Raw genomic sequence first — 72,089 nt, 5'->3', positions numbered from 1 at the left:
CCTAATTCACGTGGGCTGGCTCCAGAACCCAGGCTCTTAGTGGTTATGCTACATTGCTTCGCAATTGAGAAGAAAACAATAAAAATAAATAAGATGGAAAGGGAGAGTCTATGCTGCCTTTCAGAGATCTGTAATATTTTGTTATGGACTAAATTGCGTTCCTCCAAAATTCATATGTTGATACCCTAACCGCCAGTACCCCAGAGTGTGAGTATATTTGACGATAGGGCCTGTAAGGAGGTAATTAAGGTTAAATGAGATCATATGGGTGGACCCTAACTTAATCCGACTGGTGTCCTTATAAGAGGAGGAAATTTGGACACACAGAGAGACACTAGGGTTGGGAACGCACTGAAGAAAGACTATGTGAGGACACTGTGAGAAGGTGACCGCCTGCAGGTCAAGGAGAAAGCTCTCAGAAGAAAACCAAACCAGCCAGACACCTTCATCTTGGACTTCTAGCCTCCAGAACTGTGAGAAAATAAATTTCTGTTATTTAAGCCACCGGGACTGTGATATTTTGTCATGAAGGCCCTAGACAAGTAAAACACATTTTAAATATCAGAAATGAATTATTAAAAAATATGCTTGGACATTATTTCCTCTAGGAAGTCCTCCTTAGCTTGGGTGAATCCTGTTTCCACACTTAGCTGTTCTTCTGCTGGCCTGTTTATATAAATGTATTCCCCACTGAGCTAGAGCCAGGCAGGAACTGTTTCTTCATCATCTTTTTATCCCTACAAAGCACGTAGGTGCCCAGCTCAACACAGACACTTTGTTTACTTTTTCTTACTTGATGCCTAGTATTGCTATCCTTCTTAGGGATTTGTTTTCAAGAACAATTCTTTCCTATCCCCTATTCCTACGGCTGCCATCCAAATCCCTTCATCCAGAGATTACCTCTGGTTCACAAAAATACAGTTCAAGAATTTTATCCATCTTCCCTAAATAAGCAGTAAAAACTTTTCAAAAAAAAAAAAAAGTTTTATGCAATGCTGAACAAAGAGACTGGGGAAAAATTGGTGTTCCTCTTTAAAATATTAGGAGTCAAGCTTTTGAGATTCCAGAGATTCTGCAACACATAATGTGATCATGTCCTATTTAAGTTCTGGGTAAAGAGGCTACCTTGTGTTTATTTTAGCTGGGAGCAGTTACTCAAGATTCTTAGGAGCTTCTCTTTCAGATGAGTAACCTCACTTTCTGGCTCCCCGAAAGCTCTTTCTAATCTCCCCTCATGGAGCTTCAGAAACTTCTTTAAAATGAGATTTATTTATTTATTCTCTTTATGCTTTCTAAATGAGTGAGAATGATCAAGCCCTCAATTGACCATAATAACAGTCAAATTGGTCAGGTTTGGCCTGCAAGGAAACAAATCATGAAGGCAGCTTTATAGTAAAGATGATTCTAATGAATGAAGAAAGGAGATATAAAACAAAAAAAACAGTGGAATCCATTGAAAGACAAACCATTTCAATTCATGACATTTTTGGAGATGCATTGCCAAGATAGAAATGGGAAGAAAGTTATAACTCAGGGATATCCTGCTAAATCAAGTGAGTTTACATAAAGGACACTGTATTTATAGCATAACTTATGATTTGTTAGATATCCTAGGTGCTACAAAGCAACATTAGTTTACCCATTTTCCTTTTGAAGGGTACAGTATGTGATTGGCTACATAGATTTCACCTACAAAAAAAGCTCAATTTTGAAACCTATTTGAATTTTTTCTACTACTGTGAAGCAATGCATTGTAAGACTCAATATCTTTTAAGAATTCACCTACCTCTATATCTTATGTCATTTTGAAAAAAGATTATCTTTCAGCATGTTTGCCACACACTGAAAATACTGCAAAGTTGGCCGGGTAAAAAAGTAATCAAGTACAAACTATAGAAATTACATAGGGTAGACTTCTGCCAAGCAAGAAGGAAATGAGATCAGTAGTTTATTGATGGCAGAGCAGAATGATGGCAGAGCACATCTGGTACACATAGCATGGGCCTGAGAGTCAAGAGACCTGGACTGTATCTCGTCCAGGCTATTGGTTCACGTAGTGGCCTTGAGCAAGTCAATTAGCCTCTGTCCCAAGTTCCCCACCTGTAGAGTTGAGATAAGAATATTCTTAATTTATAGGATGTGTCAGAATTAACGGTTGGTTATGATGGGAATTGGTGGAATAAGGATTTGGCCAGATAGAAGCAGGCAACGAAACTCAAAGAAAAATTTTGCCTGTCTTTTCTATCTGATTTAATTTTTCAGGAGAATCCAGTGTTTCAAGAATTACAGTGGAGTCTAATCAATATACTTGCCTCAGAAATTCTAATACTACAAGGAGTCCAAGACATCAGAATAACTAACAAATCAAGCAAAGTTAAGTCGATTAAATCCATTGCAACAAGAGACAAGGAGCTCTCAGAAGGGGGAGGTCAGAAGAAAATATACATATATGATTTTGAGGTTTAGGTTCAAACAGGTACGTCTTTCAAGGTGAAGAGCTGATTAGAATTGGGCATATTAATTAATAATAGTCTATGACTGATAGACATAGTGAGATAAGAGTTGTGAAGCAAGTCTTCATAAGTAAGCTCTTGCTACATAAGCAAGCTCTTTGCCCAGGTGAGACAACAATTTTCCTGGACAAGTTAGGAATTTTCTGAAGCAAATAGTGAAGTTGCTTACTAGTTTACAAGCCATATCTTCCTACATAAGAATTTCCTGGAACAAGTAGGTAAGTCATGTAAAGATAAGCATTCTCAAATCTTGGTCCAGATAGTTAAGCTATGTGGCCACGGAGTGTCTTAATTGTCACAGAAATCGGTACCAAGAAGTGGGGGTGCTGCTGTAACAAATACTTAAAAATGTAGAGGTGGCTTTGGAACTGGGTAATGGGCAGAGGCTGGAAGAGTTTCGAGGTACATGCTGGAAAAAGCCTACAATGACATGAATGGATCATTATTGGTGATTCTGGTGCAGGCTCTGAAAGAAAAGAGGAGAGCTGTAGAGAAAGCCCTAATCTTCTTAGAGAATACCTAAGTCACCATAAACAGATTGTTGGTAGAAATATAGCCAGTAAAGGCTTTTCTGAGGTCTCAGATGGAAATGAGGAAAATGTTACTGGAAATGGAGGAAAGGTGATCCTTGTTATAAAGTGGCAATGAACTTGGCTGAAGTGTGTTCATGTTCTAGTATTTTGTGAAAGGTACAATTTATGAGTGATGAAATTGGATATTTAGCTGAGAAAATTTCCAAGCAAAGTGTTGAAGGTGTGACTTGGCTCCTTCTGACTGCTTATAGTAAAATGTGAGAAGAGAGAAACGATTTGAAGATGGAATTATTAACTAAAAAGAAACTAGAAATTAAAGATTTGGAAAATTCTCAGTCTATCCATCTTGCAAAAAAAATGAGAAAGTGTGTTTGGAAGAGAACCAAAGGGTGTGGCCCAGTGACCATGACCATTGAATAAGGAGATTGGTATGGGTGTGAACTGCAAACCTAATCAGCCACTCTAGCAAGAAAACTACCAGTTTGAACTGAAGCAGAAGGAGACAGGAAGGAATAAAGAAAGGTTGTTGGACTTGGATTTTATAGGACAGGACCATAGAGCTATTCTGCTGTGAACATGCACTATCCTTAAAGACAATGGAAGAATGACCCTGAAGACAATCTGATTCAGAGATCCTCAGGGCTGCTTCCTAGGTGTCAAAAGGGAGGACCATCACCTTGCTTTGATCAGGATGGATAAGCTCTACCCAAAGCTGCAAGGGCAGGGCCACTCAAAGCTTTGGGGGGCCAACTCCTGCCTGGCAAATCTGCAGGGGCAGGATTTCCTAACGCAGTGTGTCTGGAAGGTAGGACCCCTGCCCCAGTGGGTCCAGAAGGTGGACACCTGGAGGACAGAGCATTGAGCCAAAGAGGATTATCTTGAGCCCTAAGATCTCATGGAGTTTGCCTATTTGGGACCTATTACTCCTTTCTTCTTTCATATTTCTCTCCTTTAACATGAAAATGTCTACCCTATGCTTGTCCCGCCATTGTATTTTGGAAGCACATAACTTGTTTGATTTCATAGGTTCACAGATAAAGAGGAATTTCCCTGAGGACAAGTTGTATCTTGAGTCTCATCCATATCTGACTTAGATGATATTTAGAAGAGATTTTGGATTTTGGACTTTAGAGGTGTGCTGGAATGAGTTAAAAATTTTGGGGCTGTTGGGATATAATAAATGTATTTTGCATGTGAGAAGGACATGAATTTCAGGGAGCCAGGGGCAGAATGATATAGACTGAATGCTTGTATCTCCACAAAATTCATAAGTTGAAACCTAGTCCCCAATAAGATAGTATTTGGAGATGGGGCCATTGGGAGGTGATTAAGTCATGAGAGCAGATTACAGGCAGTTTACTAGTCTAACAAGTACCTCTCCCTCATTCCATTCCCATTCAGATAAGGTAAGGTTACACAGTTGCAGAACTAGTGGGCTATTTTTACCACCAGGAAATATAGCTGCATTCACTGTTAGCCTCAATTTTGCCAGATGGGAATTCCCAGGCCCTTGGGAATTCTGACGTAAAGGTTTAAAAATATAGTTAGTTTCTTGCTTAGGAATCATCCCTACTTCCTGCATTTGCAGTTGTATCCCTGGTCCTCTGACCACTGCATTGTTTACTTGTTGTGAGTGCCACGGAGTTGATTCTGACTCTCGGAGACCCTGTGGACAGCAGAGCAGAACCCTGCCCAGATCTTTTGCGCCATCCTCTCACCTTCCAGTGCTCTATCAGACAATGCTCTGCTGCTTTTCATAGGGTTTTCATGGCCAATTTTTTCAGAAATGGGTGGCCAGGTCCTTCTTCCTAGTCTGTCTAGTCTGGAAGCTCTGCTGAAACCTGTCCACCATGGGTGACCCTGCTGCTATTTGAAATACCAGTGGCAAAGCTTTCAGCATCACATCACGCAGACACCACAGTATGACAACCGAAGGATGGGTGGTGTGGTTTGCTGACCAGGAAATGAACCTCGGCCCACAGCGGTGAGAGCACTGAATCTTAACCACTAGACTACTAGGGCTGGCTGACCACTGCATTAGGTAGGGAAAAAACAAAATTGAGATAATGTGGGGAAGAAAGAAAAAAGTGCTGTCGTTACACTAGTGTCCTCCCCACTTGGCAAGAATTGCATAGTCATACAGACAGCCTCCCCACCCCCTCTTCCCTAGAGCCACCAGGAAAACAGAGGAATCTGTCTAATGGGGACACTTCTTTAGCTCTACACCTCTTGAATGTGAGCACACGTTCGTGAAACTGTGTAAGCCAGTGCTTCATGCCTGTATCTCCCCCCTGTTTTAGACAACAAATGTTGTGATTGCCTGTTCCAATTCTCTATCAAACTATTTCTCTAAGGAGGATATCTCTCTGCCCACTGTTGGATGTTTTAAGCTGTAAAGTGTGTTCCTTGCTCTGGAGAAATATGACTCAGAGGTCCAAAATGGAGCAACATCTTCTGTTCCAGTTCTTTCATATCACTGGGAGCATTCGCATCTACCACCTGGTAAGCAAACCCAGTCCAGAGTCAGTGTCTATTCCTGTTAAGACCCATTTGTAGCCCCCCAGGGCTGCCAGCATCGGCCTGACCTGCCAACTGTGTTCAAGGCCTTCCAACCAGGGAATCTGCCACATAGTCATCTGCAGTCTCTGTCTCTTTTGCTGGCAGAGGGAACAGTTCTTATTGGCATTTCTTCCTTAGAGGGTGCAAGAGGAATATATCTACATTCAGTTCATCTCTGCATTGCCACAATACCCCCACCTTCACTCATTTCATGGACCCAGGTAGCAACCTTAGGCCAGCACATGGGAATATCTGCTTGTTAATTCCAATCACCTTCTGAACAGGAAAGGGAGTTCTGATGGGCATCAGCATGCCCTACTTTAATAGACCCCTCAAATTCCCGTAGTAATTTCCACAAGGATGTGACCCACATAGGCATCCCTTTAATGGGCCATGTTTCCATTGCCCTCCTGTCTGATCATTTGGCTGGGCCATTGGCCACTGTGCATGAGTCAGTAAAAACCCAAACACAGGGACTTTTACCACTCTTCAATCCTTCCATCACTGCTAGGAAAACAGCATGGAATTCAGCTCACCAAGCTGATCTGTTTTTACCTCCTTCGATAGAAGTGGCAGCCTTCTAAATAGGATGAAGCCAAACGTGTTTATCTTTGTTGAAATCCTCCTTCAATATAAAGTCCAAAGAGGGAATCAGCTCTTAATGAACTAAGAATAGTAAAGGGAGTTCAATTCTTAAGTTTTTGAAGAATTTCCATACTGTTTTCCATAGTGGCTGTGCCAGCTTACATTCCCACCAACAGTGTATGAAAGTTCCCTTTTCTCCACATCCTCTCCAACACTTGTTATTTCTTGTCTTGTTAATTATAGCCATTCTGACAGGTGTGAGGTAATATCTCATTGTAGTTTTGGTTTGCATTTCCCTAATGATTAGTGATGTTGAACATCTTTTCATGTGCCTGTTGGCCATCTGTATATCTTCTCAGGAATGTGTCTGTTCAGATCTTTTGCCTATTTTTTAAATGGGTTGCTTGCTTTTTTGTTGTTGAGGTATATGAGTTCTTGATATATTTTGGATATTAATTCCATATCAGATATATGGTTTGCAAATATCTTCTCCCATGATCCAGCTATTTCACTTCTGGGTATTTATCCAAAGAACATGAAAACACGCATGTGTAAAGATACACGCACCCCTGTGTTCACTGCAGCATTATTCACAATAGCCAAGACTTGGAAACAACCTAAGAGCCCATTGGTGGATGAATGGATAAAGCAGATGTGGTATATATACTCAATGGAATACTACTCAGCTGTAAAAAAAAGATGAAATCTTGTCATTTGCGACAACATGGATGGACCTTGAGCGTATTATGCTAAGCAAAATAAGTCAGACAGAGAATGTCAAATACTGTGTGATTTCACTCATAAGTCGAAGACAGAAACAATAAAACAACAAACACATAAATTTTTTTGTGTGTGTGTGAGGAAGATCAGCCCTGAGCTAACATCCATGCCAATCCTCCTCTTTTTGCTGAGGAAGACCGGCCCTGAGCTAACATCTATTGCCAATCCTCCTCCTTCCCCCCCACCGCCTTTTCTCCTCAAAGCCCCAATAGATAGTACGTCATAGTGGCACATCCCTCTAGTTGCTGTATGTGGGACACTGTTCCAGCATGGCCAGACAAGTGGTGCATCAATGCGCACCCGGGATCTGAACCCAGGCCGCCAGTAGCGAGCACGCCACGCACTTAACCACTAAGCCACGGGGCTGGTCCCTGTAAGTTGTATTTTTTAATGGCCCATATCAGTCAATATGTCAACATTCCACGTCCTCCCAGACATGTGTAGACAAAGTAACTATGCCCTTCATCACTTTTAATTTGTGTTGTAAAACCCAAGGAAATATAATTTTTTAAAGCTTTAGAACATTAGTAGGCTTTACAGCTGAATTAAAAATAAAATGAGAGGCTGATCTGCTTTCCTAGTATTCCTAGTGTTTTTGGAAACACGCTACTTAACCACAAGCACAAAACCAATTGCCAAAGTTTAAAGATAGACAAGATTTAAAATGAGCTCTCCCTTGAAACTGTAACTTCAGTAAAAAAATTGAGGGTTCTTTTCCCCCCCAGCCAGGCAACTATGTAAGGATAATTACTCATCTCCAGGAGGAAAACAGAGTAATAGGCTTAACGCACACTGTAATGTTATTCCTACAGAAAGAGTAGACGGTGAAAGAAAATGCATACAAACTCAATATTTGATATTTTCAATATAATTGCGATTCAGAGAGGGAACGCATTTTTAATGTTGCCTTTTCAACATATTGAGTTTTTTTTTTTTAAGACAGAAAAGCTTTCCTAAATTAGATTTTCTTTTAGTTCTCCAGGATACTAAAGAAACAAGGGAACAGCTTGCCTTCGATAAGAATCTTTCTTTCAAATGTGACAGAAAGAGATACAATTTTCCTACCTAACTGGATTAGAGTAATCCTAAATAATTTAGCCTCCATTAACGGTTTGGGCAAGTTCATCATATGTGAACTCCTAGCATCTCCTCTACTTAAACTCTTTTTGATCAATTAATGCACACTTTTAAGTAGGAAATATACAAAATCTCCATAGACTATTGCTCCAAGAATTTTTCCTCATAATTTTATTCATGTCTTTATGTTAAGAAAGGGAACTAAAATTTTGAGGTCTAGATGTAAGCTCCTCACTAGAATGGAACCTTCTTGAGATTAGGAATTTTGTCAGCTTTGTCTTGTTCGTCACTGTAACCCTAGTTCCTAGAACAAACCTGGGACACAGTAGACATGTTCAATAAAGATGAATCTCTGGGGGCCAGCCCTGTGGCTTAGCGGTTAAGTGCGCGCGCTCCACTACTGGCGGCCCGGGTTCGGATCCTGGGCGCGCACCGATGCGCAGCTTCTCCGACCATGCTGAGGTGGCGTCCCACAACTAGAAGGATGTGCAACTATGACATACAACTATCTACTGGGGCTTTGGGGGAAAAAAGGAGGAGGATTGGCAATAGATGTTATCTCAGGGCTGGTCTTCCTCAGCAAAAAAGAGGATGTTAGCTCAGGGCTAATCTTCCTCACAAAAATAAACAAACAAACAAATAAACAAATAAAAAGATGAATCTCTGTCTGCCTACTACATGCCAGAAGAGTATTAAACTTTAACACATTATTTAATACACAAATATCCATAAAATATTAAAAAATAGGTATTATTTCTTTTCTTAGATGAAAAACTGATTTGCAAAGATATAGGTAGCTTTCTGAAAATCGCTCAACTGTTAAGTAATGTTAACTTATCCAAACCTAGGCCTTATGAGCTCCCAAGCGTGGTGCTGACATCTGGGTTATACAAACCAAATGTAAATCCAGCTGGATCTCAAAGACACATGTCGTTGATCCTTCTCTCCATACCCATCATATTTTTGGCTCCATACTCTTTGATCGCCTCTTCATATGACAACAATTTTCTAATATCATTTTATAGAGAGAGAATAGAATGGTAATTCAGCCCTGCCTCTAGCATAGTTGACTTAATTTTTTATTATTGATAGTTTAGGATTTCTTTCAGACTCACAATTTAGTATCGTTATGTAAATGTCTAAGGTTTTTGTCAAATTGGGAAAGCCTATAGGGCAGAGCACAAAAAGTGACCATAAATTCTTTGCAGCAACTCCCATCACAAGGTGGTGTCTATTTCCCACTTCCTGAATCTGGCTTGGCCTGTTGGGTGGCAACCTCAGGAGCTTCCTGGGTGAAATCTGAAACCAGCCCTGGTACACCGTGTGGGAGGCGGGCGGGCAGGAGGGCGGTGGTGGCAAAGATAGACCAAGGAAAGAGGCAGACCACTCCGGATTGGTAGATGGCAGGTTTAATAAGTAAGGGAACTTACTTATGAGGCTTGTCTTGGGGGGCTGCAAGACAAGTAGATCTCCACAACTGCCCACAAAATCTTAAAAGTTTATACAGAGGCCTTAACTGGGTTCAGTCACGTATTTGGTCCAGATGGTCTCAACACCTTACTCTCTCATGGCTGCGACCTTAAAACAGCTCCTAGTGTGGGAATGGTGGGCAGAACGCACATTCCAAGGACAGGGGAGGGGGTAAGGAGCCGCCAATTGCCCAGGTCCCCCTCGAGAGTCGACTAACAGTCAAGTCCTCTCGATGACCTCCTCCAACATGACCTTGTGACTTGCTTTGATTAACAGAATGCAGCAGAATGAGTTATGAGCCTAGGCCTCAAGAGACCTTGCTTATGCTTTCACTCTGTGAATGTGAACAAACTTTGGCTGCTTTGTAGAGGATGCAATACCTTGTGGGGAAAAGAAAAAGCACCAGCCCCCACCCCCTGCTGAGATCCCCGAATTAGTGCATGCCCAGCAAACACAGTGTGAAGTGAGATGAGCTGTCTTAGAAGAACCCAGGCCAAATTGCCAACCACAGAATAATGATTTTTGTTTTAAGCCAGTAAGTTTTGGGGAGGTTTGCTACACAACAGTAAGTAACTGATACACTCTTTCTAAAGTTTCTTTTGTATATGGCTGTTATAGATATAATCACTATTAGTAGAAATACTACAGATTTGTCCTACAAATACAGGAGTTCTGACAAATTCTCTTTCACACAATTTCCACCCAAAAAAGCAAAAACATATGATTAATTTATACACTGTATTATTAAGCATATTCCTGATAGGTGAGACTATTGATAGGAACCACATCCTCCAATTATAATTTTACACATCTGATTATTAGAAAAATTTTCCACAGGCGAGCTGCTGGCTGCATATATCTCGAACCTTGTTGTTGTTCCACTGCACACACACTTTAGATGCTGAGCACCTTAAGACATATTCATATCACTCTGGCCACATACCTGTGAGCCACAACATCAATTAGGTCCACAGAGTGGGTAATAGGAGTATTCCTAGAAGCCATTCCTTCACCAGAATGAGGAGTAGTAACTTAAATATACGGGAAGCGATGGTGTGAATCACATAAATACATTCCACTAAACTAAAAATATATTTTCGACTCAAATTTCCTTGGCTAGACCTCAAACAATGTCTGGGGTCACTCCAAAACCACCCCAAAGAAGGAGAAATGTAATGGAAGAGAAGACATAGCAGAAAAAGACAGGAGACTTAATTGATGCAGTTAAATATCTTGCATAAATTTTACAAAAGTATATGGCCATGTGAACACATGGCTAGTGTCGTAATCAAGGCCTTGGAATAATCTCCACCATGGAAGGGACCCTGAAGCTTAAGCCTCATTCATTAGCTTCAAGGTCTATCCACCTCTGACCTGCCCCCTCTTTCTGGTTTCCTTCCCTCTCTCAGTCTCAGAAGTAGCAGTAAATTTTCCCCCTACACTCAAGCTCTTCGGAATCTTACTTTTCTAACTTAAGCACTTTTCCAATTTATAGCCACATCCATATTGTTTTCTTCTTCTCTTTGCTTCCACACTCCAGAACTTAATCTCATGGCAGTGCAAGCCACCAGAAAAGATAATTGCTTGAGTGTGATAATGGTGACTGACAATTTCATCTCCAAACTATTTATCAGTTCACACTCCATATATCGGGAATCAAGAGAACATGACACCTCTTGTCAGTAAAACAAAAGGATCTTGTGACAGCATTTCAATTGGATTTTTCACCTGGCACTCACCACATTAGCACTCAGTTAAAATAACTTCATTCATTACTCAAAAAAAAAAAAAACCCCACAAAAACCAATGCTCTAGACAAGGTAAATGAAATTACATACATATATAAAAAAGCTAACACTGCACCTCATCCCAGGTTTTGACCACCTTCAAAATAACCTGTCTTGATTTATTATAACTTTTTTATTTATTTCTGACAATAAGCCAATCACAGGTCATTCTTTTATACAAGTAAATCTTTCTTTTCAGCAGAAAATGACTACCGTGCGGAACAGTAAGCAAAACATGTCAATCTCAAATTTCAACTTAAAGTGTCTCTTAGTTACTTCTAAACCTCAGTAAAAGTATCAGTCCAAAACTCTAAGTAAACCCTCAATTGGCCTGATTGCCACTTTTGTAAAATGTAAAACTCAGATTTCTGATGGTTTGGGTAACTTGCCAAAAGTTGTCTGAAAACTAGCCATCCCTGGTCTCCAAGGTTGCCTTCTTTTTTTGCTCCCAAGGACACTCTTAGCCTTGAGGCAACAGCAGAGTGTGGTGGTCAAGGTCATAGGCCAGACTAGAGTGTGCTCACATCACAGCTCTGCCGTGACTGGTGGTGGCACTTAGGCAAATTGCTCAAATCCTCTGAGCCTCAGTTTTCTAGTTCACAAATTACAGATAATAACACTATGTTCTTTATAGAGTAGTGGTATGGATTAAATGAGCTGATATACTTAGCACATTTACTGGCAAGAAAGTATAATCACCTCTCATTATTTTTTCCCATTTATATTTTCTCACTATAATACTCATTTTGCTCTGAGGAAGACCATTGGAGAGGAGCCTAATGAGAATGAAAAAACAATTCAACCTGTCCTTCCAGGATTGATTCCTGCTTCCTATTTCAATCACCTGGGCTGAGTCTCTCCAGAGCAAGAACCTTCTATGGCTTTCCCCTCAGGTACCACTTTGGTTCAAAAGACACGGCCTCTGTCTCTGCAGTTCTTCACATATATCTTCTTTCAAATATATGTTCTTCACATATATGTTCTCAAAGAACAAGTGCAAAGGCAAAAAAATAAATTTAGTCCATCAAGCTATATTAAAAATACTACCTCAATTTTTTAAGAAAGGGAAATACTGAGAAAAACTTTCAAAATAGAGATTTGAAGATAGTTTTCATTAAAAAAAAAAAAGTGTGCTGGTAAAGCCATAATGAACCTAAATAATACCCTCCATACACTAGGGAACTTCATCATCATCAAACATTTATTGAGTGCCTACTGAATGCCAAGCACTGTGTTGGATCCTGGAAATACAAAGAGCTAAGTGAGAAGGCACCTGCCCCAAAGGAGCACATTGTCCAGTCAAGGACACAGGACCAAACACGAAAAGACATTATAAAGTCTGGAAAGTACAAAATCAACAAGGCAGACAAGAAGTGCCTCAGCAGATGAGAAGATAAAGCAATTCCAGGGCCATCAGTAAAATTTTTACACGGTGTGTAAAATTTTGTGTGATCTTATCTTCCAGTTCTCCTCCTTCTAAGATGTTTTCTTGGTAGTAAGGGAAGAAAAAGGCTGGCTAACTCTCCCCTCAATCTTTGCCTTTCTGGACTCTGACTTCCAGGAGTGTGGTGAAGTAAGGCTAAGCTTGAGACTTGCTCCACCCATGAGAAAGCTCGGTCCTCTCTCTCTTTTCTCTCCCTGCTCTTTCTTTCTCTCTTCATCTGCTCTCTTTCTCTTCCACATGGCAGCTGACTCGGTAGGCTTATCGACAGCCCAAGAGAGTTTGGGGAGGGCACATTAAGGCACTGGGACAGATTCTCTGTGTCCAGTTGTCCTTACGTCTCCTACCTTGGCACCGGTGAGTGGAGTTTTCACCACATGAGAATGGTAGGATCCAAATGGAGATTGGATAGTGGGGTAGAAAGGGTCGGAACAAGTCTTTTGGCTTTCTTTGCTTCCAGGCCATTGAAGCCATTCCAGGACATGTAGATCAGGGAGTTTTCCGTGGAGTCCTGGTTAGCGCCCTCTTGTTCTGCTGTGGAGTCTGGGAGCGAAGTCCCAGCAGTCGTTACAGTGTGATGTCACCGTGCTCTCTTCGTCAGTGTATCCTGCACATACACTTTCTTTGAGTATTTCTCAGCGAAGGACAGCCTAGGCAGGGCAGGATTTGGACACTCATGAGTCCTCTGGCCAAATGCCATCCAAGTGTCATGTTGACATCAACTCTTATTGATGTCATTCCTTTATTTTAAATAGCTCTACCTTGAAGGCATAAGAACAAGTCAATAGGAATACTCTGTTCTGTCATGGAAGTGCCCTCCCTTCAACTTTTCAAAACACGAGCAAAAAGTTGGGGGGCAGAGTTGAACTAGTCTCTCTAACTGGAGGAGCACAGGAACCTGAAAGACACCTCTTTATTTTCTATGATTATGTATTGGCCAGTCAAACAGGAGTTTTGTCATCTTTAATTTTAGCAAAAAAATAGTCAGATTCACCTGAAAGGTCACATTCACTAGCTAAAAAGGGAAATAAAATGGTCCAGTTGTTCATCCTAGGCAGGTGTGTTCAGGGCAGGGAAAAGAAAAGTGGGAGGAAGGAGCAGGTTGGTGGCAGTAGGTCCAGTCCTGCTCTCTCTCAGCTGGCCCTGGGAGCAGTTTCAGAACCTAATCTTGGCTGTCCTCACAGCAATCTTTAAAATGTGAGGAATTTAGCATCTCTTGTGCTCAGTTTTTGGCCTTAACTGAAAATCTGAGACAATGGGAAAAACCTTACTTAATAAGCTATTAAATTAGTATACTTGCTCCAAATTTTGTAAAGTGTCAGCAAAAACAGTGCCATATAAGATAAACTCTGAAAATGCCAAAATAATCAATGAAATATCATAATCATTAAAGTTTTCTTCACAGTTGGGAAATTACCAAACCTCTGTGCCACAAGCAGCTCTGGTGTTATTCTCAAAGGCCTCTGACTATTAAAAATATGTATATACAATAAATTTATAGATGTGTATTACACACAGAGGATGTGCCAGATAGATATGCCTACCCGGAAAAATGGTAATATTCACAAGTCAGTTACTGACTTTCTCTTCAAACCCTCTGGGCTGGCTATTTGTCATTTGGGGCTACACATTATTCCCAGCCTTCTGGAATCTCCTCTGTATCGCAGCATGGCTGAGAGCCTGTAAACTACATCACACAGACTTCTTTGCCAGCTGCTTTCTAGCAAGGTTCTGCCAACGGGAGGCACTGTTGGAGGACTGAAAGGCAGGAGGGAGGGAGAAATCTTGTGAGTTTCTTTCTACTTCTGTGGTGCGTCTAAGCATCAGTGAGAGGGGCAGGGAAGCGCAAGCTGTGGGGTCCTGCTCAGGCAGTGCAATTTCAGAGCAATGGCAGACACGGTCCTCCATCAGCCTCAACAGCACGATGTTTATGAGGTTTGGCTCCAGCAGCAGCCACTGCGGGCTCTGCAGCAGGAGACTGCGGGCTCTTGGGTTCCTGCAGCATCAGTAGGGATGTGGGCTCCTAGCTGCCTGCAAAGGGTGGCGATAGTTGCAGCAGCAGCAGAGCAACAGTGGAACCTCAACAGGCTTCTCAGCACAGCAATCCTGGGCTCTGGGTAACCCCATTGTCTGTGTTCCTCCTCCACCAAGCAGGTGGCAGGAACGGGTAACCTCACCTTCCCCTCTTGACTTCTTTAGTCTTTCCAATTTCATAACCAATTTCTTATATGTTTTCCTGAATGATCACTTAATAATACACCTTCTCTATCTCTCTTAATACTAATAAATCTAGAGACAACAATAGAGACATATAATTTTGTTAATTTTCCATATACAAATATAAATTTTTGATGAATGCTGCAAAATCTTGCAATTTAAAAATAACTTACAGAGGGAAGAATGAGTAAATTTCTGAAGTGAAAAACATTAAAAAGTTATAGAATTCAGGTTAAACATGATGGATTAAACAAATTCAATCTTGAAATACCACTAAAATAAGAGTAGAGGAATAAAATATGTATACAGCCATAAGGACAAAGAAAACAGAAGAGGAAATGAGACAGCAGAAACAGTAGATAAGAGATAGCACAATTTTGTAAGATTGAAAGGACATGGACTGGTGGAATCTGATTACCAGAGCTCGGGAAGCTGAAAACCAAAGATTCAAGTAGCAAATCATCAAATAAGCTCAGGAATATACAAAAAATCAGAAATCCAAGTAGCTTCAGACTTAAAAATTATAACAACAAATCAGAAATCAACAAAGCAATGCTTTCCAAATTCTAAGGAAAGTCATTTCTAACCTAGAGCTCTATCTTCAGCTATAGTTTAATCAAATGCAAAGGTAGAATTAAAATATTCTCAGCATGTAAGAGCTCCAAAAATTTTATCTTGTACACAGCCTTTGTAAAAAAAAATCCTAGAAGATGTGCTCCATCAAGACAAAAAAATAGATCAAGAGGGAAGAAGACATAAAATCCAAGAAATAAGAAATTCAATACAGAGGAAAAGGAAAAGGGAAGAAAATTCCCAGCAATGACAGCCTGGAATGTCAGCTAGGGTCCTTAACCTAGAGAGCATGAATCCACATTGGCACAGGAGGATAATGGGCTCCAGAAAAGATAGAGAGAAAGAAAGAAAGCAAGAGAGAGGAAGAGAGAGAGAAAGAGGGAGAAATAAAGAAAGTAGGGAAGGAGAGACGGAAGAAAGAGAGAGAGAAGAGAAGGAAGGGGAGAGAGAGGAGATAAATGGAGAGAGAGAGAGAGACAGAGAGAACAGAAATAAACACAAAGAAACAAAGAAAGAGAAATTGTATCAAAGGTGTGCACTTTATTGAAAGCTGTTTTCTAGTTCTGTGAGAAAGTTTGGGGCTAAAATAGTTGTAGGGACCTAGATAACAAACCAAATGACATAATAAAAACTTGTGAAAAGAAGGAGAGGGGAAATGTAATCATAGTACAATACAATTTTAAGCTATAAGTATTGATATATCAGAAAAGCTTGATATAACTATAATAGGAGAAAAGGAGGAAAAATAGGTGTATGCATTGAAATTAGAGTTGAGGAGACAGAATAAAAGAGATAATCCTAATCTTTCATAGAAGAAAGTTAATAAATAATGTCTAAAATTAAAAACAAAAACGCACAGAGCTAGAAATAAGGCATGGTGTCAGAAATTGGGAGGTAAATACCAGATTAAACAGATAAAAGTGACTGAAAATAAATGTTTGCTTGAAGAGAATGAGAAGGGGACAGGGGTTTGCTTCTATTTACTTGTTTGTTTGTTTTAGGCTTGTAGTACTGTTTGGCTTTTAAATTTAAGCACAAGTATTACTTTGGGAATAATAATTAAATTTTTAAAAAGTAAATAAAATAAAAGATAAGGATTTTGAGTAATCTCATATATATGCAGTACTCTAATCAATAATAAATTGGAACATATGAAAATCAAGCTATATTTTCTTGAGTGAAATTAAACTTAAACTGTTTAATATATTCCCTGCAATCTTTATGCACTACTAATGTACTTCACAATTTTCATAATATGCAAAGACAACTTTCATCTCAAATCAGGTAGAACTTTTATAAATTTTAAATTGAATGGATGTCAAATTATTTTGGTTACTAGGTATTCTGTTAGATACTATTCTGATTATTTTTACTACGTAATGAATCACCCTACAACATAGTGGCGGGCCGGCCCCGTGGCTTAGCGGTTGGGTGTGGCGCGCTCCGCTGCTGGCGCCCAGGGTTCGGATCCCGGGCGCGCACTGACGCACCGCTTCTCCGGCCATGCTGAGGCCGCGTCCCACATACAGCAACTGGAAGGATGTGCAGCTATGACATACAACTATCTACTGGGGCTTTGGGGGGAAAAAAAATAAATAAATAAAATTGTGAAAAAAAAACGTAATGGCTTAAAGCAATGGTGACAATTCTATCATTCTCTCTGTTAGTTCTGGGGTTCTTGCTTGGGGTCCTCATGCAGTCGTAGCCAGATGACTAGGATGTTGGCTGTTGTCTGGGATCTCAAATGAGGCTGTCAGCCTAAATACCTCCTCACAGCCTTCCCACCTGGTCTGGTTTCCTTGCAGCAGGGCAGCTGGGTTTTAAGAGTGAGCATCCCATGTGGACAGGCAGAAGCTTTATCACCTTTTAAGACCCAGCCTCCAAAATCAGAGAGTTACTTCCTCCATAGTCACAATCTCCCCAAAATCCAAAGGAAGGGAAAATAGATCCTCACTTCTCAATGGGAAAAGTGTCGATGTCACACTTTAAGAAGAGCATAAGGGGCAGGGGATCTTTTTGCAGCAATTTTGGAACATACAATCTACCATAGGTCTCTTTGTTCCAATATAGAAAAACCTAAATTCACATAACCAGTATTGAATAACCAGTAACCCAGTAACTATCTTCAAAAGGACACATGCTTAGACTAGCATATTTCAAACCAGGACATGTGTGCTTTGGGGCATGAATAATTTTTAGGAAATGATTTCCAGATCCTAAGCTTCACATGTACTCTTTCCAAAACTAGACTGCCTAAGAATATGCATGTCAGTTGTTCATTTTAAAAAGGATAGGTGTGTGGGGCTGGCCCCGTGGCTTGGCGGTTAGGTGCCCACACTCTGCTGCTGGCGGCCCGGGGTTCGGATCCCGGGCACGCACCAACGCACTGCTTCTCCAGCCATGCTGAGGCCACGTCCCACATACAGCAACTAGAAGGATGTGCAACTGTGACATACAACTATCTACTGGGGCTTTGGGGAAAAAAAATAAAATAATCCTTTAAAAAAAATAAAAAATAAATAAAAAGGATAGGTATGCCTGTCATCCATTTTACCATCTTACTATGGTGCATTGATCCTGAGTATAAAAATCTCCAGAGTTCCAAACAATAGGACAATTCAAAACAGTGGTGTTGGTATTGAGAAAGTAAATGACTAATAACTAAGTCATAAAATCTGGAATTGTTTTTATTCTTCGCCTTTAACAAAACTGAAAGAAGACTTAAGATGACAGCTGGTAGATCATTAAAAATAATTTTTGATGCTAGATAACTATGTGATTTGGGCATGTAACTTGGAAGGAGTTCAAATATTTGAGTGACATTGCTAAAACAAAACTCTTTCCATTCTTATCTGCTTTTTTATGGGAATATGTTTTCTCAGATCTTACATCCATAAAAACAAAAATAAAAGAGATCGATGCTGATCTTCAGCTCATTCTAACAATAACTAATATGCTTCCATAGATACATACATTTACTGAACAAAAAATAGCCCAACCATGTGACTAATGGACGCATTTCTAATAAATTTTAACTTTATGTTTATTATCTAAATGTACAATTGTTTATGTTGTTTAGGTTAATTTTGTATTAATAAGTGTAATGAAAATTTAATTCAGAAGAAATTTCAACACTAGAAGTCTCATGGTCATAAATTTTTAATTACTTTTCAATGTACATACATATTTTTATGGCAGGAAACAGTGATCACTAAAAGACTTTCAGGAAGAAAGAATATATTAAACTAGGATAAAATTCTATTGGAAAAGTGGTACGGAAATAGGAGTTGAGAGAAAAAAATAAATGAATAATTTCTGACTGTTAAAATGAGTTTGTTCATGTATTTTTATATGGATTATGAAGGGAACTACAATGGATACATTTCAAAGACTGATGAAATTTTTCGGTCATTGCTCACAATTTTTTGTAAACTATATGTTTTACAACTATTTAAGCTTATGGTCAGAAATTTTAGAGGTCAACAAAAATTTGTAAGAAGAGACAAAATTTTCAAAATTTACTTAGGACTATTGATGTAGAATCTTAAAATACCCTCGAAAATAATATGAAATCTGAGCCTAATTTAACAGCAAATATTTTATGTGAGTTATTTTTGTTGTTACATGAAAGAAGGAGCCTCTGAACATTTTCATATCCTGTTCAACTATACAGTTGTTATTATTATATATTATGCATGTAACATACATGCATAATATGTAATAAGAGGCACACTGGCACAATAAAAGGCAATTCATTGGCACAATTAAAGAAGAAAATCTTGTTTTATTAAAACTGGCAGAAAATTGATATGGTTGAATTCTGTTATTATTTCTAAGAGTAATTAATTAGAGCTGAGACTTCTGATTTTACCTAGAATTATTTTACATACATGAAGGAACACACCTAGATTTAAAAATCTACATTGCTACATTTTTGAGGAGTATGAGGCATAAAGAACACAGAAATAAATGCTTGTTCATTTATTTTGAAGATTATTGGTGATGGGTACTGAATATAAGACCTGGAAATCCAGACGTGCACTCCTTACTCTCTCGTCAGTGCCTCAGTGCCCACCAATAGCAAGTCTCAAATAATCTTAATGATATTACATATCCCCAGGTGTGTGATGGTGTCTGGCACAGCATGGATGCTCCATATCTGTTTGTTGAATTTCTGAATGAATGAAAGAACTGGGATTCATTCATTTAGTGAGTTGGCCAGTCAGCCTTTTACACTTTCAGAAATTTTCTATTAAAGCACAAATTTACATTTGAGTTATGTCATCTGAACAGTGGTTCCCAAAAGTCAGCACACAGTCTGACTGTATCAGTGTCACTGAGAGTGTGTTATAGATTTTACTTCCTGTACCCACACCCCATATTACTAAATTACACACTTGAGGGGGAGAGATCTGGGAATCTTCATTTTTAATAGGCTTCCCAGTTGATTGTCACACATAGAAGAATCAGTTTTGGAAACAAGAAAAACCAGAGAAGATTCATTCAGAGAATGACAAAGCAGGAAATACAGGCAGAGTCTCAGGGAAAAAAATAGTCTGGTCAGGGCTGCAAAGGAAACAATACCAAACCTTTGTCACTGTGCTCAAGACTCAAATTCAAGGGAGAGGGTGACTGTGGGTCTCCCTTGGGTCACATTGGTATCCCGTTTAGGGTAAGGTCAGGGCCATGATTAGTAGTTCCACTAGACTGCATCTGATAGAGAAGAGGGTTTTTCATAAACATAAATCAAAATGCTGCTAGAAATCAGGGAAGTCGTCAAGGAGTCAAAAAAATTTTACAAATATAAAGCTGTACACAACGGAATGGGGTGCCTCATAGAGTAGCATGTACCCTGTCAACAGACAACCAAACACTAGACTGTTACTCAAACTGAACACCATAGAAAGGTCTCCTGAATCAAGAGCCTGGGTAACTTTGAAACTGTTCTTCCTTTCTGAGTCTGTGGTTCTTTATTACTAATTGAATTCTGAAATCATCTAATTCAGTTTTTAAAAATGAGTCAAACATTGTTTAGAATCCTATAGAAAAACTAAACAATTGACTACATTTGTAACTTTTTTGTGGTAATATATTTTAAATTGTGTCTATCGACAGAATACTAGATAAAGTCTATTGTAGGGAAGAATAATCAATAATCATCTGCTCAGCTCTCTGCCCTTTGAGCCAGCCTGACCCCCTCCACTCATCATGTGTCCACTGTTCCATAGAGAAAAACCTCAGTCATCTTATCCCCTAGCATTGTCAAACAAGGAAATTGTCAAGGAACTGCCTATTCATTCCCAAATGGCTTTTGTGTTTTTCCTATTTTGGTTTTTGGCCTAATTTTTGGCTCTGCAAATCTAATGTCCTTTCTTTCCTTTGACCTCCACAGATTTGAAGTTCATATTTGCCAATCCCTGTGACTCACAGCATCCTCAGACTTTTGAGTAAGGATCGCTTACTCGTCCTCATCCAGGAACCTAATTAATAAATCCCTTTCTCCAACTGGGTTCATGTTGGCTGGATCATTCTCCAATCCCACAGAAGCGGGGAAGTTTAACTGTGTTTGTAAATCTCTGACATGGTTGAATATGGAGATGTTCACTGGTTAGCCACGAAGTAAACATTGACAAAACATCCAAACAATTAAATAACTGTGCACCCACATCATTTTTCAGGAATTTAAATGTATATATGTTCAGCTTTTCTGACTCATGTCATTATTCTTTCAATGATGGAATAGACATGGTACACTGCCCTGTGAAGAATACCTCATTACCTTTCACAGTTCTCTAAATTTCATAGTGCTGCCTAAAAATATCTTTTCACTGGAAAAGCCTAGAAGAACAGTACTCAAGACAGTTGTGTTTTCCATTACATTGATCTTAGTCAGTAGACTCCAATGCGTGATTGAGTTGCATGCTACTAATAAATCAACAAACATTACATCTGTTCTCATTTGCATTTTGATCTTTCATCTGTGTGCTGAGTGATATTTAATGTTAAGCTAATCCAAGGGTTGCCTTTTCTCTCTGGTTTGTTTTGGATTATTTTCTTTCATACATTTACCAATGACCAATCTCTTCAAAAATTCACACATACTGATGATCTATGTAACATATCCAAGAAAACAATTTTATTTCTCTCAGGAAAAATGTTACATATGCATTGACTCAATTCTTAGACTATAAAAACCAACTTTTTGACAATATAATCAGGCTGTAGTTGACAACTCCCTATAGGTGCCCCAAGAAGTCAAATGTAAAATAAGCCTATAATAAAAGTTCACTGGCTATGCACTGGAAGCCTATTCACACAAGCGGGTGACATTGGTTAAACCAAATGAAAAAAAAAGATAAAAGGTAAGTCTTATGCCATAAGATTAACCCCTGAATACAGGTTGGTTCCAGGTACTAAATTAATCTGATAATTTTGAGAATCGCTGATGTTGTCTAATGCTAAAGTATATGTGCTCAATATACAGATAATCCTCACCTTGTAAGAATAAAGCTCTTAATTAACAGTTGAGGAATAACAGGAAAATCCATAGCTAGATGCAAAAGGTAATCAGGCAGAGGCACTGCTAAAGCGCACTGTATTAGTCTGGGTTCTCCAAAAAAACTGAACCAACAGGAGAACGAGAGGCATTATAAGGAATAGGCTCACACGATTATGGAGGCTGAGAAGTCCCACCATCTGCAGTCTGCAAACTGGAGACCCAGGAAAGCCGGTGGTATAAATCCAGTCTGAGTCTAAAGGCCTGAGAACCAGGAGCACTGGTGGTGTGCTCAGTCCAAGGGCAGGAAAAGACTGATGTCTCAGCTCCAATAGTCAGGCAGAGAGAGACAATTTGACCTTCCTCCATCGTTTTGTTCTACTCAGGCCCTCAGTGGGTTGGATGATGCTCACCCACATTGGGTGAGGACGAGCTGCTTTACTCAATCCACCAATTCAATGCTAATCTCTGCCAGAAACACCCTCATAGACACACCCAGAAATAATGTTTAACCAGATATCTGGGTATCCCATGGCCCGGTTGAGTTGACAGGTAAAATTAGCCATCACAGGCACCGAACCTAGCATTAGAAGATCTGATTTGAAGTCCTGGCTGTGACACTACATATATCCTTGAGCCTATGTTTCCTCATCTGAAAAGTGAAAGTAATAACAACTCACTCACAGGGTGATGGAGAGAGTAAAGGGATATCAAATAGACGTAAATGCAACCTGTAAATTTTAAAGTGGTTTAGAAATATAAGGTACTATTACTTCTGTTTCCTGTTAGTGCCACACTGTTAGTTAGCTATCGAGATATAGTAACAGGCCCAGAAAGTACAAATTTAAGACAAAACCTTTGTCAAAGTGATTTCATTGGAGGAAACAACATAAACAAGCTTAATGAGTAGTCTTAGGCTTTTGGATACAATGGTAGATAAATATTACCAAAGATATTCTTGAAAGCCTCTACTCTACAGGCTGTGCTAAAACAGACATGGAGCCCATGAGATCCATTCAATAGGCCTTCATGTAGATAGGCGAACCCAGCAATGCCTGAACTGTTATCCAAGCAAACTTTGTCAAAAATTAAAAATAATCCATAGGAGTTACTACCTGAACACCAGTACAGGTGAATGTAGTGAAGCGCTGGCCCTGGAGTATCTGCATCTTGGCCATATCCCTGTGAATACCAGTTAAAAAAATATTTATTGCAAAAACAGAAGAAGCCATTGCTTATGTCTGTGGTAGGAAAAAATGTGTAGAGAAAAAGAAAGAATTAGTGATGGAAGTGAGCACACAGAATAGCTCCTACTTTAAAAGCCATGTGGCCTCAGGTTTCCCAGAAGTCCCAAGCCTGTCATTCTTGCAGCTACTATCACTCCTTACACTAAAGCTGTCAGGTGCGAACAATAGAAAAGCTGCCGCTGCTTTCTCCAGGTACTGAGTTCACCGAGAGGGAGGCCACTGAACTATTCCACCGTAGTCTTGGGTCTTTCTTCCCTGACAGATCCAACTTCCACTGAGAATGACCTTCCACAGCAATAGTGAGAAATGAGAAATGGAGAAACAGATTGTCACAAATTTGAACTAAGGGTCTGGTAAAGTAGTTAAATAAAGTAAATGATATAATTTAAATAAAAACAATTTCCCCAAAACCAGAATTTCTCCCAAGCCTTCTTAATTGATTAAGACCCTACCATTCTGTCAGTCCCTTAAACTCAAACATGTGCTCATCTCCGGTCACCCTTGCTGCCTTTATCCCCACGGTTTATTAATTGCCAAATCTTATTATTTACAGGAACGCTATGGGAGTAATATCTTGTGTCTCTTCACGTTTAGCCCCTCTGTTAATACTCTAGTTTGTTTCCACATTATTTTATGAAATTATTACAAAAGCATCCCAACTGGTCTCCCTCCTTAAATTTTTCTCTCACTCTATAATCGATGCAGCACTACCAGACGTGTCTGTCTAATTCACACCCCTTTCCAACTCAAAATCCTTCAGTGGCTGCCCATTGCATACAAAATTAAGTCCAAATCTCATAGACTAAAAATTAAAAGTCTGAAAACACCAAGTGTTGGAGAGGTCATGGAGCAACAAGAACTCTCCTGTACTGCTGGTGGAAGGGTATGGATAGGAGCATTTTGGAAAGTCGATTCTCAGAATCTACTAAAGCTGAACATGCACATATCCTATGACCCCCAAATTCCACACAAACAATGGTCACTTTGATAAATAAATTGTGGTCTATTCATACACTGAAATGCTTATAAAACAATGAAAATAAATGAACTATAAATACGACATGTATAAATGTTCAACTGCATGTATAAATCGCAACAATACTGAATGAAAGAAGTTAGATACAAAATAATATACACTATCTAGTGACATTTATATAGAATTCAAAAATAGACAACATTAATCTATGGTGTTAGAAGTCAGTATAGTTTCCTTCAGGGAAAAAGAAAGGTGTAGGGTTTGAAGGGGCATGAGTGTGGCTTCTGATATGTTGGTAACGTTCTATTTTGCGAGCTGGGTAGTGCTTTCATGAGTGTGTTAACTTTGTAATAATCCATTGATCTATACACTTGTGTTTTGTGCACATTTCTGTACAATTTTTTAAAAAATATAGGTTCTTAGCTTGGCTCTTAAGGCTGACCACAATCTTTCCCTACCTTACTCTCGCTCAACAGGCCTCACTGAATGCTATGTTCCAACTATGTCTTCGTTCAAGTTGCTACACAAGTAACCATAGAATGTGTGGCTTAAACAACAAACATTGATTCCTTACATTTGTGAAGCCTGAGAAGCCCAAGATGAAAGTGCCATCAGATCCAGCGTCTGGCGGGGACCTGCCTCCTGGTTTGCAGATGGCCATCTTCTGGCTGGATCTTCACATGGTGGAGAGCAGAGGGAAAAGAAGCAAGTTCTTTCATGTATCTTCCTAAAAGGGCACTAATCCCATCACGAGGGCTCCATTAACATGACCTAATCACCTCGCAAAGGCCCCTCCTCCTAATACCATCCCGCTGGGGGTTAGGGTTTCAACATATGAATTTTGGGGGGGAAACAAACATTTAGTCCGTAACAAACTATGTTGGTTTCTTCACTCATCCCAGAACAGGTTCTATTACTTTTTAAGCCTGTTCTTTTGTTCATGCAGTTTCTCACTGGGAATCATCTCTTCATATCAAAATCCTATCTATTTTTCAAAGTTCAATACACCATTTTATGAAGTCCTTCCTGATGTCAACAGACGTTATCTCTCCCTCTCTGAGTGGCAACAATAATTTGAACCTCTCTTAAGAACTTGATCCTATAAATCCCTGTATTTCAGATATTTTTTAATTTGTCTTATCCTCTAACAAGTGTATAAATCATTGGAGAACCAGGAACTTTGTCTTACATATCTTAGAATTCCTTGCATTACATCACATACTGCCAGCATATGTTGCTAAGTGGATAATTGGATGTGTGACTAAATGACAAGCAAATAAACCATTGAGTCAGTTTCTTACAAAATATCTATAATCATTATATGCCTCCAAAGGGACCCTATGAGTCAAATTTTATCCCAGCCTAGGAGTACAGGTCTCCCAGTGTCCTCTTTGTTCTTGCCAACAAACCGGTAGATGAGTGATGGAAAGTTACAGTGTTTTGTATCTTACAGAACCCCAAAGGTGAGAGATGAGCAGACTGAAAGCCTGGAATTGGTGAATACACTACCAGCCCAAGACAAAATTGTGAAACAGGAAGATGTTTCTTTCCCAGTTTTCCTCCAATTGTCATTTCTTCATCCACTGCCCCCACCACCACCACCATCCTGTCTCCTTCTTCTCTTCTCTTCCTTTTCAGAGGTCAGTACTGACACAGAACCAACAGGATGTGTGTGTGTGTGTGTGTGTGTGTGTGTATAGAGAGACAGAGAGAGAGAGACAGAGAGAGAGATTTATTATAAGAAATGGGCTCATGTGATTATGGAGGTTAACAAGTCCAAGATGTACAGTCAGCAAGCTGGAGACCCAGGACAGCTGATGGTGCAGTTCCAGGCAAAAGCTGTTCAGGCTCAAGACCGCATAAGAGCCAATGTTTCAGTTCAATTCCAAAAGCTGGAAAAGACTAATGTCCCAGCTTACCAGTCAGGCAGGAGGAGGTGTCTTTTACTCATGACAGGGTCATCCCTTTATTTCTATTCAACTGATTGGATGAGCCTCACCCACATCAGGGAGAGCAATCTGCTTTGCTCAGTCTACCAATTCAAATGTTAATCTCATCCAAAAACACCCTCATAGACACATCCCGAATAACATTTGACCAAATATCTGAGCACCCTGTAGCCCAGACAAGTTGACACATAAAATGAACCATCACAATTGTCTTCCTGGCTTTTCCCTCTTATTTCTGGCAAAGAGTACTCTATTGTTCCTTTAGAGCATTTACACATCTTCATTCTCAAATGTGTAGTTTGTATGGGATTGAATACCTTCCCTTTCAACTCTAAAAAAGGACCCCAAATTGATCCAGATATTCTGACGGCTTGACCATAGTGTTTAATACACAGATGGACAAGAATTAATGGATAGAATTAATGAGATAATGGTAACAATGGCTCACATAACAAATATTACCACAATTAACCATCACAACAACCCATTGGGACATATGCTCCCGAAGAGAAGACAAAGCTTTGAGAGAAAAGAGAAGCTTTGACTCTTCAACTGGATTTAGTAACATGAAGATGTGACGACTGGAACTGCCCTATCCATTATGCTCAGTCTGAGCATAGAACAGTCAGCCTGAGAGTAGAAGCAACTCATAAGGGGATCTTAATGATGTAATTTAAGCTCTGAATGAAGGTGCATGTGAAGCCAGGTTCACTGTAGACTTTTCAATTGCATGATTCAGTAAATTCCCTATTTTGATTTAAGCCATTTGAGTTGGGTTTACGTCACTTGCAATAGCAAAATTCGTAATTGATGTAGAAATTGATACCAGAAGTAGGGTGTTGTAAATGACAAACCCTAGAATATAGAAGTGACTAACCAGGTAAGTAGATAGTGGGAAACTGAGAATCCCTAGCTGACACAGTAATAGCATCAGGGATGTGCATGTGACCCAAAATAAGCTATTGATGTGTGAGGAGATGTAGCTGGGGCTTCTGGAAAAAAGAAACTTTGATCCTTCAAATAGATTTAATGGCATAAAAATATAATATGTGAAGCCACAAAAAAGGAGACTGGCTGAGATAGAGACAACCCAAAGGAAGCACAGCCAAGAGTCTGATCCTGGTAATAATTTTTGTACCTCGAGTCAAAGTGCGTCAGTCTGGGTCCAATCAGGAGATAGAAACTACACAGGGAGATAAACATGGGAAGTTTAATGTAAAGAATTATTAAATTATGTTAAGAGAGTAACTATAAGATATTAGGAAATTTTATGTGGTACCCAGGGCTGAGGAAGAATATTCACAGAAAGACAAAATTGGAAGGGGGCCTTCTCCCCAAGGCTGGGGTTCAGACCTCCTTGGAGAAGGTGTAGTTCCACCCTACCATTGCATAGCCCAGAAATTACCTAGGTTTCCCAGACCAGAGCTGTTCTGCAGTTGCTGGGCAATGAGGAAGCAGCCCTGTGGAGTGCAGGTGGGGAGCAGGCAGTCAGCAACTGCTAGACGGTAGAAACCTTCTGGTCCACAGGCAAAGCATGTAGGGTTTACAGAGGGAGTAGAAGCTGACTTGGTGGGGACCCTCCAGGGCGCTGACAGGTTGCACAGGGACCTGTAAAGAGAAATGGGGCACTGATGCAGACAAGAAGCCTTTGGAGTGCTAATTTCCAGGTCAAGTGTGCAGCAGGAAGGTTATTACCAGGCTGCAGAGTTGCCCAAGGACTGCATTCTGGGCACATGGCTGGGGCAGAGCTTCACCAGATGTCCTTAGACCCTCATTGCTGGCTCACTGAGCAGCTGCCAGACACGGCAGGGGAGCCCCTTCCTCCTGCGAGGTCTCTCCAGTGCCCTCTACTGAAAAGGCTTCACATAGGTCTCTCTTTATTATTATTATTATTTTGAGGTCATATTGGTTTATAACATGTAATTTCAGGTGTATGTTATTATCTATCAGTTTCTGTATAGACTGCATTGTACTCACTACCAATAGTCTAGTTTTCATCTGTCACCACACATATGTTCCCCTTTATCCCTTTCGTCCACCCCCACCACCCCCTTCCCATCTGGTACCCACTAATCTGTTCTCTTTGTGCATGTGTTTATCTTCCACACATGAGTGAAATCATACGGTGTTTGTCTTTCTCTGTGTGTCTTATTTTGCTTAACATCATACCTTCAAGGTCCATCCATGTTGTTGCAAATGGGATGATTTTGTCTTTTTTATGGCTGAATAGTATTCCACTGTATATATACACCACATCTTCTTTATCCATTCATCAGTTGATGGGCACTTGGGTTGCTTCCACATCTTGGCTATTAGGAATAATGCTACAATGAACATAGGAGTGCATAGATCTTTGTATTGTTGATTTCATGTTCTTTGTATAAATACTCGGTAGTGGGATAGCTGGATTGTATGGTATTTCCATTTTTAATTTTTTGAGAAATCTCCATACTTTTTTCCATAGTGGCTGCACCAGTTTGCATTCCCACCAGCAGTGTATGTAGTTTGCCCTTTCTCCACATCCTCTCCAACACTTACTATTTCTTGTCTTATTAATTATAGCCATTCTGATGGGTGTGAGGTGATGTCTGATTGCAGTTATGATTTGCATTTCCCTAATAATTAGTGATGTTGAACATCTTTTCATGTGTCTGTTGGGCATCTGTATATCTGCTTTGGAAAAATGTCTGTTCATATCCTCTGCCTATTTTCTGATTAGATGGTTTGGCTTTTTGTTGTTGAGTTATATGAGTTCTTTATATATTTTGGAAATTAACCCCTTGTCAGATACATGATTTGCAAATATTTTCTCCCAGTTGGTGGGTTGTCTTTTCATTTTGTTGATGGTTTCCTTTGTCTTGTAGAAGCTTTTTAGTCTGATGCAGTCCCATTTGTTTATTTCTTCTTTTGTTTCCCTTGCCTGAGTAGACATGGTATTTGAAAAGATGCTGCTAATGATGTCAAAGAGTGTCTCCCTTTAAAAGAGAAACACCAAAAGGGATTGTCTGTTATCGTAGAACATATATTGAAGGGTGAATTTGGAGCTGAGAGGCAATAAATTGAAAAGTGGCGCATAGGCTATGAGTATTGGTGACAAGAGCCAGTAAATTCCCTTCTGGTTTTAGGCATTTTCTGCTGGATTTTCTGAATATTGCAATTGAAAGATTGCTGATATAGGACCCAGTCCTCATACCATCTATAACTAAGCAGGTTTTTTCATTGAGCATTGCATGCTTTCCTGATGGGCTTTCTGCCTCCATTTCCCAACCAAAATCTTTCTGCCCAGGTCTCATTTTTTTTTCAGTTAGAATCCTACTTATTGTCATTGATATATATGTTAACAGCCTATCAATAACATATTTTTATTCTAATAAGAGTATTCAAGAAAATGAGGGCTTAAAAGAGGATGATGGAGTTTTTAGGTACCTTGACAAGTTGATAGAAAGATATTTTAGGGACACTGGAATTTGGGGTTCCCCTCAAATAATTATGCTATTATCTATAATCATATAATACAGTCAGAATTTCCCAGGGTCTCAATTCCGTCTGGTCATTCTAGAATTCTACAGTGGCAACAAAATATGGCCCAACCAGGCATGGTTTATTTTCAGCATGAAAAAAAGAAATCTAAGTAAGCAACGATAATAGTAATGGACTATTTTAGGTAAAAATATAATTGCTTTTTGTGCTTTTTTTAAAGCAACCGAACTACCAGGGAGTGGAATTAAGGAACTAAAAATTTTACTCAATACTCTTGGTGATTAAAATAATTACTTTACAGAGTAGACCCCAAGGAACTTATAAAAGTCCTTAATTAGACAATACTGCCCCTTTGAAAAGTTTGATTTTAAGATTAGTCTGATATATCTTTTTTTTTTTAAGCATCAGAGATTTTTCCTAAACTCCTCAGTAGTCTTATCTATATAATGGTAACTGGTCATTTTTATTTGTTTGTAAGTGTTTCTTAGTCCTAGGGCTTTATAACCACAAAGTTCATTATTAAAAAGTTTTAGATCACCTCAAATACTTTCTGTGCTACTTGGAAAAAGTATCTAGGGGAAAATTCACGTAAGAAGAGTAACCCAATTTAACAGAAAACACGAAAAATTGTTGATGAAGTGCTTTATGTGTTCGTGTGTTTGGCCCAAAGGAAGCATCGGACTAGCTCCGGGAGTGAGAGGCAGAGTGAAAAGATGCAGTATCTCCTCCTCTGCCTGCTTGTGTTGGATAAATGGATCATTTTATTGTCAGGTTGGTTGAGACTGAATGTCGACATTATACAGGAAGGTCCCAAAGGTATGCAGTACAGAGGATGCTATTCCAGCTTCCTTCGCTTGACGCTATTAAATGAGCTCACAGTCTGTAAGATAAAAGTTAGATAAATTGAAGGCCAATAAGTACCTACTTTTATAGCAGTAGTTTCAATTTAAACTCCTCGTGAGTTTATGTGTGTTTCTATGGAAAGACCGCATCTAAAACAGCACTCAGATGAAATTCTTCAGAGAAAATAAACAAAATTTACCTGTGAATTGCTGTACTGATTGGTGGAGTTTTTCTCCTTTCAATAACAATAGCACAACAGCCACTTAAGAGTGTGAAAACTCTGAGCCCCCTGACAGTAGATGGTATATTTAATTTGAAACATCAGAAATACATTCTACATTCATTTAGAAAATTTTGGCCGGTTACATATAAGGAGCATTCATCCATTCATTTCACAAAAATTTATTGATTATTTATTATACGTTAGGAAACCATGGTTCCTGCCTTTGTAAATCTGTCTAGTATATGAGAATCTTTTGTTGCTCTAAATATCTGTGATTATCACATGTCAAATGGGCACCACACTTCAAAAGAGACATAACAAAAATAACAATCATTTTTATAAAGTGATACAATTTTCAAAGAATTTTCATATATATAATCAGTAGTAATATTCAATATATTTACTGACTGGTACAGCACAGGCTCCAACAAACCAAAGTGCAAATAGAATAAGATTGATTTTGAAAGACATCTGTGGAGTACAGAATCTCAGCCATTACATCCACTTATATGTGTGGTTTGCAAGTTTCCACTGAGCCAGGGGCAGGACCTTAAATGGAACTTATCCCTTGCCCTCCACCATAAGTAGGATGATGGCTAACAAGAGATCATAATACTGGCAATTAGAAATTGATCATTAATACATATTTATTACATGTATACCATGTGTCAGCAACTGCACTTCACATTTGATTAAGACAAGTCGAGTTGCAGGCTGCTAAGAAGTAAATATGAAATAAGGAAGAATAAGCTGGGGGTACAGTGAGAGAATATTGATAGTGGTGGAAGCGAGGCTGAGGAAAAGGTTCATAGGATAGAAAATATTTTTGCACATTTTAGGCTGAGGAGAAAGTTGTGGAAAGAGATAGATTGAAAGAGCAAGTAAGAAAGGACATAATTATTAGAGCAAGAACTTGCAAGAGGTAGAAGGCTAGGGGTCACGAGCATAGGTGAAGGAAAGGAGGCAGAATGCCTCTGTGGAAGGAGGGGAGGAGATAAGGATGGATGAAAACTGTAAATCAATTCGGTGGTGTAAAAGAAGTAAAATAAGTCCTAGAATGTTGACAGGAATTTCGAAGGAAAGGCAAGGGATGATCCAGAATGAGAAAGAATAAATGAATTCCAAGGAAACAGTGTGAAGGAAGTTTTTCACAGCTATAACAGCTATTTCCTCCATGAAGTAGTCAAAGTAATCTGCTAAGGGAAAATCGTGCAGCATTAAGCGCAAAGCTTGAAAAGAGTAGCAAAAAATGACCAGCATAGGAAACGGGCAAGGCTATGTAAAGATTGCTGTATAATACTGAGAGTCCAACAGCAGCTGGAAATTGTAAAGGTATTAGTCAAGCAATCAACATGGTTATGTGATTTGCTGCAGTGTTATCCAATGCCTGGTTCCAGGATCAGAACAAACAGATGGCTAGGTTATTCTAGAATTGAGAATTAGGACAATAGAATGAGAAGGTCATAAGAGTGTTGAGAATTAAGAGTGCCGGTGAGAGAGGTTTAACTGAATGACAATGGGTTGTCAGTTGGATTGAATAAGGAAAGGAAGCCAAAGGCTTCTTCTTTTTTTGTGAGCAAGATTAGCCCTGAACTAACATCTGTCACCAATCCTCCTTTTTTTTTTTTTTTTTTTGCTGAGGAAGACTGGCTCTGGGCTAAAATCCGTGCCCATCTTCCTCCACTTTATATGGGATGGCGCCACAGCATGGCTTGACAAGCGGTGCTTTGGTGTGTGCCTGGGATCCGAGCCCCGGGCCAGCACAGCAGAGGGCATGCACTTAACCACTATGCCACCGGGCCAGCCCCAGGGCTTTTTGATCAAGAACATATAAAGCTGACAAAGTAGAAGAATCAATGAGAGTGAAGAGCAGCCACTCCCTTGCACAAAACGTCTTTAAGGGCATTCTACAGCCTGGAAGATAAAGTTTAGTTTACCTCTTATAACCAGGCTTTCCATAATCTTGCCTGCTAGCAAGTTCATGTCCTATTCCTTCCCCCAAATGCCCTCAGGTATGCCACCTGTCCTGGCACACAGATGACTATGCTGCTTCCTGTTTTCTTGCCACTGCTGTTCTTCCCAAAGAGCTCCTCCTCTTCTCCTAAATCCCATCCACCTGACGAACTCAGCTGTCAAGACTCATCTCAAGCATCTCTCCCTTTTTAAAGTCTTCTGTGGGGAATTTGTCTGCAAAAAAATGGCTGCCAAATTTTCATCTCATCCCTGTACACTCAAGTCATTACTCCTACAAAAAGCCCTTGATTCTGGGCAAACCAATAGAACGCTGCAGAATTTGCACTGTGCCAATTCCAGCCTAACCCAGCTACCATGCTGTGAAAAAGTTCAGGCTATCCCGCCTGGAGTATAAGCTATCATGGGGGAGAAAGGCCAGAAGAGGAGAGTTGGCATAGAGCGCCTATACCCAGACATGTGAGAAGACCTTCTTGGCCCTTCCTGCCCGTCCCAGCCACCAGCTGAATGTAGATGGAGCCCAGTCAACCCACAGAATTGTGGGAAATAATAAATCATTGCTATTTTAAGCCACTAAGTTTGAAGGTTTAGTTATACAATTATAGATAAATGATGTATCTCCTCTTTTCAACTCAAGTGCAACTGCTCAAACTTTTCACTGTATCACACTATTGTATCTATAATATACCTCTATCATTTTACTCATCACACTAGCATTGCAAAAAATTTTTTACTTATCTGCTCCCTTCCTATTCTGTGAAATTCTTGACATTAGGAACAATGTCTCAGTGCTAGGATATAGAGGGAGAGATATAGATATAAATATAGATATAGATGATATAAATATAGATATATAAGCCCTAGCACACAATATATGACAGATACTTAATAAATGATATGAACAAAGTTGAATCTGAACTAGTTAGTGAGAGGGAGGAAGAGAGACAGACACTATGCTCAGTCATTGGAATTTCATGGTTAAATATTTCACAAGTGGAGCAGTTCCTGGGACAATATGGAAATGTCTTGGAGGTGAAGTCGGCTGGAGTATATACAGTCTAGGAATTGAAGTGAGAGTGGGTGCATCATTGAGGATGTGGACTTATGGCCTAGTATGATGATGGGAATTTGTGTGGAGTGGAAGATGGTGATCCTGAATGGGAAGAGATTGTGAACTTCAGAAAAGGAGAGGCTGTGAGTGACAGTCTTTCACAATTATAACAATGCTCTTAAAGCAATAGTGGACAATTAAGAAGATGATGGTCCAACCTTCTGCCCAATGTATACTCAAGGGAGAAAATGTCCCCATTTCACAGACCAATGTGGAAGTTGTATTGTGCTGGTTTCCCTTTAAGCCATTTGAATGCTCCTTCTCAGTCTCCTCTCCTGACTCCTTTCATTCTACTGCCACTGAAAGCTTTCTGCTCAATTCTCTTCCCTATGCCTATTCTCTGGGCCATCTGAGTCACTCTTTCGGCTTTAACCATCACTTATTCACTGATGTCTCCTAAATCTAAACTTTCTGACTCCCCATCTTTCATGAGCTTCAGAACTGTTCTTTCCAATTCTCTTCGGAATATCTTCACTTTCTGGCCTTTCAGATACATCAAACTCAAGATGTTAAAGGACAAATTGATTATCTTCCATTCAAAACATGATTTTCCTCCCGTATTTCCCAGCCTAGTAAGTGGCATCACTGCCCACTCAGTCCGTATAGAAAGAAAATCAGCTCACTGGTTAAGAGCTGGGGTTCTGGAATTAGTCAAACAGAATGTGCTCGAATCTGGCCTTCATAAATTGCTACCTATATGGATGCCTTGGCAAATTACTTAAATTTTCCGAACTTCAGTTTTTCTTATCGGTTATAATCCTCAAAAGCTTGTGAAGAGGATTAAATAAATACCTATCCAAATCCTCAAAACTAATCATGCAAACTTGACCTCTTGAAGCCTTCCTTAACTTCTCCCTTTCCCTTAGCACCTGCCTCTCCCAAGCAACTGACCACCGAGTTCATCAATTCAGTTTCTAAAATGTACCTTAATATATGCCTTTGTCTGTTGTCACTGCCACTGCCCTAGTATCTCATGAAAACATACTTCAACATGCCTATTATTAATCTACTCTAAACCGTCCTTCACACCATCGCCAGAGACAGCTTTTCAAAAATATACATCAGGTCATATCCCTGTCTTCCCTTTCAAATTTTTTCAATTGCCCCCTACTCCCTACAAAAGTAATGTCCAACATTTCAGAATCTCATATTTGCAATCTTTCCCTGAATTACCTCTCCAGTCCAACTCTCCATCATTCCCACCATTCCCTACATTGTACACTCTCATTCTCCAGACACGCTCTTCTGCCTTCCTGTCTATTTCCTTTCCTACATCCTCAGCCCACACTTCTCCTCTGAGAATTCCTGCTCCAGCTCAAATTCGATTTCCTCTCTGTTGTCTTCACAGAACCCCCAAGCGACACAGATTGCTCCCTCGTCTGTTTTCCTGGAGGATTGTATACAAACCTGTTACAGCCTTTATCACACTACAGTATAGTTATTAATTTATTTGTCATCTTCCCAGCTATACTCTGAGCTCCTCCTCAGAGACAGGGATAGTGAAATATTTATTCTTGCATTACTAGTCCCTAACATAGTTCCTTGGATATACCAGGACATGTGAGATGCTCGATTCAAATCTTTCAGGTACATAAAAAAAGAAAATTCTTAAAAGTAGGCATTAATTTGAAATAGATGATCCATAAGTATCTTTCCCAACTCCAAAATTCTATGATCTTATTGTGAACTAAGCCAAAGCTTCTCTGCAGGCATGTAGGATTAGATTCTCATCTGGGACAGACAACTTTGTAGGATAGGATCTAGTGGGTTGTTTAGGGTGTATATCTAATTAATTTTATCATATTAACTTTAATAAATTATATTTTGTGAAATTTATACTTTTCAATTAAGCAAAATTGAATTATGTGCAATAGTTGATCTTTCAAAATGGTAACATGGTGAAGAAAGTGTTTTTTTGTAAAACTTTGTCAGCTTGAGTGACATGTGAGTACCCAGCACTAAGCATCTGTTAGGGAAATCTTATTACTCTGTGTCTGTCACTAGAAAATTGGAACAAATGTTGCAAGACCTACCCACTTAAAATGTTATGATGTGTTTTTAAAACTGCTTTCCACAGAAGGCCCTTTATTTTATTAGAAAATTATAAGCAAACAAGTCTTGTTTAATGGCTTTCAAAGTATAAGCACATTTCATGTCAAAATTGTATCACTCTTGTGTGTGAGAAATCTGTCAAGCCCTGGTGCCCAAGAAAATAGGGTCTCACGGCAGAGGATTTCTTGCTGAAGGATATACTGTATGCTCAATTAAACCAATACAGCGTGTGTAATGGTCTGATTCCATCTTACGAAGAACTGTCAGCTTCCTGTTCTGGGATCAGAATTTTCCTAATGCCTGGACTTTTTGGTGAATTCCAGTAACAAGAGACACAATCTTGAGTTTGTATCTTAGGGAAGGTTGCATTCTTATTTTTTCTCCTTTTAACATTCAAAAATTCTTGGAAATTTTATCTTTTCTTCTTCATATCCCCTCTGTCTCTGCTCCCTTTCCATACCTCTCTTAGCTTGTTAAATATTTTAACTAACAATTAAAGAAAACATACATGAAATGCTAAAATTACAGTCAGTTTTTCAGAGGAATCAACTGTTGGTTGTGGTGTTATTTTACTTGAGAGTCATTTCCAAGTGCTTTGTCTCTTCAAATATCAAAAAATACCTATATGTGCTTCAAAATGAGTGTGATGTAAATAAAATATGGTGAAAAAAATCCCGGAGCACTTCAATGTCCCTTTTATAGTCTGTGCTATCTGACGAGTTTATAATAATTCTGTTTCTCTAAGCCAGCAGAGATCATGCACAGAATTTTTCCCTAAAAAAAGATGAAAACAAATATATAACATTCAAGATACATATTTTCCTATATTCCATATATTCCTTTAAAAAGATGACTTCTGAACACAACAAAATGGTATTGCATGTCACTAAACTGCCGTCTACTGTGCTTGCTCGCCCAGTACACAATGTCATCTTTTATAGGCTTGCCTTTTTCAACGAATACATGAATTTTTTTCCCCAGCTGTTTCTTGACATTTTTTCTTTCCCTTGTTCTAGCCATGTGTGCTCCTAAAGACCAGGAAAAAAATTGTTTCAGCTAATTATAGTCCCACCCAAGCCTTTCACATCATTTAAGACTTAGATTGATTATTCACCGTGCCATGAAGACGTGTCAGTCTGAGACAAGAAGAGGTTTAGAGAGGTTTGCACTTTGCAGAGTGCCACCTGTCTCCAAAGGGCACAGTCATTAAAAAGCTCCAGGTGCAAGTTGTGGGAGCAAAACAGCATAATGAAGTCCTCTGCCTCCTTGTGCACCGTTTGATTAATAACATCCTTCTTTGGTTCTAGCAGATTGTGCACCAATGTTCACTGCAAGAAACCTGGAATACCAGCCTACTTTTCTATTCTTCTCTGAATAGAGTAAATTGCCGTTTATCTGTGACATGAACCAAAAGAATATACAAAAATGGGACACTTCTGGGAAAATCTACTTCTATAAGAATAGCTAATATGCCAACTGAATGATATTTATTCAATAAACAACATTTAATATGTGTCACTGATCAAATTCTACCTAATTCTCTCTGTCCTATATCCCTGCACGTAGAAATTCAATTGATATTTATACTGATAACCTGAAGGCATTGTAAAATTCCAAGCCGTCTCCTGAATCATAAAAATGAGAAAGAAAACTGGCATTTATCAAATACCTACCATTTACTAGACGTTTTCACTGGCACTATCACACTTGATCCACATAACAGCCTGGTCAGGTGGACAGTGTTATCCTCATTTCATCATTGAATGTGACTGAGGCTCACAGCCATAAGAGCTAGCATTTATTGACTGCTTACTATTTTCCTGGCATTGTACTTATTACCTTAGAGGGATTGCCTCAATTAATCCTCAGAACCACATTATGGAGCAGATACTATCGTTATTCTCATTTTATTGGGAGTGATTCAGAGAAGTTAAATAACTTGCCTGAGATCACACAAATAACATGTGATAGCGCCGAGAGATGAACCCAGGCAAAGTGGTTCCAATGCCTGTACCCTGAACTCCAACATTATACTACTTATGAGTGCGTGTGTGTGCGTGCCCGCGTGTGTTTTAACATTAAATGAGTTATATTATTTTGTTTTTGAAAATTGGTTATACATATTTGGTACACATGTATTAACTTTTAATTAACCTAACTATCCCAATAACAGCTATTAATACTTGCTCTTTATTGTGCATTTAGTGTCAAGCATTTTACATGCATTATCTTATTTGAAATTCAAACACATACGTAATATTATCCCCACAGTATATTTTACTGTGATAAAAATGAGGTTTGGAGAACAATAATAAGAATAACCACAGCAAACACTTACGTGGCACTTACTATGTGCTAAATACTCTTCTTTCAAAGAGTTTTAAATATAGTACTTATCTAATACTGTCAACAACAGTATATATAACATGTACAGTAATATACAGTATAATAATGCATATTATTATTATACTATGCATTATTATTCCTATTATACAGAAGAGGAAACTGAGAGGTAGCTCTTTGACCAATGTCAAACGGCTAGCAGGCAGCAGAGCAGGAATTCTAGTTCCAAAAGCCCATGATTTTTACCACTGCTCTAAACTGTGGAACAATTTGAGGTAGTCATTCCTTGTTTATTGCAAATGTTAGCGATGTGCCTTAACTATAATAGCATTCATCACAATCAAACATTTTGTTGCACACCAAGTAATATAATGATGCACATTTTGTAGGGAGTGGGAGGGAATCAAGACGTAGAATTTCACATTGGTCAGGACTGTGCATAGTTTCAACAAGGGCAAAAATAAAATTCCTCTCTCCATTTGTTCTACAAATATTGAGCACTATGTTCCAGGTGCTGAGGTTAAGGAAATAAATAAAATTCATCCCCTACCTATGAGGAAGCAAGGATATATAAAACAAACAGGTAATTACAACATAAAGGGATAATTTCTAAAAATGGAGTTTTGCTAAGACAAAGCCAAATCTACAAAACACTATGCGTTACCTGGTCACATAGCCCAAAAGGAGGTCACACACAGGGTAAAGCTGGCAAAAGAAAACGAAGGCAGAAGAGCACGCCTCCATACTGCATAGGGTAAAATGGTTAAAAATATTGTTATAATAGTTGCAATCTTATGTAACATTTCAACAATATTAATGTGTGAACCAGAGGTGGAAGTTCCAAATAGCTTTATGATATGTATTTTCTTTGTTTCTCATCTGATCTTTATTCTCTGAGAACTACTCTTTCCTAGAAGGCTTGTCTGTTCCTGAGCTCCCAGGTCCTTCTCTCAGCTTTGCCCATAGCAAATGCTAGCTGTAATAGTCAGAATTCTTGGTTGCAAGTGACAAAAACCCAGTGGCATCTAGCTTAAGCAAAAAGAGAATGCGTTGACTTGGGTTATGTAACTGGGAATTGCAGGGGATAGACGTGGTTTCAGACAGAATAAAATTCAGGGATTCACATGCTATACTCAGAATTCACTTTCTCTCCCTATCCCTTACCCGTCTTCTCTCTCTTTAATTCTCTCCATCTATCAGCTCTCATTGTCTCTGCTTGACTTCTTCTTGTGAGTGGGCTCTCTCTATATAGTGGGTTTCACATTCACATTTACCAGTTTAGGAATTCCAATGGATAGAGAACTTCTCTCTCCCAACATTCCTAAATGAATCCTGGGAACATTCTGATAGGTTTTTCCTGGTTTATATATTCATTCTTCAACCAGTCACCATGACCAGGCGAGCTAACACACAGGATTGAATTATCAAATTAGACTCACACAAATTGAAATTTTACCTAGCATCAAGCTTTGCTAAAAATTTCAAGAGTATAGGCAATCAAGAGGCAAAGACAAAGCAGAGAAAGGTCTGGGACTTTCTTGCCAGATCCTTCCTATCCACTGGTGAAGAATAACAGACGAAGTATCTGTGTGAGGTTTTGTAGACTATTACCTCACAGAGTGGGGAGCAGGTAATTTACACAATATCTCCATTTTATACCTCAGAGAGTTGTGTAGCTCACATGCCATTCTCTTGAGAGGCCATGTCCCATAAATCAATAGATCCCAGGTTTATTTACTGTAAGCAATCCTTACCAAGGAAGATACTACTAAAGGCATTCTGTAGACAAGACCTCCTCCTCCTGTCTAAAATCATTATTCTATTTACCTGGAAGCCCAGTTGACAGGAACTTAGACCAGATCACCTCTCTTCTTTTCTTTCTCCTCGTGGTGTCCCTTTGGTAAAGGAAGTGAATGGATCTCAGGCTGGCTGCTTTAGTCCTTCTTCCCCTTCAGGAGACTGGGCATTCTGATGGGACAGCCTGGGACAAGAATCCCACACAGCGCTTGGGGTTAAGGGCAGCATCATGATTGACCTTCCCCCCGGAAGCACCTGGAGTGTGAGACTGCCATAGGAAAGCACATTAAGCAGATCTAAACTATGACTGCTTGGGTCCACTACATTATTTCTGTCCAGATAAGAGACTTTTAAGATTTCAAGTGATGCTATAACTTTCCTGTTCCTAAGCTTTATCTATTTCTCTCTAGTTTTTAGCTGTGAAAACCTCTCCAGTTATGTCCTGTGGCTCATAGAATACAGGCAAAGCAACAACTAATGATAGCAAAGAATGGGAACAACTGACCAAATCTTGGGGTCTGTGAGAAAGAAAGTCAAAAAAATGCTTCATAAGGCCTCACAAGGAACCTTTAAGTGGAGAAAAATAGCCCAAGTAAGTGTTTTCCATCGAATTCTCTTTATGTCTTCACATCCATTTGCCTACGGAAATTCTAATATAGCAACTGAATTTCTTTCACTTTAGACAGAGGCACAAACGGCTATCATACTGACCTAATAATACAGCAGGCACTTCTTCTTTGGCCAAAACACTGTTTATTTCCAGGCTGAATTTGAGAGTCCTTGACTAGCTCATCACAATCTCCCTCACTGCCCAGTGTCTTACACAGGCCTGCTTCATTCATTTACACTACCGTCTGGTCCTGTAAACATTTGAGTTTTTGAGCGATGGTTTAAGGACTTGATTTCTGCTAAAACTGAAAATTCCTTTAAAAGAATGTGTACTTTAAATTGTTTCTAGTCATTTACATCAGCATGAATGAGTTTCTCAATTGTTTTTCATTGGGGAAAAAACTAGAATAAAAAAGAAGTTTTTGACTAAGGGTAAGACTGAAGGAATAGAGAGGGCCAGGACTAGGGTGAGCCAGATGCCTGCTGCCCAGAATTTAAGGAGGCACTCACTGTCAGGTGACTCCTGCAGGCTTAGCCCCTGAGAGAGAGAGTGCCTCCTTAAATTTCACACCCCGTGTGACTTGCTTACCTCACTCTTGTCCCAGCCCTGAAGGATAAAGTTTAACCAGATTTGGTTTCTCTTACTTGTAATAAAATAACCCTGAAGAATTTTCCTTTCCCACCCACCCATGAACTGGGAGAGTTGTTCCACCTGGGAATGCCCATAATATTCTCTAATTATGCCTAAACTACACACGACACTGCTTTCTCTCTCTTTACACATCTGTATTCACCAGCACTCTGTGAGCTCCTGAAAGAGCGAGCTTGTAGCCATAACACCCAGCCCTCTCCTTGAGGGAGTGAGTGAATGAATGAATGAATGTGCTGTTAGCATTAAGCATCCCATTCTTCCTGTGGCATGGAAAACCTGTGAAGTCGTGTCAGCTAAAATATTTTATCTTTGCTATAGATTGACGGCAAATTTCAATAAATTTTTATTCTAATTATGATATGATTTTTCCTATAAATTTGCATGTAATCAGTATTTTTCACTTTTTTTCTTTTAAATATGTGCTCAAGAAAGCACCACATTAGATTTGCAGCTGACACCTTATACATGCCTTGCCTTTCAGGTTCTAGCAGGGCCAGCCTCCTTGACCTAATTAGACTGTTCCACTCCCACATGGCTAGCAAATACTATAATTAATTTATAAAGGACTCTGAAACACCAGCTGGCAAAAATTTCCTATTAATAGTTTGCACAGAACAAAAAGACCATTTAAGTTGTAGATTTGTGAAGTGTGTATGTACATATACTCACATCTTCTAACCCACTGAATTTTGACGAATGTCAAATTGTAAAGTGTACTAAGTAAACAATGTTTAATAATTTCTTGTCATTTCTTTCAGCACATGTATTTTGAATTGTAGAAAGAAATCTGTGTGACAAAGTATTCTCAGAGATTATATTTGGTGTACAAGAGACTTGAATGTCTATGAATATTCACACACATCCCAATCACTATAATAAACTACGTTGTTCTTAAAAGAATGTGAAAAAGGCGAACAGTCAGTTTAAAGGCTTCTCAATGCCTTGAGATAGTGACAGCTGTAGTGGCCATCTTTCAGAGTATTTGCCTATTCAAGAGCTGTGTTTTAGGCAGGATTTTAAGATGGCTCCCAAGATTCCTGCCCCTGGTTTACATGCCCTGTATTATACCCTCCCTTTGAGTGTGGGCAGGACCTGTGAATATGATGGGATGTCACCCCTTTGATTGGGTTACATTATATAGCAAAGGTGATGGAATCATTTTTCCCATGATTATGTTGCATTATAGAAGACTACAGTCACGGTGGTAGTAAGTAATAGTAATAGTATTAGCATTACTACCAGCAGCAGCAGCAGCAGCAGCAGGAACAGATTGTAGAGAAATTCTGCAGGCTTTAGAGAATTAAACTCCATGTTGCAAGAGCGCCATGTGACTAGGACCTGAGGGCTGTCTCTAGGAGCTGAGAGAAAGCCCTGGCTGACATTTGGCAAGAAAATGGGAGACCTCAGTTCTCTAATTGCAAGGAACCGAATTCTATCAACAACTTGAATGAGCTCAGAAGATGACCCTGAGACTCAGATGAAATTGCCCCTGCGCTCCCAAATTGCCCCTGCGCTCCCCCACCCCCTGTTGATACCTTGATTGCTGTCTGGTGAGACCCTAAGCAGAGACTAAGCCATGCTCAGACTTCTGACCCACAGACACTGAGAGATAATAAAATGTGTTGCTTTAAGCTGCTACATTTGTGAATTTGTTACACAGCACTAGAAAACAAATATAAGAACCAACTGCTTTTTCTTTTCTCTGGGTGCTACCCTTTTCCCACAGGGGTGGCTCCTAGCATTCAGGGTCATACATTACACCAGGCTCCTGACCACCTGACGTGGGTGATTGGATCTGACTAAGGCTAGCACAACCAGAGCCTTTGTCTGGAAATCCGAAGTTGGGGCTAAGAGATTCCAGTTGGGAATCTCTTGATTCCCAACTGGAATCTCTTGAATGCAAGAGAGATATAAACGTGGATGCTTTAGTAACACTACCTTCTGTTCAGGGCTGTCTCTAAGGTATACAAGGCCCTGGGGAAATATTTGGAGGTAGGCAGGGCAGAAGCTATCTATAGCAACAATTTGATTATAAAAGTAATTACAAAAGTCATGGGCTCATGTGAGGTGTAGTGATTTATCAATAATGACTTAGGGCAAGAAAAAGGTACTAACATAGATGTTTATTGTCCAATCGATACACATGAAAAATTTTCCTAGTTGCCAGGATTCACTTCTTTGTGTTATTTATTTTCAAAGATACTATTTCTGGCTAATTTCATATATCCCACTGCAAGGAAAAGGTAGCAACACTATTGTTATTCACAGTGCCATGGGTCTTTGGAAACTTTTTTAATTGAAACAGTATAGATCTTCTTGCCTCCACAGTTCCCTAATGCCATTTATTTAACACTGATTACATCATTACTCATCTCATTGCAACATCCATTGTGCTGCCCATTAGTACTGGCTTCCAATGGCTCTCAAATGTCGTTAATGTGCGTGGTGGATAATGACCACAAAGCAAGTCTTACCCAGAGAATGCAGGAAAATGTAAACAATTATCCTGTTTGAAGGTCATGTTAAATTTATCATTAGAATTTTATAGCATTTATTTACAGACCTTAAAGCATTAACCTAGAACAACACATCTTCCAACCATGTCTTCTCTCAAACTATCTAAGTCTTAATCACTGCATTGCTAGAACGGGACCCTTTTAATGTTGACCGCAGCCCTGCCTTCCACACACCAGTTACCAGTAGTAAGGCTAGGCGAGGGGCCCTAGGGGGAGCAAGAGGAGCAGTCCCCATCCAGGCAAGCCATATCCATCGCTTGTCCCACAGGGCTTAAGTCAAGCAGGATGTCACCACATTGATTAAAGGCAAGATGGGACATTGATCGGAAAGGCCCATTGGCTTTGTGGTGCTACAGTCTGGAAAGCCCTGGGAGGGAACAAGCACAGCCATGATCAGGACTGATGTGGAGCAAATAGTTTGCAAAAGGGTGGTGTGACTGCCCTGGGCATCAGCAGCAGAGTGCGGGGGGACACCAAGATAAAGGGCGCCCGCTGCTACTGTGCCTGCCTCAGTTGCTCTCCATCAGGGGGTTCCTGGGTCTGAACACCGACAGGGAAGAACTCACACACTGGCTCACACTGGTGGCTTGGGCCCAAGGAGGACAATGGGTAGCCATAGCCCTGAACTTGTCCAGTGTCCAGTGTTAGTGAAATCACCCCCAGATCAGTGAACCAGTGCCATTCTGGTGACCCAAACTTGGTGTGATCCCCTGAGAGAAATAGTGCCCTGGCCAGCGGGAGCTTCAGCTGCCCAGGAACCGGCATGGACACGTAGCCCGAGGCCACCCCAGAGGTACAAGTCCCAGAGCGCCTCAGGCAGCTGGTGGATCCCACACACAGTGAGGGGGGTAATATAGAGAGGGCCCTGAAAGGGGAAAACAGGGACTGAGGCTGATAAGGCCCCTAACCAGGCTTATGGTGTCCCACCCAGAAGGTCCTGCTGACTCGGCTGGACCCCACCACAGGGGCTACAGAACATTTCAGGGCTTCCATTACCAGGACCCACACAGAACTAGGTTCTGCCTCCTGGGCTCTGCCAGATGGTCCAGGCACTGGAAAGGACTTAGAACATTTCAAAGAAGGTTCTCCAAAGTGCAGGGCTCCCCGAGGTTGGGTTAAGAGCCTCTCTTGCTCAGGTCTAAGGGCGGTAAGTGGTTCTGTCAGTCCTGTGAACTAAGTAGCAGAGAAACCGGTCTGCAGAAAGAAAATGATGTGCAAGCAGAGTCAGCAGCAAGAGACTGAGAAAGTGGGCTGCTCGGACGCAGGATGGCTTCTTTCAGTCAGTCTCCTTCTGAATCTGTGCTGCACTCTTGCCTTCCTGTTCCATCAAACACCTTCTCTTTCTAATATTAACTCGCCCCATCTTCTGTTGTTTAAGCCATTGTATTTTTCTTTTATTCTTTTTCTTTTTTTGTGTGAGGAAGATTAGCACTAAGCTAACATCTGATGCCAATCTTCCTCTTTTTTGCTGAGGAAGATTGTCCCTGGGCTAACATCCATGCCCATCCTCCTCTACTTCATGTGGGATGCCTGCCACAGCATGGCTTGATGAGCGGTGCATAGGTCCACACCCGGGATCTGAACCCGTGAACCCCAGGTCACCAGAAGCAGAGCATGCGTACTTAATCACCTATGCCACAGGGCCGGCCCCATTGTATTTTTATTTTTGTTACTTGCAAGGATATGGAGCTCTAATACAATATCCAAAGCTAGATTCTTAGCTTTGCAGGTTCAGAAACTCAACTTTATCATTTCCACCAGAGCTAATTAACCTCTTGGGGATCAGTATGTTTAAAGGACCCATACGAAACTAATATGCACCTCAGAATGCCAATTTATCAATCTAGGAAGGAGCTAAATCTAGAAAGAATAACTTGTACAGAGAATTCATTCTGGGTATTTCACCATGGTAGGTTAAATGGACCCAGGAGAGAAAATTATCAGAGCGTTGTTTGGTGAGCATCTAATTAGAAGAAAGAATGGGTAGTCGAGGGATTTTTCTTTCAAGTTAGGAAAGTTGAATTTCTTCTCTAATCTAGGAAGATTGCCTTTGAAAAGTTAGTTGTAGTCCTTGAACTCAAATAGCCTTCTCTTCTGGCCATTGCAAGACTGTATTCTTATATTGTGTGCACTGTTATCCTAGACTTACTGTAAATCATCTTTCTGTTGGCATATAATTCTCCCAGAAAAGTTGTACTAACTACAGCTGGTTAACTTCTGGTACATTAACTGCACGTTACTCACCAGCTCTGGCATCTATTGCCTGTGAGCCTTTGACTGAATAATAACAACCAGTATATATCGAGTTCTGTTTGTCAAGCACCTTAAGTGAGTAATCTCACTTAATCCTTTTAGCAATTCTAAAAGACAGATACTGTTATCATCATCTCTGTTTCCTAGATGCAGAAACAAAATACAAATAGTTTAAGTCATCTGTCTACGGTCACATGTTTAACAAGTAGTAGAGCTGGGATTTGAACCCAAGAAATTTGACTCGGGAGTCACGATATGTGTTACTTTACAGCCTTTCACAAGATACTTAAACTTTCTAAACCTTGATTTCCTCATCTGTAAACAAAGCTAATAATATCTTTCCTAAAGATTGTTGAAAATTTAAATGTGATAATGGATGTAAAGCTCTTAGCACACTACCAGATATACACTGATTAATAAATAGTAGCTATTATTAAAAGAATTCCCTCGGGAATATAGTTTGGATTTAGGAGATTCATGTTTACCTTAATATCACAAATACAAACTACACGTTAGAGTGAGTCAATTCTATTTTCAGATGGCTAATCTAATCAATTGCATGCTAATCCTCCCAACCTCAATTCCGAATGATGATATTTTACTACATTTCCAAATTCTGAGTGCCTTTTTGGAGGCTATAGCCACCCTCCCCTCCATCCTGCAGTGACGGCACATTTTGCATTAAAACTCAGCCACAACTTCACATACGCCACAATTTTGTCTAGGGTCACTGCTGTCCTAGTGACCTAAGAAGTGAATTTCACTTCCCACAAATTCTCAGATTAAAATTAGGGAGTTACTTAGGTACAAGTATTAATTTCACTAACTACTTTATTTATTTATTCATTCAAATTCCTTGTTCTTCTGTTTGAGTAAGATCTACTTATTTCAAGAGCAAACATTTTGTGGTTGCTTGTAAAGTTATAATTAACACAATGATTTATATACCATAAAATTAAGAAAAAATTCTGGTCAACCCAAAAAGTTATTTTAATATATTTCAATTATGACTCATGCAGTGAATTTGATTTAGAACTTCATAAAAAGTTATTTTTCTTTGTTTTTGAATAGCAGAATTTTTCCCCGCATGTGTCTGAACATGCAAAAACAAAATCTGCTTGATTTATCTGTACTTTAAAAAAATTTTCCTTGAGTCTGGAAATGTAAACCTCAGACATTGGGTCATTGCCACCTTAAACTCTCAGTTAACTGCAGAACTAAGAATGGGTCTTTTCTTAATAGCCTTGTAATAAGACTTCATATGAGTTATGGCAGAGTCAACATCCCAACTGTAAGAAACCTCAATCACCCTTAGGGCCAGAAGGTACCTATGTACCAACCATTCTCAGGTCACAAGGGGGTCTGTGATCGCTCCCTTTGTCCCGGAAGTATAAATATTTAGCAAGCATCTACTGAATGACCAGATAGGTGGGATACGGTGAGATGGCTAAGTTTAAGTACTTTTTAAACATCTTATTGAAATTTAAAAAATGCCCAAATCGTAAGTGTGCAGCTTAATGGATTTTTACAAAGTGAAGATATCTGTGTAACTAGAACCCAGATCATGATAAAAAATATTACCAGGACCCCAAAAGGCCCCTTATGTCCCCTTCCAGTCACTATCTCCTCCCGGCTCCCTAGGGTAACCATTAGCCTGGATTAGTTTTGCCTGCTTTTGAATTTCACGTAAATGGAATCATATAGCACATGCTAGTTTGTGTCTGGCTTTTTCAACTCAATGTTGTATTTGTGAGTCACGTCCATACTGTTCAATGCAGTTGCAATTTGTTTATTGTCATTGCTGTATATACTATCCCATTGTGTGAACATATGACAATTTGTTTATCCAGGCTACCATTCATAAGCAATTAGGAACTTTCAGTTTGGAGCTATTATAAATAGTGCATTGATGAACATTATTATGCAAGTCTTTGGTGAACATACATGCGTTTCTGTTGGAAATATACTTAGGAGTGGAATTTCAGCGTCATAGGGTAAGCATATGTTCAGAAACAATAGCTTCTTTTTCCAAAGTAAATGTATCAATTGACACTTAGTACTAGCAGTGTATAAGAATTCTCATTGCTCCACACCCTCTCCAACACTTGGTAGTGTCTGAATTTTTCATTTTAATCATTCTGATGGATGCATAGTGGCAATGTGCACTTCCTTGACTTGCAGTGCCAGCCAAGATGAAGAAAGACCACTACAGCCTATCTTTCTTACTGATTACAACTAGAAGCTCAGGACAAAATACAAAAAGCAACTACTTGAGGACTCTGATAAGTAAACAAAAACAGATTGGGGAGGAGAATCAAAACTTGGAGAAATGACCTGTGTGTTTGTTTTTCCTGTTTTGGCCTGAGGTCAAAGCTCACCTTTGACACCTAGTGGCACCTAGTGAAGCTGTGGTGGCAGCGCAGGTAGCAAAAACAGAGAAACTCCACATTTCTAGCCAGAGGAATGGGTAAAAGGGGCTTCTGTGAGCGAGCATTTGTGGGGAATACCTTGCTTTTTTTCTCCTTTTTTCCCCTCTAGGCTTTGACCCGAGAGTTAGGGCCTGGGTTCGGACAGCTACAACCCCAAGAGAAACCCTGTCTTTCTAGACAAGGAACTGGGAAAGGGGGCCTCTGTGGTCTGAAGAGTATGGAGGGAATCCACGGATTTTTTCTTTTACCTCTTTGCCCCAGTGTGGACTCTAGTCAGCTGCTGTAAGTATGGCAGGCAGATAAAACCCCAAGAGAAACCTTAAGGGGACCCCACAAAACAGAGAGCATGAGAGGAGTATCAAAAAGACGAGAGCTGGAGAAGGGGACCCCCTAATTCTATGTATGAACTCCCATAAGTTCTGTGCTCATACCTGAACTGAGCATCTGCAAGAGAGACACAAAGCTGCATAGCAAAAGATATGTGAACTACTCCCCAAGTTCCAAAATAATCCCTGAGTGTGCTATGTATAGAACAGACTCAAAGCAGCATAACACAGCCTTTGAAAATGGAACTGACATGAACCAGCATCCACAGAAGGTGAGACTGAACTTGTGATCTGAACCAAACTGGACTGACTGCTTCCTAAAACAAAACAAAACAAAACAAAACACAAAACAAAAATCAACATTCTCCAAAGGCTTTCAACAAGACAATGCAACATAATATCCAAAATGTCCAGGATAAAAACCACAATTGCTATGCAAAGAACTGGAAAAATATGACCAGCTCTCAAGGAAAAATAAAATCAACAGCCGCCAAAGCCTAGATGACCAAGATGTGACAATTATCAGACAAAGACTTTAAAGCAGTTATTATAACTAGGAAGTAGTTGAAAATGTTCTCTCTAGGTATATGCTGTACTCTAGAAAAGTTTTTGCATTTTTGTATCCAAATCCATGCATAAGAATGTTCATACCATCGTTGTCTGTAATGACAAAACCTGGGAAATAGAAGGGATACACTGTCACACAAAGTAGGATTACCAGTATATAGCAGTAAAATTAAGGACCTACAGCTATATGCAAATATATGCAACAATCTAGGATGAATTTAGAAGCATACCGAGTGGAAAAAAAGTTGCAGACGGTTACATAACAACAAACTATCCTCGTAGAGTTCAAGTTTACCAAATTAAACACACACGTACATAAACTAAATTTTTAAAAGCAAAGGAATAAACCCAAAATACAACAGAATATTACCTCTGGAGGAAAGCAAGGGGATAGGACCAGAAAAGATACAGGTAATTTTAACAATATTGGCAATATCCTAGTTCTAAAATTACTGGTCGGTTCTCGTGAGTACATTGTTACAATAGACGTGTTACATCTATTTATGTATCACATAACAGTACGTTTCTAAACGATATCCCCTGCGCATAACGAAAGAACAAAGGTTTCAGTCCTTTATTAAAAGAACCTCTCCAAAAACTTGAACAGCCCACGGTACCTCATCCCCCAAGCCTAGGTTGAAATAGCCGCCATTCCAAGCCGCAAACTGATGACGGTCACTTCCTCCTCTGCCTCCCTAGCTCCGCCCACCCGAGCGGAAGTCCTTTCCTTTCGGGTCCTCCGGCCTGTAGGGGGCTCTCCGAGGCTTCTAGTGCCACGAAGTCCTCCCGCCCGGGCTGTCCCTGCGGCGCCTGTTAGTTTAGCTCTAGAAGACACATTTGCATTATCACTTTTTCGGCCAGAAAAAAATCGCACAGCCATCTTACCGTGGACAATAACGTTCACACTCAAAGCAGGCCGAGTGGCCTCATCATCAAAGCCTGACGCAGTGGTGCGTAGGAGTCAGGCGGCGTGGGGACAGCCCCGATTGCCGAAAGTCCCCGGCCCGCTTCCTCCTGTGAAGACGTAGCTGCGGGTGGCTGTGGTGGCTGCGTCCAAGATGTCGACCAAGAATTTCCGAGTCAGTGACGGTGACTGGATTTGCCCTGACAAAAAGTGAGTTCAAGAGGGGTCCCGAGTGGGGGCGGGTTCACCGGGGGAGGCCTTCTCAGGCCGATTGAGCATTTTCCGTTTCCGCGACCTCCGGTGCCTTCCGTCGGGTGGAGGCGGCGAACCGCCGGCTCCTGGCGGGAAGGAGGCTCCTCGTCTCCTCACGGTGGTTTTTCGGGAGCGTTTGTTTTGAATGTGTGTTCAGCGTCTCCTCGACATTCTTTGTCCCGGACAGCCCCTCTTTTGGAGAGCCAGAGGGCCTGCCCTCTGCCCCACACCCCGTCCCGGGCGGGTTTCGGCGATAAGGGAATCGGCGGCGCCGAGGCCGCTCGCTGTCGGGTCTCCCCCCGTGACTTTCCCCCGCAGAACTTCACTCGTGTTCGCGGAATGCGTTGCTTTCTCGAACCTTTTGCTTCTCCTAGTCCACGTTGGGGTTTTTTTTTTCTTTATTTTTGTTTTTCTATCTCACACTTTCCTCTATACCGTTTATGCTTTTTTCCCAAACGCTATCCTTCTTTGGTTTGGGAAATTGCGACATTTTTTCTTGACTGATCTTGAATTTCCCCGCGAGAATCGAACCTTTCGCCTCGTGAGAGCGCAAAGGCAAGAGGCCTGTGTCTTCGCCTGCCCAGCCCCGGAGATGCCTGCGGCGGAGGAGCACGTGTCTTAATGGCTCTGCCTTTTGACATTATTGCTGAAGCCAGTGAGCTCTATTAAATTGTTTGTGAGGTTTTATTGAAGGGTGCTCACGTAGGTGTACCTGTTTGGAAATATATGGAAATTGCTGTGGAAGGTAATTGTCAAGAAAATGGAATGCACTACTCATGTTCCAGTGAAGACGATTGATTTCTTGTCCCTGAGCTAGCCGTGGATATCATATAGGGTCCACGGTGGTAAACAGGAAGAACTTTGAGGCAGACAAACCTGGGTGGCATTCCAGTCCTATTGCTTATAGACTGTGTAACTATGTAACTGTAGATGATTTAACTTTGCTAGAAGACTGGGTTAGGGTAGCTCTCTTACGGTGAATACATGAAATAGCATAGATAATGTTATTTCCTTAGCATGTGTCTTCTATTTACATTTTAAGCAGTTTAAATGAAACATTGTCCTGTTTTTTCACGTAGTGAAAATTGATAGCCGTCAATTGCGTAAAGCTTAAGATGACCTGAAGGGTCCAGAGTAGACAGTATTGAATAGAACAGAAATCTCTGCTCTGAATAGCATTGCTCTGAGTGGTCAAAGACTATTGAAAACATTGGAAAGGTTAGAACAACTTCTGACTTTTGTGTTGTTGGTCACTTGTAGAATAATGTGTTTTTGACTGTGTCATTAATGACGACACACCCAAATATTTGAGGTAGGTCTCTAAGAGAGTGCATTGCAACTCAGTTACAAATACAGGAATAGAATATTATTTGTACAATGTGTATAAATCCAGAAAACATCTTTGGAATGTATTTTTAATGTTTATTGGGGTCATAAAGGATATTCTTTAGGGGGAAAAACAACCTAAAAATTATTTGGAGTACTTCAGTTTAGTGTCCATTCCATACTTCACATCTTTATTTCATGCTAGTATAACACCTAAAAAAAAAAGTAATCAGCTTTTTAGAATTTAAGCTTTACATGTTATTCAAAGCATTTAACTGTTAAGACCATGTTAGTGTACCCAATAATTTTTTGTTTTTAATTGTTTGCTGAATATAAGCATGAAATGTTACTGTGTTACTCTGTGTATTGAGATTATTGGTTTCGGTTATAATTTTTTTCACCTAGCCTTCAGAGGTTTGATTAATACCCCCCAAAACTCAGTTTCCTTGTAATTATTGACACTATTTATATTTTTAGTCAGTACAACCTATCTTCCTTCTTTCCTTACCATTCCACGTCCTAGTTGTGAAAAGAGCGTTTTACCAAGATCCATGAAGCCCTCTCAGATTTATCCATTTTCTTCCTGTTGGTCCACCCTTAGGATTTTGTATTTCTTATAATACTTAACACATTTTTGTATATATCTTCTTATTTTCCATACTGGGAGTTTGAAGTTTCCTTGAACTCTCCAGTGCCTCATCAGTAATTTTTGAAGTGGAGTCAAATCTCACTTCAGCTTTACAGGGGGGTTCATTATAATTAATGATATGTAGTAATATGAGGATGATGAGGCACAAAGATCCTCAGTGACTTACCAGGATCACATAACTAGTAAGTGAAGGATTGGAGTCTCTTATCCTGGACTTGTTGCTTCAAATCATAAATTTTTTCCATCTAAATTGTGAGGATTTAACTTGGGCATTAACGTGACTGAAATGGTAGTATAAGTTTTGGATCCAAGTATATAGTGAGGACACATTAAAAAGTGGTATATATAGAATTTTTAAAATTATATGATTTAAAAGATATCTATAAATTTTTTTTTACTTTATTTTCAGATGTGGAAATGTAAACTTTGCTAGAAGAACCAGCTGTAATAGATGTGGACGGGGTAAGCCTTTAAGGAAACTTCTGTTAAGACTGTATAAACAGATCATTCCTTTATTTCCCCAGATTCATATTGCATTATTTTCTATTTTCAGAGAAAACAACTGAGGCTAAGATGATGAAAGCTGGGGGCACTGAAATAGGAAAGACACTTGCAGAAAAGAGCCGAGGCCTATTTAGTGCTAATGACTGGCAGTGTAAAACGTATGTGTTTCAAATTATCGTGCACTCTTTCTTCCTTAATAATATATCTAGCCACTACTTGTTAATGTTACCAACTCTTATTGGTCACAGTGACAAGCCAAGGTAACCTTTTAAATCAAAGGTCTTTTGATTGTTACTCAGTCTGTATTTGATATATAAGTATTAAGAACTTTAATGGTAATAGTAGTTGTGGCTATGATGGGTTATGTATACCAGTAAACAAGTGCTTAAGGTGAGCTAACATCCCAAAAAAATGAGGGAAGAGTATTTAAAAGCACTAAAGCCTACTTCTTTTAAGTGTAGAAAAATCGCAGAAACTTTTAGCCTCTATCATTAGTGCGAAATACACAACAAAATTTAGTTGGCCTATTTACAAAGTCATTTTAGATTCATAAGTTGCGTGCCATAAATAATTATTCCTAATTGGATAGGTTTCTTAATATTTTTGATTTTCAAGTTCTCTGTTGATTCTTTTCAACTTCTTTTCAACATTCATCTGTTATGCAGATGAATCAAGTATATATGAAAGAGGATTGACTCACAAGAGGTTCTTACATAAATTTATGATTCTATAGATATTAAATTTGTATTGGAGAATTTTCCAGCAACAGATTAAGTCACTGGATTTGTGGTGTGCTATGGAATTCAGTGTCTGAACTGATTCCTCAAAAAAACAGAAAAAATTAACATTATTTGGAGGATATAACCTCACTCTTCTTTGTGGTGGATGTGGAGACTGAGAAATCAGTAGAACCTTTGATTTAAAATGTTATTTTTCTCCCCTAAGGCATCAGAATCTCTGTAGATATAATTTGTCACATATGTCTCACAAAGTGACAAAGACGATCTTCATACTATGTAGCTTTTGCTTCTCTGCTTAAGTAGTTCAGTCTATCATTGGAACATACATTCTCTCTTTAGAAAACATACACTGGTACGTTTTCTTTGTTTGCAGTATCCTTAGTAAACATTTCTTTGTGGTAGTTTTTATCTTATAATTCTAGAATGTCTAAAAATATACTATGTTTCTTGAGTTGTCTTATAGTCTGTTAATTTGATATTTTTCACTTCTAAAGTTGCAGTAACGTGAACTGGGCCAGAAGATCAGAGTGTAACATGTGTAATACTCCAAAGTATGCTAAGTTAGAAGAAAGGACAGGTAAGATACAGTCAAATTCTAACTAAATGATTTTAAAAGAACTAAAAATTGAATCAATAATTATATCACCTTCTCGTAAGAGCACAGTAATTGAGGGTTCTGTCTATTCTACTCTTATGTTTTTTGCCTTGATTTTTTTCCCTCATACCCTAAAAAGTCATCTTTTGTTTCATAATTTCACAATTTACAAAGTGCAGCATTAGAGAGCCCTATTCTAACAAATAGTGACGTTGGGATACTTTCAGAAATGCTTTATTCCCCTGCCTTTTCTTCCACTAGTCTAGATGTTGGTTATTAGTAATGATAGAGTAATACCATTTTTTTGTTCGTTTGATATCATAGTGTGACAAAACAAAAGGCAGAGAGAGGCACCAAAGTATTCATCTAAATCTTAGGCAGTAATTCTCAAACTTGGCTATGCATTAGAATCATTTCAGAGACTTTAAAAATACAGATTCCAAAAGCAGCACTCTATTGAAGCTCTTAGAGGGTGGGTTCCAGAAATCTGCAGGTGGTTCGTTGGTGTTTGGTAACCGTTGGCCTAAATAATAGCTTGCCGTTGCCTCTGTGTTATCAGTGGTGAGATGAAAATATTTACCTAATAGAATAGAGTTTTCCCATTGTCAGCAGTTAGCCAAACCACATTATCAGTACACTTCAAATTTGATTTTACCATTCAGTGACTCATACATCATATAATCAAAGCCTTCTTTCTATATATAGTCACTTTGTCAGACCTAGGCTTGGTAAACTATGTCCCTGTTTCTTTTCCTCCATGACTTTAGACCATTTCTACTGTCTGTCTAGATTCTGGGGATAAGAGACCCACTCAAGAGTCTTTTGGACCTAGCCCTTCCAGACTGCAACAGAAATTCTAGTTTTATCCTACTTCCCCCCTCTTTTTTTAAAATTTATATTCCCACATGTGAGAACATTATAGCCTAATGTCCTTGATATTTTTTCTTTTTCAATCCTCAAATCCTGCTCCTCTCTTCTCATTCTCAGGAAGTGATCCTGCCTTTGTACTGCTCGAGTAGATTAAGGCCTTCTAATAAGAGTCTCCTTTTTTCCTTCACTCATCTTGTAATACATTTTTTTCCCCTGTTTTTTGATCTTTTTGTTCCCCCTGCTCCTCTGTTTGTTCATTCTGTCTCCTTTTTAGTTTCATCCTTTTCCACCTGGCCACAGAATGTTAGGGTTCTTCAAGGTCCAATCCCTAAGCTCTCTTTCTTTCCTTTATATTTTCTAGGCATTTTCTTCCAAGGCCTAAGTTGTTTTGTTTTGTTTTTGGTGAGGAAGATTAGCCCTGAGCTAACATCTGTTGCCAATACTCCTCTTTTTGCTGAGGAAGATTGGCCCTCGGCTAACATCTGTGCCCATGTTCCTCTACTTTAAATGTAGGACGCCTGCCATAGCATGGCTTGATAAGCAGTGTGTAGGTCCGCACCCAGGATCCAAACCCGCGAACTCCGAGCCACCAAAGCGGAGCACGCGAACTCAACCACTCCATCACTGGGCCAGTCCTCCCAGGCCTAAGTTTTAAGTAACCATTGGCACGCCATGTTACCCAAATTTATGTCTTTAGCTCAGACTCCCTGACCCATATATCCAGCTGCCTATTCAACATCACCATATAAATGTCAAACTCATTATATTCAAACTAAACTCATGATTTTCCCCCAGGACCTGGCCCTCTTCTAGTAATCTCTTTCTCATGATTAGTACCACCTGCCATATGCTTGTTACATAAGCCAGAAACCTGGATGTCCTTAGTAACCCCTTCATCTCTCCTTTACCCCTCAAAAGTCTTTTCCATCAGGCTTAGGCGGAGATGCCACTATATCTTGTCTTGGAAAAAACGCCACTTAGTTGGTGTCTGCACATATTCCCCTCCTGTCCAGTTGCAGCCAGAGAATTTTTGTTTTGTTTTTTCAAAATTAAAAACTCCATTTGTTTGAAACCATTTGGATTGCTTTTAGGATAAAGTCCAAAATCTTTAACAATTTTAAAAATTGTAATCCCAAAAGCCTTTTATTTATGTACGTTCTGTTAGGCCTATTTTGTGACTCTTCCTTTAACGAAAGTCACTGTCACACGAGCTATAGTCTAACAACTGAAGTCCTCAAAGTTTGTTTGACACCTTCTCACTTTCCTTTACTCATTGTCTTTTTTCCTATCATTCTGGTATCTTGACCCTTTCCCACTTCCCTGGCTATAAGTAGTTCCTTTGTTGGTCACAGTTGAAGGTGTGAACTAATGTACACTTGTTACTCTCCAGTTTCTCTTTACTGTTTGTAATAAGGAAGTTCCAAGGTTCAGGGGAGAATTTGCTAAGCATGGGACAGGCTGTAAATAAAAGAAAACCTGGTGGACTACTTCTGAAAGATTGCTGACTTCTGCATAATCCCATCAAATGATTGTGCAATAATTTACTTAGCCCTTCTCCCATTTTTGGATTTTGGAGTTATTTCTATTTTTGTTTTTCTTTTTTTAACCATTAAGGATAGCTGCAGTAGAAACAGTCTTAATACATTGTGATTTTTATTCTTTTGAATTATTTCTTTAGACTAGATTCTCAAAAGTTGTATTAATTAATTGTTTAAAATATAGAATATAGAATTTTCAAGTTAGTGTCTTAGTTCTTCCTTTGAAGTACATGTTATATTCATCCCCTTTTCTCTCTTCATTTCCATTGTCACAATGCTACTTCAGGCCTGTTATAAACCGGTGTTTGATGCTTTACTGGCTTCTGCTCACCTTTTCATATTTTCCTGTAAGACAAATTTGAAAATATTTTTATTGTAACACTTGCTAAAAGCCTATAGAGGTTCTCAGTCACTTGTTTGATCTAAACTGTATTTTAAAGCCTTCTTAAAAAAACTCAGATTCTTTAAATGGTACCAGAATTGTGGTTTCTGTACTCATTCACTGAAGCAGTATTTATTGGCCCTTGTGCAAGATGTTGGGGATGCTTGGAGGAGCAAAACAGACATGTAGAGTCAAAGATTAATGATGTCGTCTTTGAGAAAGCAGTGTTTAAGCTAAAAAGTGAAAAATGAGTTGCCTGGGTAACAAGTTGAAAGTTCATTCCAAGCAGGGGCAAACGGCTTGTGTGAAGGCCCTGAGGCTTGGAAGAATTGAGCTTATTGGATGAACTGGTTAGCTCCAGAAAACACCTCAGAAGTAGGCAAGGGCCATGTCATTCTTAGTAAGGAGTTGATATTTTATTCTACATATAATGGGAAGTATCTGAAAGATTTACAACAAGGGAGTGACCCACCTAATTTTCTTTAAACGTTGCTGGTTGGTAGTAAAAGAATTAGGGGGAAGAGTGGCAAGAGTGGAAGCAGGGAGACCTTCAAACCAACAGAATGAAGGAAACACACATAGACTATGCCAGTGATTCCTCTAACTCACCTTTATTCAGTGGAAATGATATGCTTGAGTTTTTTTGTGAGAGAGCGCTACTGTATTTTCCCATGTATAAGGAGAGAGTTCATGAGGTGGATTTGTTTCTTGGGTTTATATAACATACCTTAATAATCTCTTTGTTGTCAACAGATTATTTAGGTTCTTTCTCTGTGGCCTGTATGAGAGAACATGAAAATAGCTTTGTATTTGCTATGATGCTCATTTTAGAGTAATTTTACTTATGTAACTATGCAGAATTGCCTGTATGAGTTATAATTCACTTTCTAAATCTTGCTATAATTTACTCGTTAGCTCTCTGTATTTGCCATATCATTTTTTAGCTGTAGATTACTAAATGTGAGTAAAGAACTCTGCTGAATTATTTTCCATCTAGATCCCATGGATTTTTAACCTACTAAGTATTTTGAAGTTTAGATCTTTACTATGAGTCATCTCTTAAAATTTGTTGTTATCAAACTACTCATAGCTTAATCTCAGGACTTACTGATATGATGTTAAATATATCGAGATAAGAAACTATTGTTGAATTATAACTGTCCACAATGTTTTTAATAGAAATTAACATTGAATATGAGCTATTTTCTTCTCTAGTTGTACTTGTTTCTATCTTGTTTTTTTTGTGAGGAAGATCGGCCCTGAGCTAACATCTGCCAATCCTCCTCTTTTTATTTTTTTATTTTTTTCTTGCTGAGGAAGACTGGCCCTGGGCTAACATCTATGCCCATCTTCCTCTACTTTATATGGGATGCTGCCACAGCGTGACTTGACAACCGGTGCGTTGTTGCGCGCCTGGGATCCGAATCTGCAAACCCCAGGCCGCCGCAGTGGAGCACGCGCACTTAACCGCTTGCACCACTGGGCCGGCCCCTTGTTTCTGTCTTTTATATTTGATATTCTCTGCAAAAATAGAGCCAAGATTTTACTAAGGAAAAGTTGTTTTTTGTTAGTGTCATCAAGTTGATTCCGACTCCTCGTGACCCTGTGTACAGCAGAGCAGAACCCTGCCTGGTCTTTTTGCACTATTTTCTTACCTTCCAGACAATGCTCTGCTGCTATTCATAGTTTTTTCCCATGGCCAATTTTTTCGGAAGTGGGTGGCCAGGTCCTTCCTAGACTGTCTTAGTCTGGAAGCTCCAATGAAACCTGTCCACCGTGAGTGACCATGACCCTTCTGATGTTTGAAATACCAGTGGCATAGCTTTCAGCATCACAGTAACAGGCTGCCGCCACAGTATGACAGCTGACAGACGGTGATATGGTTCCCTGACCAGGAAATGAGTCCAGACCACAGCAGTGAGAGCACCGAATCCTAACCACTAGACCACCAGGGCTGGCTAAGGAAAAGTTGTTATTGGTATTTAATATACTCTTCACTGTATATGAAATGCACATAAACAAAAGGAAATTCTTGTATATTACAATTGGAGTCCATATTGTCTCTGAAACAAGATAGGAGGAGGAGGAAAAGGATGATATGCAAGTAGTCCAAGGATAAACACTGGTACATTGCAGTTTTCACTGTACAAAGTGTAATAAAGAAAAGAAAGGCTATTATATTAATGTGATTTTTTTTTCTTAAGAAAGCTAAATTTGTTATTGGGACAGTTATATGCTTTTTACCGTTTGTTTGTGACTCTTTAGGAAATTATGGGGTAAGGGATCATTTTTATAATACCTGTGACTGACAGATTTAAAGTCACAAATCCTAAATTTTCTGAAAATACTTACTAGTTTATAAAGTTATTTAACGTTTTGCTGGTTCATGAAATCCTTAAATCTGGGAATCACTGCCCTTATGTATTAGTACTGCTCGAGAATGTGTGACGTAGTTAGATTGTGTTGCTTTTGGCCACATACCTCTCTCTCATTTTTTCAATGGGAGATTTATTCAAAATCTCTCATTTTACTTTCTCTAAAACACACTGTTTTATTCCAATCTTCGTTAAGCCTATATCAAAGACCTGTCAGTCTAATTGTAGGTATTAGTTGTGATATCAAAGAATGATGGTTTGCTGATCTTGATTACTTTTTAATAGAATATTTTCAATTTAAAAGTTTACTGGCTACTTCAGAGAACCTGAGTGACTTTTAACTATTTATTGAAAACAGTTGCATTAAAACTAGTTTAGATGTCCTTTATGATGTCATTATATTTGCCTATATAAGGAGTTTTTCAAGTTCTAGCTACAAGTTAGCCTAGCAAAATTTCAGTATATCAAAAGATTTCAGACTGTCTGCAACTGGTAAACAGTAAACTTTGATTCTTACTGAGCCCACTCCTCCCAGAAGAATTATGATAAACTATAGAGGAAAGTCCTTTGAACACTTGATTATAGCAGAGGTTTGAGGAGATGTTTTCCACCCATATATTCCATGTATTGCCTAAGTCATGCAGGACATTTTGAAATTGAGAACAGTTAGAAGTGTAGCCGCAGGTCTTTTCCAGCTAAGGTATCTAACTTTGAGACTGTTTCTGTAGTGATTTTTATTTTTAATATTCTTTTTTAAAGACTAGTAATTTATTAGATGGATAGGAAAGTGTTGTTGATAAGATTTTCTTTTTCTCTGTTGCTTGGAGGTGTTAGCTTTGTTACCTTAATGAATTGTCATACAATAATTTATGCCCCTCTTTTTTTAGGATATGGTGGTGGTTTTAATGAAAGAGAAAATGTTGAATATATAGAAAGAGAAGAATCTGATGGTGAATATGATGAGGTAAACTATACATTAGTGTGCAGGTTGAATACAAATTAGAAAAACATGTTAGACAATATCTTAAATGAAAAGGAAGAATACTAAATGTATCTTATTTTTATAAGTACACCTTGAGTCTTGTACAGCAGCTTATCATTTTGTAGGAAATCATAATTGACTCAAATATATAATTGACTTAAAAATATATATTAACTTAAATATATAAAAGTAATTTCTTAGAAAAATTATTAATTTTAATACATTTTCAGCTGACAGAAATATTATGAAACTTTTTCTTTAGTTTGGACGTAAAAAGAAAAAATACAGAGGGAAGGCAGTTGGTCCTGCATCTATTTTAAAGGAAGTTGAAGATAAAGAATCTGAGGGAGAAGATGAGGATGAGGATGAAGATCTTTCTAAATATAAATTAGATGAGGTAAACGATTTTTGTCCTATTTCTCCTTTGTCTTATTTGAGCTATGACATACATATGAATGTTTTTGATGACTTTTGGCCTGTGCTGAAGATAAGGTCTCCCGTGTACTATTCGTTCTCACAAAAGTGTTGAGCTTCCACTCTGCCAAGCACTGTTCTGGTTCTGGAGATATAGTAATGACTGAGACAGAACCACCCTTCTCTTAATGGAACTTAAGTTTTAGAGGGGAAAAGACATAAATGAACAAAATAATTTAGATAGCCATAATGTTATGAAGGCACATGATGTGACAATGTAATGTTGTGACAACACGTGATGTGACAACAGATATTGAAAGTACTTTGGTTTCAATGGGTGGGAGATTTCTGAGGAGGTGAAATTTGAGCTGAGATTTGAATAATAGAATGATATGAAGGAACTGGCTATAGGAGCTGGGGTCAGAGCACTTTCAGGCAGAGAGAACAGCTAATAAAGGTTCCCTAAGTAGGAAACAAGCCAGCAACATTCAAAAAATCACGCATAGGCTAGTGTGGTTAGAGCAGAGGGGAGACCATGATGATGGGGACAGCAACCACATTAGGTCTGTTGACATTCATTCTGTGGGGCCTGAGTGTAAAGTTTTATGGTCGGATGTATAGATCCAGATTCAGGGTATTTTGGAGTCTGATAAAAATAGGCCCTTGAATCCAACTATAAACAAGTCAATGTGGAACAATTTTTAAAGTTTTTAAGAAACAAATGAGGTATGTTTATCTGATCTGTGTTTCAGAGTGATTGTCAATATATTGAGACTTTGGCGAGACAGAACAGATTTCCAGAGTTAGCGAGACCCCCTAAAAGGTTACTGTGATAAAGTAGAGAAAAGAATGAAGTTCTGAACTAAGACTAAGGGAGATGTATTCAAGGACTTTTAAGGGAGTAAAACTGAAAATTCTTACCAGCTTATTTGGTAATGCATTGTGACAGAAAAAGAGGAAATGAGTATGACTTCTAGATTTTCTTTGAAATGTCTGAGATAGTCATCAAGTCTGTTTAGTTGAGATGAGGAATGTAGTAGGCAGATTTCAGGATTGAGAATGAATTTGCTGATATATTAGTGACACCATAGATTCATATGGAGATGTCCAGTACACAGAGCTATTCATCATTCCTAGTAGATAGCATTAATATCTAAATGTGTAAATATAAAGTATAATTGACTCTGAATTTTATTAGGATGAGGATGAAGATGATGCAGATCTCTCAAAATATAATCTTGATGCCAGCGAGGAAGAAGATAGTAATAAAAAGAAATCTAATAGACGAAGTCGCTCCAAGTCTCGATCTTCACATTCACGATCTTCATCACGCTCATCCTCCCCCTCAAGTTCAAGGTCTAGGTCCAGGTAAACGGGTACAGGTCAAGGGTAACACCAGTCAAAATGTCAGTATCTAACTTCTTTATTTATAAATTTTGTTTTTCTTGACTGAATAAGCTTTCCTTTTTGTTTTTGAGATTTCATTCAAGTCACCTTTTAAAAGATAATTTTTTCTCTCTCAGTGCTGTGAAGTTATTGTCCAATATTTTCAAAAATGCAGAATTTTAATATGAAACTTCTATAGTCCATTTTAGCACCTTGCCTTTTATTAAAATAGACTCTAAAAATTCAATTAAATCATTACATATAGTTATATTTAATTATCTAAATACATACTTTATATTTAGGAATTTTTAAGTAAATTGAAGATTTTATATTTTCACCGATGATATTAAAGGCTAGCATAGAAATTTTCTAGGCATTAATTAAATCATTGATTTTTACACAATATTTTGATAATTTACTTTGGTATGGGTATTCTGAATAAAGGAGCAAATTCAGCCATGTTAGTTCTATTAGCTTAACACTCATAATTTTGAGATGTCCAGGAATAAATTAGAGGATTCAATTGATTTTGTACTTGAATATTATTTTGTTAGTAATGTAAAATTTTAATATTTCTTAATTGTGTAGTCAACAATAAAAATAAAATTTTAGGTGGGAAAAAGCAGTACCTTATATAAATAATGTTCCCTTGGAGAATTCCTATTCACAGTTAAGTGAAACTGTGGGAAATGAATTTTAATAGTATTTAGGAATAAAATATTAGCTAATTGAGTACTTAATTAGATAATTGTTAATTGAGTATTATAAAGCTTGAAAGCTTAAAAGAGTGATTATAAAGATAGTATTTTTAAGATGAAAATGTAATCTTTTTCTGCAGGTTATTATTTTAAGGGACAAATTAAAGATGTAAATTAGGCTATAAATGAATTTTATTTCATTTGTGATTTTTAAAATTCAAATGGACCATATCTCCCCTTGTGTCGTTTTTCAATAATATAATTGCCTACAACAACGAGAGGATTTTTAATGTATTTTCTCTTTAATTCTCTTAACTTTTGAGTAGACAGAAAAGCAGAGATTAAACAAACATACACATGTCAACATTTAAAGCTTCAGAGTAGCTAGTGACCAAGGAAATAGAAGGAATTTTACAAAGGAAATTGATAGAGATATTTCAGAGAAGTTAAATATAAATTGCAACATTCAGTATTTCTGGATGTGTACGTCTTGGGTTTTAAATATTTGTGAACATAAAGTATTCATGGTTAACAAAGTGTTAATGCTGAGTTTTTATTTGTACAATCTTGAGTGATTTTTAGAGTAATTTGTCAAACTTTGAAAGTGATGATTGATTATTTTCAAAAATTATTAAGTTTTGGCATAAATATTAAAATGATAAAAAGTTTAGTTACCTGAAAATATTGTGTTTTGAAAACATATCTCAAACAGTTTCTTTTTATGTGAAAATGAATTCTAATGCGTTTTCTTTCTTTCAGTGTTCATATCACAAAGCTCAATTAAGTGGTTCTGGAAAAAAAAATCCTTCCATGTTGTTCCAGGTCCCGTTCAAGAAGTTCTTCCAGTTCGCAGTCAAGATCTCGTTCCAGTTCCAGAGAACATTCGAGATCTCGTGGGTCGAAATCAAGGTGAATGAGGTAGCATCTCTCTGTAAAGCAGAGAGAAAAAATATTTAAAGGCTGCAGAAGGCGTTGCTGCTTTTTTCCCTCTTTTTTTGCTTCTACTTGTCGATTTTATTTTCGCATTAGAAAACTAATGCTCTTGCCTCAGCTTAATTTTCTCACCATGAGATGTTTCCATTGCCAGCAGTGTGCCAAAGACATTCCCATGATTGAATTAAGGTGGTTATTTTGCATTATGCAAGGTTTGTTGTTTTTGTGCTAAAATGTGATGAAGTAGGAAGATGGAGCCAAGTCTTATCACCAAATCTCTAGTACATTTTGTTTGCAATAGTAGTACAAATAAAATTAGAAATATGCAAATAAAAAGTTTACTCTGGTTTTAAAAGGAAGAAAAATAATCCTGCTTCAAAATAGATTTTGTTTTGCAAGGCAGTTGTTTCCATATTTACAGACAATTTTGTCATTTATGTCAGATAAAGTGGAAGTTTTATACATTTTTCCATCTCTGTAATATTACGCAGAATATTATAAACAGTACGTGTAGAACAGATACTCCTCTTAAATTCCACAAACTAAGTCAAGAAGTATGGTTGGTGAGTCTATGTAGGATGTGGTCTTAAGCATTATTGTTAACTTCAGGTTGCATTTAGTCAAACCTACAGAAGGAAAAATAGTTTATAAAGAAGCAAATGAGATAGTGTTTATTCTCTTGAAGTTTTTTCTAAATTTTGTCAAAATATACTGCCTTTCTTTTTAATTTATTGATATATTAAAGGCATCTAACATGAATAGGAAAATGATTATAATTCCACTTGTGTGGAACTTGTCACTGAAGATTAGTGGTAGCTCTTTGGGTAAAAATTGATTAATATTAAAGCCAAATCTGTAGCATTAGACGGCAGCTGCAATTTAATGACATTAAGGAGAAAAGAATCGTATGCATACTTGTGTATTAAGCCAATACAAAATAGAGAGGAATGAGTTTATTACTGTTATGTATTACCAATGTTTTAGTCTTTTTATTTGGGTGCTTCTTAGTGAAGATCTTTAAGTCCTAGTTCCCTTTGGGAAGCACTATAATTAAGGTTTACAGAACAGCCTTCATATTCTTTCCAAACATTTTTTTCATTGCTTATAACTTTCCAAAGAATTCTCCTTTTGGGCTTTCTGATGTTATTTTAAGCCCAAAGGTGAATTTTTTGGGAAGTTTGAGCTAAATTACTTCAAAATATGTAAATGAAGAAAAAATTTTGCATTTAAACGTTTGCACATTTACCTCTACCTGAAACATGTGAATGTCAACACTTCATACTTCATGAATAGTGGTCCTTCATGAAAATAAATATTGTTAATATAAATCAAGTTTTAAAGTTACTCATTTTATTTTTCTTTGAACATTTAGTAGTTTAAAAGTTATTGTTCTTTCCCATTCCTGTCCCTTATCCCTGCTTTTTTTATAGCAACTTAAATAGTAAGTTGCATAATTTCCGCAAAGAATTATGTATATTTTCCTCAGGAAGTTGAATGTAAGATAAATATTTTTTCCCCAAATGCAAGAATGTATTTTCTAGACATAAAGTCATGCAAATGCACAGTTACCTGTTCATTTTGCTATTTATGTGTACTTTAAAATGAAAGCCTTAAATTTTAAAAAAAAGAACTTAAAATTTTACTTTAACATTTTAAGCTGGTTTTTAATTATGTGATGAACACTTTAATTTTAGAAAATTAAAAAGAGATGAAATTAAAGTAAATGTATTAAATAGAATTTTTTTATGGTTGAACCAGAAGTCTTCTGTTGAGTAAGCAGTAAGTATTCTTTCTCATAAAATTTTCATAGTTATAAATCCTGTTTGTTTATTTGGAGCTGTTAACTAAACAGTCTACCTCATTTCTTCTTTTAATGAAATGTTTGATTTGTTTCTCAATCAATGAAGATCCAGCTCCAGGTCCCACAGGGGCTCTTCTTCCCCACGAAAAAGATCTTATTCAAGTTCATCATCATCTCCTGAGAGGAACAGAAAGAGAAGTCGTTCTAGATCTTCTTCATCTGGTGATCGCAAAAAAAGACGAACAAGATCACGGTCACCCGAAAGGTTTGGGTTTCTGTAGAAATAAGAATGGGTGTTCTTAAGTGTGTTTTAATAGATTAACTAAACTTCCTAGTCAAGGATTAGATTTTCATTATCTTCTTTGTTCCAACTTTAAATTATACTTTTCAACTTTGAACTTCAAAAACCAGATTAATTACTTTGTTTATCCTGTGTACTTTGATCGGGTTGTTTACAAAAGTTGTGTATCAAACCACTTTCTTCCACTATCTGATCATTTTATTGTTTAAATTTTTATTTTCATATATAATTATTATAGCCAACTCTCGGTTATTTCTGTCTTTAAAGATTTTAAATCAGAAGCTGTATGTTGAAGTAATTTAGTGGTTGATTTTTATGTGTATTTATGCTATTGATTTTACATTAAGTATTAGAAATTATAGAATTCTAGGGCATCTAATAAAAAAATTATTCTAGATCGTTGGAAATCTTTCCTCATTTAAATGTGTAAATGAATTTCCACAGCAAATTATTGTTTCATGCCCTTTTATCTATAAGGAAATGGTTCTTGTAGCTAATACAATTTTCATCTAGCAGTCAGAATCCATTTTTTTTAGAGAAAGACCTTTACTAGATAACTGTCTGTATTGCCATTTTTAAAATTTAGAGAGTGTAAGTGTCATCTGTCAGCCTTTTCTGCAACAGGCTAATTATTCAGTTTCATTAATTTTCTCTTGGTTCTCAATGTATAATTATATAGTCATTTTAATGGCTTCCTTTGTAATCTTTGCAAATTTTCCATGTCCTTTCAGCCTGTGAAAGTAAGGATTAGGTAAAGCCTGATTATTGCTGGGTTCGGTGGTAGGATTACCTGATGAATCCTACTTGTACAGAATGATTAGTTTTGCTTCTTCACATTTTGAAGTTTAGATATTAAGGTTACACACACCTAGTCTTGTTGTTGTGCATTTTATTCCTTTGTAAGAAAATTACTCTGTACTTGAGTGAAACTCATTCTGTTCCTTTCTTACCACTTCTGCAGATTTTTATCTTAGCCACATATAATCCCCCTAGTTTGTTGTCATCTAAACTTAATGAACATGTTCTCTATTCCATAAGCCAGGTGATTGGTGAAAACACTAAACAACTTTGAGCCCAGGGCCAACCCCTCGGAACACCACTACTTTACCCAGGTTGATATATTGACTTATTCATATTAGCTGCATGAATATAACCCTATAACTAGTTGTGCAATCATCTTGTGTGACCTAGATTTCCAAAACGTAATTATTTATGAATATATATTCTCATACACAGAAGCCTTGCTGTATCTGTTTTACATAAAGACATATCACACTATCTACAGTGTATCACAGATATTGGTTTAGTCACACTTCCATTACAAAGTTTATGTGCCTTTATTGTATATTATCTGTAATTTTATACATTTTTGCAAGGCTTCCCTTCATTATCTTAAATAATTGAGAGGTGGCTATATCTTAAAATGAGATTTATTTTTAAGTTATAGAGAATTTTAAACTATGTTTGTACTGTTACTGGGCTCACATCCAAGGTCTAAACACTAGTTAATTTTATGTGTATGCGTTTGTATCTTAGATTTTAATTATTCCTTTTGTCAGCATAATGAGGTTTAATTTCTGTATTCTTGAAGTCTTATGAAGGAATGCTGATATCTAGCTCAAGCTTACTAGATTACCTGCTTTCTTCATTATGTCTTACAGGCACCACAGGTCATCTTCTGGATCATCCCATTCTGGTTCCCGTTCAAGTTCAAAAAAGAAATAATGTATTAAAATTTACATCTTAAAAAACAATCTAGTACAGTGCATGAAGCATATTTTTTAAGAAGTTGGTGTCTTACTTGGTCAGAAGTGCTAAATCTGCTAGTAGAGGTGCATGCCTTTCATTGCTTTTCAGAACAATACAGCTGTGTTTATTTGTGAAATTAAAAGTAAATAGTATTTTAAGCCATAATGTCCCAAAATAGATGCTCTATTTATCATTCATTATTTACAACCATCTACTTCATTTAAAACCATTTCAGCTATAACAAAGTACTTTGTTTCCTAATTTGAACTTTTGTTTTCTCATTTCCAAATATGAACTGTCTGTTGACTTAAGACAGGATTACCTGGGCTTGCCTGAATTTTGGGCATGGAGGCAAGGCTGTGGTAAAATAGTTGGAAACAATCTGTATGTTAATATTGGAAAAGAAGTCAACCTATTTATGGTAATCTATGTCAAAGTGATTCTTATTAGATAAAGTTAAACTAGTTGTAAGACAGCCACGTGGAGACTTCTTAAATTATTTTGAAATTTCCTATGGTAAGGGTGCCTCAGAATCATTGTCTCACTTTTATTCAGTTTTACTTTTTGCACCACCACATTTAATGCAGAAAAATCTTGTGAATTGCAGAAGGAGAAATGTGTTAGTCATTTCTCCCTTTCTGACGTGATTTTGAGCAAGAACGTATAACAGTTCATCTCTTCTCTACTGATATGGTTGTCTAATGAGAAAAACATCTTATTTCAAAATGTTTACCTTAATATGTTAAGAAGTGCTCTGTGTGATATCTTTTAGAAATCCAGTTATCTCTAGGGTAGACAAAGCTAAATCATAGTTAATGAAGAACAAATTGAAGAAAGCTTCTGAAGTATGATTCTCTTTGGGTGAAAGACCAACAGAGACAATTGTGAATTTAAGTGAACATTTGCCTTGAGATGTTTAACTTTAAACACACTGCATAAAATTTTCTTCTGAGTAACAAATGGATGCCTGGTTCTCTGCATGACATAAGCAGAAATAATTGTTCCTATTCACTTAAAATTACTTATGGCTTAAAATACTTTCAGAGTTTGTTTTATTTTTCAAAATTAAAATCTGGTCACTTGAGCTGCATTTTGTCTTCTGGTTTAAAAACAAAAAGGTTTCTCTTAACAGTATCTTCAGTGACAATGCAAGGTAAGTATATTAAGGGAAATCGACACTTGTGCTTGGGGACTTTTTGTCATGGGGATAAGTACCGACTTTTTCTTGTTTGTTTTTTCCCCTTAACATTAATGTCTACTACAATTAAAATGTTTTAATGTATCTAGTAGACAGACCAAACAGAATTATATTTGTTTTTGATTTTAAAATGAGTGATTTCTCTCTTCACCTGATCTAAAGATGAAAGCAAATATCTTATGTAGAAGTATTTTGATAATATTTTTACAGTGAACGTCCCCTTGGTTTTTTATGTCTTAATTTTCTTTGCTGCGTTTACTGTAGGTTGCACAAGAACTTTTATTCTATTGTAATTGTGCCTCAGACTTCTTGAAAGTCCACCTTCTAAATTGCCCAAATGATCTAGATTCTACATGTTATTGTTGGTTTATTCTTGTGCTTTCTGTATTTAAAACTTTGGCTGTACTAAGCAAATGCAAGGTTATAAATTTAGCTAATAGTAGTTTACAGACAATTCAGATGATTATGATTTCATTTGGTTTAACTAAGCTGTACTAGTTCATTTCATAAGGAAATGATGCTGTAGACAAATGTAAATAAAGCTTGTGAGTCAAGCATAAAGTGGTGTTTGTTAGAAATAAATTAGAATTTTTAAGCTCTGACTTCATGTTCATTTTTAAGCTGTTTATAGTCTTGTTTGTTACTTTTGATTGTGCATTTTAAACTCTATATTCACTTACCCTTTATATAACATTACTTTATTTTTATGTATGAGGGCTTGGTTCAAAACAGTCCAAAGTCATTATCATTATAACCTTGGGTACTCAAAATTTTTGTGACTTTTTTAAAATGGAAAATACCCACATTAGTTGACTACTTCTACCAGAACATTATATACCTTATTTCATGTAGCAAAATAGCCCACCATAGTATGCTTCCTGAATTACTCTTGAAACTGCCACTTTATACCACTCAGCAACTGTCCCTTTTAACCCCTAAGTTTTCTTAAGTTTCCATTTGGAATTCTTTCATCTAAACAGTATTGAATGGTGTCTGTTAATGAATGTCCAAGTTCAGAGCAGGCTCTAAACACAAGACCATTTCTAGGTACAGTTATGAAGGTAAAACAAGTTTTTGTTTCCTGTCTCATCTCCTCTTCTTGCTATTGAGCATCCACAGCCACTGTTGTAGATGTTGGTAAGCAGGTAGGGAATTTCTCCACTCTGCCCCCAGTTTTTGACATAATTGTTAGATGTTTTTAAAATAAGAATTACCTTGTATCTTTCCTGAACTGGAAATTGTATTATTTCTGGAAAATAAAGTGTGGACAGTTTTAATTAAAAGTTTAAGGTATATAATAAGTGATTTACAGGCATTATCTTAACTAATTCTCCCTGTCACCTTTACGTACTATTGTATATCCCCTGTTTTACAAAAAGAAGGTTACAGCATAAGGAAATTAAAAACTTGCCCAAGGGAGCCACAGTAGTGGCTAAATGGGGATTCACCCCCCAAGTCTGATGGCAAATTTCAGTGTTATCTCTAATAATGGCTTGTTATTAGCTCTAATAATAATAATATTATTATATAATTATTATTATAATAACCTGTTTGAGAAGGTAAATGTTAAGCCAGAATGGTCAGATGTTTTTTCGTCTAGTGATTTGGTAAGAAGGTGTTAATTTCAGTCATTTATAGGTAGGTACATAGGCAGACATACTAGTTTGGAATGACTTTAGATTTACAGAAAAGATTTCGATTTCAAAAATTATACAGAGATTTCCCATATACCCCCACCCAGTTTTTGCCATTGTTAACATGTTACCATATACTTCTGTTAAGACTAAGAAACCAATATTGGTATATTATTATTAATTACAATCCAGGTTTTATTTGAATTTCACCATTTTTCCATTAATGTTCCAGGGTCTAATTCACATTGCACGTAGTTGTTACATCTCTCCAATCTCCTCGGACAGTTTTTTCATTCTTTCCTTGCTTTTGATGACTGACAGTCTTGATGAGTACTGGCCAGGTATCCTGTAGAATGTCCCCCATTCTGAGTTTGTGGTTTTTCTTGTGATTAGACTGGGGTTATGGGTTTTTGGAAAGACTACCACAGAGGAGAAGTGCCTTTCCCATTACATCATATCAGGGGTACATGATATCCATATGGCATCACTGGGGATATTAACTTGCGTCACTTGGTTGAGGTAAGAATTCCTTGAATTCTCCACTTTAGTTAGTTTTTCCTTAAGCTACTCCGTTCTTGGGAAACAAGTTACAAATTATAGCCCACCTTCAGAGTAGAGATGGGGGCAGTTAAACTCCACCTCCTCTGGGGGAGGGCTATCTGCTCATATGTGGAATTCTGTAAGAAAGATTTATCTACTGGTTGTTTATATCTATGGTCTCATGCATATTTATTTTATACTTAAGGTCATAATCCAATGCTATGTTATTTATTTTATTGCTCAGATTGTTCCAGCTTTGGCCATTGGGAGTTCTTTGAGGTTGGCTGCTGTGTCCTTTGACATGTCTCCATTCTCCAATAGAACAGAAAGTAGATGTTGGAGAGAGGGAGGGAAGAAATGTTGGAGAAGTATCATCAAGTAGGTGAGGGAATGGGATCTAGAACCAGGGTGATGGTGGTGGGAGCTTTGACATTAAATAGGAACCTTGAAGTTCATTATAGTATCAGAAGGGATGAATCCAGGTAGCATTAGAGCCAAGTTTGTAGTCACTAAGAGTGACCAGTAAACATTGCAATTTTTTTTTCCAGCCACATTGAACCATATGGCTGTTTAAACGAGGGTAGAGAGTGTTGTAGATTACACGCAGTTAAAAAAGATGTACTAAGTAATAGTCCCTAAGTGTCTGTATTTAGCAAAATAAAAGGTACTAGCATAAGAAAAATATTTACAATAACCAGGTATATTCCTAAATGCTTTTAATGAATGATTAAAGTGTATCTAAGAAGAAGATTATGAGTAAAGCTGTATAGCATTACTACTCAAGGAAGTAAAAAGACCTAAACTTGAAGCTAAAAATATATAGGACAACCCCTTTCCCCTAACCTCAATCTGGTAGGGGAATGTTCTTATAAAATATTTCGTGGTAGAAATAAAGTCTCTGATAAAATGGAAAGAATCAGTCTTGCCTGAATGAAAAGGCAAA

General features: G+C 38.2%; 1 protein-coding gene across 3 annotated transcripts; it reads left to right on the top strand.

Annotated features, from left to right (window-relative positions):
- The first annotated feature begins 50,234 nt into the window (after positions 1-50,234).
- ZRANB2 (zinc finger RANBP2-type containing 2) lies at positions 50,235-69,574 on the top strand. 3 transcript variants are annotated; one of them, XM_058538294.1, is made up of 11 exons: positions 50,238-50,489; positions 52,916-52,968; positions 53,060-53,168; positions 54,245-54,327; positions 60,398-60,474; positions 60,755-60,889; positions 62,105-62,274; positions 63,813-63,899; positions 65,831-65,989; positions 67,064-67,137; positions 67,687-69,574. In XM_058538294.1, the coding sequence occupies exons 1-10, from the start codon at positions 50,434-50,436 to the stop codon at positions 67,095-67,097; spliced, it is 963 nt and encodes a 320-aa protein (XP_058394277.1). In that variant the 5' UTR covers positions 50,238-50,433; the 3' UTR covers positions 67,098-67,137; positions 67,687-69,574. The 3 variants fall into 3 exon arrangements, with proteins under 3 accessions (XP_058394276.1, XP_058394278.1, XP_058394277.1); XM_058538293.1 differs by lacking the exon at positions 67,064-67,137 and having other exon boundaries at positions 50,235-50,489; XM_058538295.1 differs by lacking the exon at positions 67,687-69,574 and having other exon boundaries at positions 50,236-50,489; positions 67,068-67,131.
- The last annotated feature ends 2,515 nt before the right edge of the window (positions 69,575-72,089 follow it).

This window comes from Diceros bicornis, chromosome 4, assembly GCF_020826845.1.
Source record: "Diceros bicornis minor isolate mBicDic1 chromosome 4, mDicBic1.mat.cur, whole genome shotgun sequence".
Classification (NCBI taxonomy): domain Eukaryota; kingdom Metazoa; phylum Chordata; class Mammalia; order Perissodactyla; family Rhinocerotidae; genus Diceros; species Diceros bicornis.
This window is presented reverse-complemented; position numbering and strand designations above follow the sequence as displayed.

Bases quoted from the DNA above. Each gene is read 5' to 3' on its own strand.
- ZRANB2 (XM_058538293.1), top strand. From the start codon at position 50,434: ATGTCGACCAAGAATTTCCGAGTCAGTGACGGTGACTGGATTTGCCCT. The intron at 54,328-60,397 runs GTAAGATACAGT...CTCTTTTTTTAG, and splicing joins TAAGTTAGAAGAAAGGACAG to GATATGGTGGTGGTTTTAAT. The intron at 60,475-60,754 runs GTAAACTATACA...CTTTTTCTTTAG, and splicing joins CTGATGGTGAATATGATGAG to TTTGGACGTAAAAAGAAAAA.